Here is a 72,089-nt window from a genome sequence, read left to right as displayed (position 1 = left end):
GAGGGAGAAGCAGGCTCCCTGTGGGGACCCAATGCAGGACTCAATCCCAGGACCCTGGGATCACGACCTGAGCCAAAGGCAGATGCTCAACCACTGAGCCATCCAGGCGTCCCTTAACAGAAAGAATTTAATAGAGGGAATTGTTAACTAGGTAGCAGAGAAGTATATTGCGTATTGCATTGCTTGTACTCTCTCTGGGAGGTAATTAGGTCGTTGGCTATCACCTCAAAATTTCTTCACCTGCCATTTTGCAGGATGGGGGTCAATAAAGCTCTCCAATCCAAGTCATGCTAAGTGATTACCAATCACAGTAAACAGAAGAGACCCAAGCATGGTAAGATATCCCTGTGGTAGTAACTGTAGAAGAGTAGCCATCCCTAAGGATGGAGGGAGCAAAGGGAAAAGGTTGGGATCTAACAATTTGGTTTGGAAGCTTGAATGTGGGCCTGACAGGGCTGATACCTAGACTGCCCCTGCCAAGGACGGGCACTGCCTGGCTGGCATTGGGATCTTTGAGGAAGTATGGAGAGGCTGGCAGAGTAGAAAAGTTGCAGAGTGGGTCCACACGCTGTTAGTGAAGTGAATCACTGCATTCGGGGTGATCAAATAGCAACCAGAAGCAACCAGGAGGGAATGAGTCCCTCCTTCCTCCTCCAGCCATTGGTCCCCTCTGCCATCCACCTGCTGGTAGAACCTTTTGTGGTTACAGAGTCACACCCTCAGCATCTCAAAGCCACGCCTAGAAGGATGTAATTGCGGCTGAGGCAGCACTGACCAACCAGACCCCCATCACTCTATGCTTGCTACGAACCATAACAAGTGCCCCCACGCTGGACATGTAGGCTGTTTCCAACTCTTTGCTATTATAAATAAGGCTTGAATAGTGATTGTCTGCACCTATACCTTTGTGTGCATTTCAGATGACTTCTTTGTGAAATATTCACTAAGATGGCATGAGCTTGCTGAATAGTGTGCACCTTTTTAGGGTTCTTGATGCCTATGGCCAAACCATTTTCCTTAAAGACTGTGTCGATCTCAGGGCTCTCTATCAGTAAGCATTCTATTTTTTTTTAATTTTTATTTATTTATGATAGTCACAGAGAGATAGAGAGAGAGAGGCAGAGACACAGGCAGAGGGAGAAGCAGGCTCCATGCACCGGGAGCCTGACGAGGGATTCGATCCCGGGTCTCCAGGATCGCGCCCTGGGCCAAAGGCAGGCGCCAAACCGCTGCGCCACCCAGGGATCCCTATCAGTAAGCATTCTAAATCCAAATCAATGTGAAATGACTGTGTGCGTTCCCAGGGGCGACCCTCTCAGATCCCTGAAACTGACTGTCTGGGTCTTTCCCTGCTTATCACCAGACAGCCCATGGTTACCTTTTCTCTTCTCTGATCACGGAGTGCCTCTCATTTGTTTACCACTCACTTCCTACTCTCTTTTTCTGCCTCCCTTCATTCTCCATGTGCTCGCTAAAGCATACTGGCTAAGTGAGAGAGCTCTGGAACAGACTACCCACATCCACACCACACTCCATCATTTGCTAACTGTGTGACTGCAGGCAAGTAGCTGAGTCTCCCTCAGCCCAGATTCCTTTATTAACATTATAGCAGCAACAATCCTATACACTTGAGATGGCTGTGAGGCTCAGATGTGACAAGGCAAGGAACCTGGTCTATATAGCATGAATTCAGTGAGTGCCGGTTATTGGTGGTGTGATTACTGACATTATTAGTACTAGCTAGTAAGCTCATTGAGGGCAGGAATCATGTCCTAGATTTTTTTAAATCACGTTTTCTGTCTTTCATTAGGATGTTCAGAAGTAGATACTCACACAAGTTAGCTAAAGCAAAAGAGGATTTATAAAAATGAAGAGAATCTCAACAAACCCAATTTGAAGAAGTAGAGTCCAGAAGTAGAGCCCTCTCTCTCTCGGCTGTATATGCCACCTTGATTTCTCTTCCCCTGACCATCAGCTGTGTTTAAAGACTCTTAGCTCCTCCTCCTTCATATCACAAACAATCATGGGGCTCTGGTCACAACCCTGGTGACCATACAGGCACTTCATCCTTAGTCTCATACCTCTTGGATCAATTCCTAAAAGGAAAGAAGAATTGGGCTAACTGTGCCTATAGACTACACTTGGACTAATCAGATAAGGATAAGGATCACAGGTCACCTAGCATAGCATGCTTGCCTCAGTTTACTGCTTTGGAAAGAGTGGGAGGAGGGACAGTTCTGAGAAGGAGGAAAGTACCTCACATATGCCTACAATTCTCCCTACTTCACAATGTCCAGCAGAGTAGATGGCTACATAAATGGATGGACAGATGGATGTATGGATGGATGGGTGGATGCATAAATGAAAGGATAAATGGATGAATAAATGAAGTGTGTATATCCTATTTGAGAAACAATGAAATTAAAGTCTAGCCTGATTCCCTTTCAGTTCCCAGGGATTTCTTCTCATTTTTCCTGAGCTGAGGCAAATAGCATCTGAAACAAGAAACAACTGTCATATTCATGAATCACCTCCCAAAATATAAATACCCTTTCAAAGGAAGAACTGAACTGGGTCCCCCATAGCACTGGTTTCTACTGCTGAGTTTAACCAGTTTTACATCAACATGATGATCCTCTGGTTTTATAATATACAAAGAAATAAATGTGATTATACATATGCTGGATAAGCCAACAGCATGTCAGAAGCCCAGTAGTGAGAGCTACTTTCTGTTTTATTTCTTTTTCCCAAACCCAAAAGAAAGACACTGGAGGAGAAGGGTGAAAGAGAGGGAAGGGAACAGAGCAGAGGAGGAAGAGCAGAGAAGAAAATAAAGAAGGTGACTGTCATTTCTGAGGGCTTTGTAGATGTCAAAGGCTGTACACATCACGTAATTTATTTATTCAGCAAGTAACTAGGGGGCTAGGCAGTTTCCTAAGCCATTGGGGTCACAGCCATGAAAAACTCTACACATATTCTTGCCTTCATGAGGCTTGCATTCTGTAGGGGACTATTTCTTGGCTCCTTCAAGAGTTGGGTCCAGTTGGCTGGGTTTTAAGTGTGGAGTTCCAACTTTCCCACAGGAGGAAACCAAGGCACAGAAAAGTTAAGCAATGTCCTAGGATGATTATATAAAAGCCTTTACAAGTAACTTACAATTAAGTATAAAAAATAGTGTGAATGCATGAATGGAGGGAGAATGAATTAACACCCCCATATCACTAAATAGCTATTTAGCTCACATCTTGCAAAGATCCATTTCTGTTAAATCTACAAGGGGATGCTAAATGACTTCATACATTCACAATAAATCCGTATCATTTTGAGCTCTGCCTTGACTCCCCACGGACATAAATAACTTTCCTGTGATCAACGTACAGTCACACTCTTGAATGTTTTCAGATGAAATAATTAGCGTCAGTAAAATGACACGGAGATTTATTCTGCAGCCAGGCCTTCTTCACATGCTAATCAAATCTCTACATAGTGTGTTAATTGTGCTCTGTAGCTAGGCAAATCCTAAACTACTTTGCCCAAGGGAGGTCAAAACGACCCAGACAGAAGCTGGGATCAAAAGACTGATTTCTACTTCAGTTTTTAGTCTTCCCAGACTGATCAAGAATGTTCTAATTCCCTTAAAAGACTCAAACCATAAACCTTTTTCTCCATTTCAACAGATGATTCTACTTCTCATTCTCCCTGTATCCACTCTGTCATTAAATCTTGGCCCTCCTACTTCAAAAATCTTTCTTAAAAGTGTCCACTCCTCTATGAGTCAACCATCAACTCTGGGTTTGAGCAACCTATGGCATTTGCTTCAGTCATCCAAGGGGGTTTCCCTACATCTACCTATGCCTCCAACCCATTCTCCACATTGCTGCCAGACTGGTGTTTTCAAAAGCAAATTTCGTCAAGCTCAATGTTTCAAAATTTTCACTGACTCCCCAAAGCCCCGAGGATGAGTGCTGGAATCTGTTCCATTACTTCCGTGGGCCTGTGGGACATGGCCTGGGCTAACCTTCCTATTCCACTTCTCAGCACACTCTTGCTGTCATGTTCACACCAGCCACATTGACCTGCTTGACCTTCCTCCAGGGCTCAGAGTGACTTTATTTCACCCCCTTTCACATATATGGTTCTCTCTGCCTGGAATAAATTCTTATTCCCTCTTTGTACCAGTTAGCTATGCCCCATAACAAATTATCACAACCTTAGTGGCTTAAGGTCTAAATACATTTAGTATTTCCCAGTGGGTCAAGGGTCTAGGTCTGGCTTAGCTGGCTCCTCTGCTTTGGGTTTCCCACAAAGCTACAACCAAGTTGTCACCTGGGGCTGAGGTCTCATGTGGAAGCTCACCAAGGAAAGAACCCACTTCCAAGCCCATTGGGTTATTTACAAGATTTAGCTCTTCACAGGCTAATTGGACAGAGAACCTCAGTTCCTTGCTGGCCGTTGGCTGGAGGCTGCTCTCAACTCCCCATCACATGGAACTCTCCAGCATGGATCTTTTCATCTGCACACACAAGCCAAGACAGCAAAAGAAGAAGATCCACTTGCAAGACAGAAGTTACAGTCTTAAATAGTATAATAACACAAGGGACATCATGTTGGTTTTACCTTAATGCTATTGGAGAAAGTCACAGTCCTGTCCAGGGATCATGAGACCCATCCTAGAGTCTGTCTGCCACATTCCTCACCTCACCTGACAAACCATTTTCCCTCCAACCTTTGCTTATGTGTCACTTCTTTAGAGAAACCTTCCTTGAAACTTCAACTAAGATAGCTCCCCACCCCTTATATGCCTACACAGTGACTTGCATTTCCCTTCAATTATACCTATGCTCTTTGAATCACTTGCTTCATGATGGTCTTCACCAATAACCTGTTAAGTTCCAGATGGGCAGGGTAAACATCTGTTCATAACTGCACACCCAGAGTCTTTCTCAGAGATTAGCTGACCTATTGGGATGGTCAATAAATACATTTTTGAATGAATGAAGGATTGAAAGACCAAACAGAACTATTGTGAGCACATACTTGTCCCAGACCAAGCAACTTAGAAAACTACCCAGACTTTCAGTGTTGACCCCCCTCAATATCTCTCCCTGATTTTATCCTCCTTGCCACCTTATCACTACTGGTGTGGAAGAAGATCTGAAAATTTTTAGGAGTTCTCCTGGGAACGCGTGAGGAACAGCCCCTGGGAAACAGTCCCACGCTTCATCCTAAAATGTGTATTCTTTCCTACTCAGTGACATTTATTCAACCCATAAAGCCAAAGGAAAACCAAATCCATTGTTTATTTTCAATATTAGTTCAGGAAGAAGAGAGAGGGCTGGAGAGGGAACCAGTAATTCCTGAGCACCTGCTATGTGCCAAGCACCATACCGTGTCGATACTGGTAAAATCGTTCAGAATAAGGATTTTATCCCCATTTTTTAGATAGGGAAACAGCCTCAGAAGGGGGAAGTGAATTTCCCAGCGGTGAGTGAGTAAACTGGCTGGTGTCAGGGTGCTGAGTTCTAGTGTGTGCCAATTTTCTTCCGTATATATTCCCACCATGGCCAATCTCAAGCCACTGAGGGTTTGACAACTGGCTCATGAAATTCCTAAATACTTATCAGTTGGTTCTCACTGCCTGTGAATGCTGGCTCAGGGACACCACTGCACCTCCTCGGGAACAGGCCAGGGGTTCAGTTCTCTTTCTGTAATCTCTTAGCTTCCACCAGATAATAACCCCATTGAGATCCTCGGCTCCTAGAGGTTGATGCTTTGTCCAGCTCAGAGCCTTGCCAGAGGGTAATGCTCAGTAAATATTTGTTATGTAATTGTGATTGGAATTGTTAAGGGCAGCCCAGAAGGGGCCAGATCACCCCCCTGGCAGAGCCTCAATGAGCATAGAGGCAGCTGCAGAGGCAAACACTGGGAGGGACTGGAGACCTCCCATGGTGATGGCTGAGGAGGCAGGAGCCTATGGTGATAGCCCTCCTCTGGATAAAGCAGCTGAGCAGGAAAATAAGCAAACCAGGGTGACGCCAGCTTGGTGGGGGACTGGCGGGCACACCTCTTGTCTTTCTGCCTCCCCAGCTCCTGCTGCCTCTGAGCTGTTGCCCAGCAGATGGATTTGTGGACTTAAGATCTTGGGAGTCCCAGAGTGAAAACTGGTCTCTGTGAGGTGCTGGAGACACAGCTGGAAACTTCTCACCTGCCCCAAAGCTCCAGAGATAAAGAACTGTAGGAGGCCAGAGCTGAGTAGGATTCTGGGGGGCACCCATCTCTTTGTTCATTCATTCAATAACCACCTATTTGAAGATTATGTCCTAGGCAGAGTGAAGTAGTGGTGACTTAGACAAAATTTGTCCTTGATCTCATGGAATTTGCTATTTGGTAGGAAGGAGAGAGAAATAAGCAAAATATGTCGTCAAGATACTTCTAATGCCTGGTGACCATGGAGGAGAAGGGGAAGAACATGAAGGAGGCATCTAATCCAGACTATAGCATCAGGGAAGGCTTCCTGGAGGAAGTGATGTTCAAGGTGAAGTTAGTTTTATGGAGACCAAAAGAGGGGAAGGAACATGCCTACTATGTCATGTCACCTCATTCTACACCTTTCATCAGCCCTGCCTTTCTTTGTCTAAGAACAGTCTATATTGTTTTCTGTTGCTATATAGCAAAAAGCCCACAACTTAGAGACTTCCAACAACAACCATTTTCTTATGCTTCATGATTTCATGGTTCAAGATTTTTTTTGAAGTGTAATCAACACACCGTCTTATCAGTTTCAGGTGTACATCGTAACGATTCAACATTTATATACATTACAAAATGACTCCCACAATAAGTCTAGTTATCATGGAATCAAGAATTTGAGCAGGGCTCTGCTGGGTGTTTGTCCGGCATGGTGTTGGTGGAAATCACTCAGTGTTAGCCATCAGGAGAATGGGATGGTCTGGAAGGTCTGAGTCAGCTTTACTTATCCATGACCGACATTTCAGCAGGGGCGGATGGAAGGCTGGGTCCATCCGGGATTGGTGACCGGAATGGCTGCTCACAGCCTCTCAGCCTGGCAGTCTCAGGAGACCCATGGATAGCAGCTCAGGGTTTCCAGAACTAGTGCAGCAAGATCTAGGCAGCCAGGCTTCCGGGTTCTTGAAACTCAAGCCTGAAATCTGGCACAGCACCACTCCTGCTATATTTTCTCTATAAGTCATTAGAGAGCCTTTCCAGATTCAATGGGAGGAAACAGAGATCCCATCTCTCCACTGGAGAAGCATCAAAGAATTCACAGATGATTTTTTTTTTTTCATGGTAAAGACTCCTAAGGAGTTACAAAATAGTGCAGAGAGTTCCTTACTCTTCACTCAGCTTCCCCCAACAATAATATTTTACATAACCATAGTATATTGTCAAGAACAGGTAATTGACTGCAGTGTTAACTCGAGTCCAGACCTGGTTCAGATTTTGCCAGTTCTTCCATGTACTCGTGTGCGTGTGCGTGCACATGGGTGTATTGTGTGCAGAATTCCATGAAATTTTATCCCACGTGTGCATTTGAGCAACCGGCATCAAGCATCAAAATATGGAACTATTCCATCAGTGCAAAGAGCTTTCCTCATGAGGACAACTTTATTCCACGACAAAGTCAAACACCGAGATCAGAGAGTTCTCAGTTGGAAGCTGGATTCTTCTGTGTAACAGCTGGGTGACTTGGTCATCGATCCTCAGTTTCTCTACCTGGAAAATATGTCAACTCCACCACACCGAAGGTTTGTGGTGGGAATTCAAGGAGAGAAACTCTAGAAATCAGATTCGGTTTGACATCAAATCCTAGCTTCAGGCTTCACACTGCTTTTGGGACCCCAGAGACATGAGCTTCAGCTCACTGCAGGGCAGCTTGTCAACCAAACTGGAACACAACAGTGCACATGTTGTAAGAATGTGATGAGCAGTATGGGAGAAAAATGCGTGTAAAACCCTCAGCCCAGGGCCATAGACTCTTAAGAGTCTGTTTGCCACTCATCTGTGTCTTTCAACTTATTCATAATCCTGGCGTCTTGAAGAGTTTGCATATTTACATACCAGGCTTTGTGGTCAATTGGTTTGGTTGGTTGTGTAATCGGTTAGGTCAAATCCCACATTGATTGTGAGCAGGGTATTGTTTAAAATAATCCACTTTTCAAATAATTCTAAATCAAAGCATCCCTCTCTCAATTACTTTGAATAATTACAGACCATGTGGAATAACAGCCCCCAAAAGGGTCTTCACCCAATTAAAGAAAACCCAATGAGAACAACCCAAACATCCAATTGCCACACATCTTTAATGAAGATGCTCTCTTCAGCTCTCAGCTCTGAGGATCCAAATCTCCCACGTGCCTGCAGTGTCACCCAAGGAAACAGGACACTGGAAAATGAAAGCAATCTCCCCCCTGAGACAAAAGAATGATTTCCCCTTTTTCTACGCTGGCATCTTCTCATTCCCAAGAATTCCAGGCTCAATTCCCTGACATATTCCTCCTCTCGTGAGCTTTCGGCCTGAATCCATTTCTGACATGGACAGTCACTGCACCTGGAACCCAAGCAGAATCTCGCCGAGGTCCTCCACGGTGAGTGTTGGTCTGCAGCATCTCCAGGCTGTCCGCATCCTCTCGCCGGCTGCCCTCCTCTTACACACTCCATGTGTGTGTTCCTGGAGGCGTGCGGACTCCAGATCCATGGCACTGGTATGGTTTGACTCAGGGAGGACTTGAACAGAAGCCTCCACATTGCGTGACTTAAAAAAAGAAAAAAGAAAAACAGCTTCTGAGAGTCTGTAATGTACCCAGGCGACACTGGACAGAAATCAAATTATGCCCATTTTGAAGGAAACACGAGTATTCCTTTGTTCATTTCCCCTTTGAGGGAGCCCTGCTCCGGCTCCTTTCCTAGAACGTCACGAACTTCTCTGTGTACATATTTGCTGGAGAAAACACACTGGTGTCTGTTTTCTGCTCAGCCTGGACACAGCATCAAGTGACAATGATAAGCCTCACGTGCCTGGTGAATCAGACCCCCAGCATTGTGACCGGAGACATACATTCTGCGTTTGCATGCTTGCTCACCCTCAGAGCCACCTTTATTTTATTTTTAAAAAGGAAACAACCATTTCATGCTCTCTCTGAGGACTTTTGGAGACATGGGTCAATGCCATAACCATCTCTAAAATAATGCATCACAAACTTTAACCTACACACCGATCTCTTGGGGTTCTTGTGAGAATGCAGACCCCTGACTCAGCTGCTGGTCTGGGGACCACACTTTGAGGAGCAAGATTGAAACAGTTCAATGAGGAAGCATTGGAAGAAAACGTAGAGGGGCCCTTAGCAATGTTCTCTCATGAGAACTGTTATCTCCTGAATGTCAAGACAGTCCTGGGTAAAGCTTCAGAATCCATTATAACTAGTTTCCAGGGCTGTCTCGGGGTGAACCACCAGTCTGGAGAGCTCTAAGGGCATCAGCATGGAGAAAGTTCAAGATTAAAAGGCAGCACAAGAGCTGAAGGCTCTTCTTTTACGTCCTTATTCCTATGTGCTGTGGCAGAGGACCACAAAATTATTCATGTAACACAATGTATTGTCTTAGAGTTCTAGAAGGCAGAAGTCTGAACATGGGGTTTCCTGAATGAAGAATCAAGGTGTCAGCAGGGCTGTGTTCCTTCTGGATGCTCTGGTGGGGAGAGTCTATCATTTGCCTTTTCCAGGTTCTGCATTCCTCAGCTCGTGGCCCCCTCCTCCTGGTCAGCACTAACTGCACTAACTGCTCTGTCCTTAAATAGAAAACGCTTCTAATCCGTTTCTGTCATCGCATCCCCTTCCACTGACTCTGACACTCCTGCCCTCCTCTTATTATCTCTTCATCTCAAAATAATCACAGCTCTGAAGGATCTCATGTCACGTAGGGTAACATGGTCACAGGTTGTAGGGCTTAGGACGTGGGCGTATGTGGGGAGCCGTCATTCTACCTGTTACATCTTATGCCCACTTGTGAGTCTCAGTGGGACAATCTCACACTGGACAGGGCTGCAGTACAGATAGCTTCTCCTGGAGGTGGTCTTTGATTTCAGGAGTGCTGAGAAATTATCTTTCTCTAGAGCTAGAAACTCCCCCATAGACCAACTGACTTGATAGCTTTTCAGCTGCAGGGTAGATTATACTTTCCAAAGACACCATGACAATATCTCCTGTCCCATATACTCTTGTACAGTGTGGCCTTGCCACCGTCCCATCTGGCAATGGGGTCTGTAGTGCGCCCCCCACTTCAAATCTTGGGGGGCTATGACTGCTTCCGAACCCACAGAGCCCAACAGAGAGTACGGGAGGAGTGAAACTGTGACTTCAGAAGTCAGGTCTTTAAAAAAAAAAAAAAAAGATTTTATTTATTTATTCATGAGAGACAGAGAAAGAGAGAGAGAGAGAGAAGCAGAGAGAGAGAGAGAGAGAGAGGCAGAGACACAGGCAGAGGGAGAAGCACCCTCCATGCAGGGAGCCTGATAGGTGGGATCAATCCCGGGACCCCAGGATCAAGCCCTGGGCTAAAGGCGGCTATGGGCTGCCCCAGAGGTCAGGTCTTAAGAAGCAGCATGACTTCCGTCATGCCCGTTGGGACACTTAACACTGGAACCCTGAAACACTATGCAAGAGGTCCAACTAGCCCCGAGGCACCAGACTGTGAGAAAGCCTGGGCCACGTGGAGAGGCCACATAAGGTGCCAAGTGGAGGCACTTGCAGAGGAGCCCAGCCTCCAGCTATACAGCCACTCCCAGCCATTCAGCTCTGCCCAGCGAAGACCTCAGATGACCTGGAGCAAAGACGAGCTATCTGCACTGTCCTCTATCCAAACCCTGACTCACAGAATGTTACAAAATAAAATGGTTGATTTATGCCACCAAGTTTTGGGATAGTTTGTTACACAACGAAGACAACTGGAGCAAAGTGCCTCTCCCCGGAATACCAAGAGGAAATATCTCCAACAGTCAGGATGGCAGAGCATCAATTCACTCACTCATTCATTCATTCATCCATTCATTCATTCACTCTTTTCCTTAACTGTCCATTAAATGTGTGTGCTCTCATAGCTTATTCATGTTACGAAAAAGTGTGTTGAGTTCTGCAGAGACAGATACATGACTGTCCTCCAGGAGCTGGTTCTGCCTGGGGGGATTCATTCATTCATTTCATAGGTGTTTACTGACCAGCTGGGAAGTGCCAAGGATTACTCTCAACCTGGGGTCATCAAACTATGCCCCCCACGAGCACATCCAGCGCTCTCCCAGTTTTGTCTGAGCACAGCCACACCTATTCATTTGGAGGTTATCTGTAGAGGAGGTAGTTTCTAGCTCTGAGTCACTGTTCTGGCCAACTTCACTTTGGAATTGAGTTAGGAAGAGAGAGTAGAGATTTCACCCAAAGAGGCTTTCAGAAAACTTCCACATCACCGAGGAATGTTGAGTTCACCTAAAGAATATCTGGTGTATCAGGTGAGGTTGTGGGGCGTGCAGGAAAGTGAAGCTCAGGAGGCACAGGACAGGGATAGTTTTTTAAGGAAGAGAGGGACAAACCCAGACTGTGGTTGCCTTTTTAGGGGAATGGGCTCTCGCACCTTCCCTGCTGCAGCTGAAGGGAAGTTGGCATGAGGTTGCTGAGTTCCTGAAAGAAGGAGGCAAGGGGATGGAAAAGCACAAAGTGGTTACTGGTGAGACAGCTTCAGCCCGGGGGCTAAGAGCACTGGCTTGGGGATGCCTGGGTGGCTCAGTCAGTTAAGCAACCAACTCTTGATTTCAGCTCCAGCCATGATCTCAGGGTCGTGAGATCAAGTCTAGTGCCAGGCTCTGTGCTCAGCAGAAAGTCTGCTTGAGATATTCTCTCCCTCTCCCTCTGTTCCTCCCCCTGCTTTCTCTCTCTCTCTCTGTCAAATAAATAAATAAATAAATAAATAAATAAATAAATCTTTAAAAAGCAAAAAAAAAAAAAAAAAAAAAAGCACTGACATAGGCTTCAAATCGCAGCTCTACCACTGAGTTAGCTGAGTGACTTTGCACCTGTTACTCAACCTCTCTGTGCTTTATTTTCACCATCTCTAAAGTTAAGACTGGTGTCAGCATCTACTTCATAGGGTAAAACGAGACAGTACAGATGCAGTTGCTTAGACCCATGTCCAGCCCTTGGAAGCGTTCAGTAAATGTTGGCAGTGACTTCTGTTACCTGTGCCTATGCAAGGCCCTGACTCATCCAAATTCAAGTCCATTGCTCCCTTCCTCTCTGCTGAGCTGCTGGCTATGCTGAATGTGTCCCACCTGCTGATCTTTGCTTCCCTGAAACTGGTCTAAGGCCTGGAAGCTAAAGCCAGAATTAGCTATGGGTGCTCCCACCAGCCCCCTGACAGCTCACCTAACACATCTCCTCAGATCCAGGCTTCTAGGAAGTAAAGGAGAAAAAAAAAATACACATCCAGGTTTAGGACTAACTTGCTTTCAAAGAAAGAAGAAAAGAGCAGAAACTCCAGTAAATAGAGCTATTTTCCCATGGTCCCAAAGGCCAGATAGAAAGTATTAGGAAAAAGGATTAGGAAAAAGGATTAGGATTAGGAAAAAATTATGTTCTCTCATCTGATCGATAACCAAACCCTCCTCACTTGGGTTGTGAGCCCCCAGAGGCCCAGCTCTGAAAATAAGGATGTTGCTTGTCCCCAGTATGGATAGGACCTTCCAGGTAAGTATCTTATCACTCAGATTTTTCTTAAGCCCTCATACGGCTGAGATCTGGAACCAGAGCTCAAAATCCCTGCCCCACAGCGGAGGCAAGTCATTCACAATGGGGATGAACGCTTTGTGTATTCCACTTACAATGCCAGCACCTGCGAACCCCACTCTCACCCTGAGAGAATGCTCAGTCTGCAGCACATTTCCAGAAGAAAACACTAAGCAGTCGGAAAATGACAGCCTCCAATAGAAGTCTCCTCTAAGGAGCGCAGAGGAAAGGCACAGGAACCAGGCTGGGGTGTGTTTTGGGGTGGGGGTTCCTCCAACATTCCTCGTTGGGAGGTGTTGATGTTTCAGAGTCAAGCTATTTTACACTCTCGGGCGCCTGACTATCCCTGAATTCCCTGAAGCCCAAGGGCCCTGAGTTATAAATGAGATAGGAGTTGGCAAAGACAGCCCATGGGCCAGATTCAATTGCCGCCTGTTTTTATAAATAAAGTTTTATTGGCACACAGCCACCCCTGTTCATTCGGGCATTTTCCACGGCCGCTTTCATGCCTTGGCAGCACAGCTGCATGTGTGTGTGTATTTGAAAACCAGTGTGAAATAGACTGAGGTGAGGGACTGAGCACTTTGCAAGCATGACAAGTATGTGTTTAGGAAGTGCTGGGGGAGGGAAGTAACATCAACAGGCGATGAAGATGCTTTCCTTCCAAGTCTCAGCCTGCTCCCTTCACTTGGTCCGGGGGCCTCAAAATTTAACATGGGACCCTGGAGAGGAGACCTGGAATATTTTACCGAGACCTACCCCACTCCACCAAAGAACAAGAGAAACAGGTGCCTCTTGTTACATTGAATGCCTGATATTAAATGCCCACAGCTCCCCGTGGGAGGAGATAATATAACATGATGGACTCTAGGGGTGACCTGGCTCCTTTCAGAACAATGTGAGTTTCAAGATGACTTCTTCCCAATTTTCTGGCTGCCCTCAGCAACCCTTTCACACAAAGTAGGGACCTTCCTTCAGGTAAATAGCCACACTCAGATTCTTTTCACTGTCTTTGTAAACCTAAAGCCAAGAGCCAAGGGTCATGGGCACATGGGAAGGCCAATGTATCTGAACTGAACTGTTGATCATCATCTGCCCCTTCCACCTCCCCGAGCTCTGATATTTTTGCTGAAGGCAGAGAGGCAGCGTTTATCGTGTCACACCGCTGCTTAAAGCACATCGATGATTTGCCAAGATCCTTAGGATTCAATCTCAGATGTCCAAGGGAGCCCAGTTCTGGTTCATGCAAATATAACCACCATTGCTTCAGCCCACTGCCCCTGAGTCTGCGCTCCAGCCACACTGAGCTTTTGACAGCCCTTCGGTTAAACTCGTTCCTGCCTTAGGGTCTTTGAACATGCTCTTCCCTCAACTTAGGATATCCCTTTCCCTATTCTTCCCCTGGTGAATTTCTATTCAGTTTTAGGCAGGAGATCTGCAGACCCCCTCCATAAATCAGGTTTCCCTGTTACTCAGGATACTCTCTCTCTCTGAAATAACAAGAAAATTTGTAAAATATAACCTAGCTTATGGAAAACATAAAAAAGAGACTGCAAACTCCAAAGCACATAGAGCCTAGGCAGCTAATGTCACAGAGCAACAAAAGGCAAAATACATGCAAATATCCATTGCTGCACACATAACACAAAATTATTAGTTTTAATTAAAATATCCTGTGTAGACACACAAGATACTTCAACTATAGATTTTTTTTAAAGATTATATTTAAAATTAATTTTTTAAATGAGAAACTTAAAACAGACTTGTTAATTTTTTTCTCTCTTCCCTGTCATTACATTCATTTTTAGCTAGAAATCTTATACCTTTTTTCCCCCTATTTTCCTCCATCTTATTATTTATTTATTTGGGTAAGAACACAACATAAGATCTACTACACTCTTAGCAAATTTTTAAGCGTTCAGTACTGTATTGTTAGCTGTAGGATCTCAGTACAGTGGATGTCTAGGGCTTATTCCTTCTGCATAACTGAAACTTTGTACCCTTTGACCAATCCCTCCCTCTCTCCCTCTCCACCCAGCTACTGGTAGCCACCATCTTTGTTCCTCAGGATGTGACTAGTTAGGATTGTGGTGTTATAGAGTGTTGTCTCTCTGCGTCTGGCTTATTTCACTTAGTGGAATGTCCTCCAGGTCCATCCATACTGACACATATGGCAGGATTTCCTTCTCTTTGAAGTAAATAATATTCATTGTATGTAAAGACCACATTTTCTTTATCCATTCATCCATTGATGGACATTTACTTTGCTTCTGTGTCTTGGCTATTGTGAGTAAAGCTGTAGTGAACATGGGAGTGCAGATATCTCTTTGAGGTCCTGGTTTCAGTTTCTTTGGATATATATCCAGAAGTAGGGTTGCTGGATCATAGGGTAGTTCTATTTTTAATCTTTTGAGGAACTCCATACTGTTTTCCATAGTGACAGCAATTTAATTCCCACCAATAGTGCATGAGGATTCCCTTTTCTCCACATTCTCACTAACACTTGTTATCTTTTGTTTGGTTGAGTTTTGTTTTGTTTTGTTTTGTTTTTATGAATAGCTATCGTAATAGGTGTGAAATAATATCTCAACGTATATTTGATTTGTACTGCCCTGATGATTAGTGATGTTGAACACTTTTTCCTATACTCGTTGGCCATTTGTAGTCTCTTTTGGAAAAAATGTCTCTTCAGGTCTTCTGCCCATTTTTAAATTGAGTTATTTGTTTTATTCAGTTGAGTTCCTTATACATTCTGGGTATGAGCCCTTTATCAAATATATGGTTTGCAAGTCTTTTCTTCCATTCTGTGGGCTGCCTTTTCATTTTGTTGATGGTTCCCCTTGCTGTGCAAGAAGCTTCTTAGTTTGATGTCATCTATTTGTCTATTTTTCCTTTTGCCATCTGTACTTTTGGTGTTATATCCAAGAAAGCATTGCCAAGGCTAATGTCAAGAAGCTTTTCTCCTGTGTTTTCTTTGAGAACCTTTACAGTTTGGGGGCTTATGTTTAAGTCTTTAATCCATTTTGAGTTGATTTTATTGTGTGTGCTGTAAGATAAGGATTCAAGTTCATTTTTTTGCACAAAGCTATCCAGTTTTCCCAGCACCATGTACTCATTTTCTCCTCTGTGAGATGGGCTGATATTCTTTGGTGAATATTATGCTTTATTATCTTGTGAGAATAAATGAGTCAAGCACATACTCAGAAGAGTCTGGCACATTGGAATATGCACTCAGTAAATATTGGCATCTGTCGGTTGAGAAATAAATTAAGAAGGATGGTGATTAAGAAGCATGGAGAGAAAGGAATGGATTGAAAAGGTAGCCTGATACGTCAAGGTGAAAGCCAGAGTCATCCTTACATAAAGTGCTGCATAAATGCTATAGATCCCAGATGTCATGGAGCAGAGGGTTTGAGAAGCAGGTAAGGGCTGGATTTAAATGAACTGCTTCAAGACAATGGGATTCAGCTAGGAGATGGGACAGGGCATGGAATGAGTGGCCTCTTGCTACCCTTCCTGGTCTTTTACTGCACAACCACAGATCCTTGCAGGGTAAATGTGTATTTCCTCTGTGCCAGAGCCTTACTAGACACTGGGGAATACATAGATCTTCCCAACACTTGATATTCATTCATCAACAAACAATTTTGAGCCAACTCTATGCCAATGCTTTTAAGGAACTCACTACCCAGTGAAGAAAACTAAATTAGCCAATATAACATGAGATGGAAGGTTGGGGATTTCCTAAGAAGTTTTTCTCTGGAATCATCTTTTAGTAATATTTCCTAACTTGGGCCGGATGAGAGGTAAAAGGAGAGGAAATTTCTGACTGCTTGGAAATGCTGATAAAAATCACATGCATTCTATCAAATGAAGTAGATATAAACCCATAGAATTCAAGATAGGAATTTCTAATTGAGATAGTTATTCAAAGCACATTTACAAATTCATAGTTATCATTGTCCTTGACTTGGACCCAACATGTTCTTGATAATCAGAATACTTACGTGAATATGCACCATATTCAACAGGTTAAGACCTTTACCTCCAGCATCTGAATCATCCCCACAACGGCCCCATGAGCCAGGTACCACGATTTTTAAAAAGATTTTATTGATTTATTTAACAGAGAAAGAGAGAACAAGCAGGGGGAGTGACAAGGAGAAGGAGAAACAGGCTCCCCACTGAGCAGGGAGCTGGACCCAGGGCTGAATCACAGGACCCTGAGATCATAATCTGAGCTGAAGGAAGATGCTTAACCTATTGAGCCACCCAGGTGCCCCAAGTACTATGATTAATGTTAAGGGTGTTTTTTTAAAGTGGAGTTTTAGGTTTGAAACCAAACTAAAGGGGAGCCACAAAGATTTCCCATTTGCCCTCTCAGCAGGTTCCATCATCATAATCTATTTTATTAAGGAGAAAACTCAGGCACAGAGAGGTTACATGACTTTCCAAAGAATGCCCAGAAATAAACAGTAGATCAAGGATTTAATCTGATTGGTTTAACTGAATTTGTGTTTATCAATGACATCATGTTTCTTAATTGTCCAGAAATAAACTGTTACTCAGTCAAGACTTTAGGGTTGCTTGAAAGTGACAGAAAATCCAACTGAAGTTAGCTTAGGCATGAAGGGAAATTTACTGGGAGGCTCACCCAACTCAAGAAAGGCAGGCATAATGCTGAGTCTCAGGAAAAAGTGGAAGCAGGAAACTCAAATACCATTTGAAAATTCTGCCTTCATTTCTATTTCCTTCTACCGTAAACCAGTTCCTTCCATGGGGTGGAGAACACCTTACTCCTCACAGATTCACTCAAATAGGGACAAGATGTTTTTTTCCTGCTCAGGCTGAGAAAAATACCAGGGAAGCTCTCTCATAGGCTCTATAAGTCATGTGTCCAACTCAGCACTAATCACCTAAGTCAAGATGGTGGGGAAGGAGGATGGGCAGTTTCCATTCAAGAAAGGAGGAAGGAATAATGTATCAAAGGGGAGGAGATACTTATCCCTGATAAAGTGAGGGTGTTGGTAGCCCAAACAACAACAAGCAGTCCTCCACAGACTTCCTTTGTCCGATCCCTAGTATTGTGATCATGCACCATCTTTTGCAGTTACCAGCTGTTCATCCACCTGCTTTGGCCCCAGCTTCTAAACCCTAAGGGCATTTCCTGATACTTTGAGGCAGCAACTAGGATTTGTGAAGGCTACTATTTATACTATTTAGCATAAAGACCAGCCAGGCTCTAATAAATCATCTCCAGCTTCCCAGAGGATGAGAGAAGACCATGGGTAAAGAAACCCTGCCTTACCTAGGCAAATCAAAGCATAAACCCTCTAATGGCCCACTGGTAAGTAGGAGGGGGCTTGATTTCCTCAAGACATCTTAACCAAAAGAGGTAGTAAAAGCAGAACATATGTGACAGCCAGACAAATCTGGATTTGAGTCTCCCTGTTCTACCATTTATGAGCTGTGTGACCTTGGATAAGTTACTTTTCTCTAAGGGTCAATCTTTTCAGCTTTAAAATGGGCATCATGCTATTCACTCTGACAGTTTCCAAGTGTTGATTTGACAGAATGAAATTAGGTAATGGATGGCAGTGTGTGTTACAAAGTTCTATACACATTTTGGTTACTAATATTTTTGGTGGTGCTATCACTCTTGGTGATAAAAGTGCACATCTTATCTGATATGGAATTTGGGGATTCTGATATGGAATTGATGAAGAAGGCTGGATGATGGGGGAAACAGAAGAACAAAATGGTGGACTATCCATCTAGCTGTGAATCAAGTATCTAGAAGAAATGTAAGAGAATTTTAAAAAATTTTTACTCAACCAGGGAAGAATTTCTTAAACAAGAGACATACCCCCCTATAAAAAAAATCAAGCTTAAAGGGGGCACCAGAGTGGCTCAATCAGTTAAGCATCTACCTTAAGCTCTGGTAATGATCTTGGGGTCCTTGGATCAAGTTCCATGTCATCTCCCCGCTCAGCGGGGAAGTCTGCCTCCCCCTCTCCCCTTCTCCCCTGCTCATACTCACTCTCTCTGTCTCTGTCTCTCAAATAAATAAAATCTTTTTAAAAATCAACCTTAAAGAAAAAGATTAATAAAATAAAATTTAGGGACTCCTGGCTGGCTCAGTCAGTAGAGTGCGTGACTCTTGATCTCAGGGTTGTGAGTTCAAGCCCAATGTTGGGTATGGAGCTTACTTTTTAAAAAAAATGGGTAAAAAAGTTAATTTAATTTAAATATTTCTGATTGTGAAGAGACATCATTAAGAGTGAAAAGGTAAGTAACAGGTGGAAAAAAACATCTGCGACACTTATAACCTAGGGAAGGTTCATTTTCAGAATATAGATGGCTTGACAAGTCAGTAAAAGGAAAACCAGAAACAGAGAGAGAGAGAGAGAGAGAGAACATAATAGGAAAATAGGGCAAAGACTTGAGCAAGCATTTCATAAAAATGGAAGGGTGTTCAGCAGTAATAGTAATCATAGAAATACGAGTTAAAAACACAGTGAGATACCATGTGCCAGAGTGGCTACAAGTTAAAAAGACAGATGATACCAAGCGTTGGCAAGGATATGGAGCAACCAGAACTCTTAGGCATTGCTGGTGGGAATACAATTTGGTTCAAATACTTTGGAAGACACTATGACATATGTATGTTTTAATCCAGCAATTCCACTCCTAGGTATATACCTGACAAAATTGAATGCACCAAGAGACTGCAAGAAGAATATTGATGGTGCCATCCCTTGTAATAATCCCAAATTGGCAACAACCCAAATGCCCACGAACTCTAGAATCAATGAACCGAAATGTATCTGTACAATAGAATGATGTCCAACAATAAACAAACAGCTTCACACACAAACAGAGACAAAACTCACAATCAGTTTTGCAAAAAAGAAACCAACCACCCAGGAATACATTTCAGTAACAGAATCAGGCAAAAGTCAAGACTGGGATTCCATCTGGGGAAGGGATCAAGTCTAGTGGTTGGCGCAGAGCAGGAGGGAGGCGCTGCTGCGGGGCTGGTGAGGTTGTGTTTCTTGGCCTAGGTGTGGTTGGATGGGTGTTCACCTTGTGATTTTATTAAGCCGCACATTTAAGTTTTACGGGGTGTTTTTCCCCCTAGAGATACACTACAATTTATAAAAAGGTTTACAAAAATCAGAAGGCCCCCCACTGTTGCTTTAATGGGCAGTGCCCTCCCCACAGCCAAAGCCTCCCAGGCACTGTTTGCCTTAGCATTGGGGGGATGAGTGCTCTGAAGGCCTGCATCAGACCTCCCTCCTTGGTCTCAGCCACTCTGATACCTCCGGTTGGCCTCAGGCCAGCTTCCTCTACTCCTGGGATCCTTTGTGTTCCTCAGGTGGATGTCTTTTCCCAGCATGCTCCAGCCCCTTCCGTCAGAGGCCTGGGGGGCCTGGGTTTTGTTTCCTCAGCAACACCCTCCCCTGTAGGCGGCTTCAAATGAATCCCGAGGAAGACAGAGAAATGAGAGAGTATTAAAAATGTCAGCGGCAGATCCTGAGATGCACAGCTGGGTAAATAGTGCTGGTGGAGATGTTTTTATTAGTGGCTTTATGGTTATGCTCACTTAAATTATGGATTTAAGGTAGGGGGTGGGGCAGGGGAAGCGGCCTCAGGGTCTTCCATCCATTTCCGGACCTGCTCAGACCAAAGCATCTGGTGCCTTTACATTTGGGGGAAAGGGGCTCTGTCAGTTTGGGGGGCTTTTGGCATTTTAGGAAATTGCATACATTTGCATTACCCCTTTACAATGGAGTTCCCCTCCCAGGGATGTAAACTTAAAGCTTCCTTCTCTTGGATTTCTCTGGGAAGACTCATCCCCCATTGCTACTTCTGGAAGAGTTTATATCAGATTATTTCTCTGGCAAAACTTGGTTAGTTTTGGGAAGTGGGAGAGGAAGCAAGAGAGGGGGATGTGGAGAAATCAAGCTTCCCATCAAGTGTCACAATCATTGTCTCACAAACAACCAGAAATAAATGCTGTCACTCTAACTACAGTATCCAGGTGGGTCATGTCATGGACGTTCATTATGTGGGTCAGAAAGCATAGGGTTCACATGCAAGTATACCAACTTATTAGCCACATGACCTCAAGGGAAGTATGTAAGCTTCTGTTCCCTCATCTCTAAAATATAAGTAACATAGCATCTATGGCACAATGTTGTCATGGGATTAAATGAAAATACCTATCAAGCTCTTCATACAGTACCAGGCACACAGCAAATCCTGAATATGTAACAGACACTATCAATGCTAGAATATATCTTCCCAACAAAACCATTATCTTGAAGAAATATCTGCACTTCCATGTTCATTGCAGGATTATTCACAATAGTCAATGTATGGAAGCAACCTAAGTGCCCATCAAGAGATGAATGGGTCAAGAAAATGTGTGTACATATCCTGGAATATTAGTCAGCCTTAAAAAAGAAGGAAATCTTGTCATTTGTAAAACATGGATGAATCTGAAAGGCATCATGTTAAGGAAAATAAACAAGAAAGGGGAATAACAATAATAAATAACAATAATAATAAAATTTCTTGGGAAATTTTGCAGAGAAAGGGAAATATTGCATGGTATCACTTGTATATGGAGTCTTAAACAAACAAAAAATAAAAGGTCAAACTCATAGAAATAGAGAGTGGAATGGTGATTGCCAGGGCCTGAGGCTGGGGGAAATAGAGAGAGGTTGGTAAAAGGGTACACATCTTCAGTTAAAAGATGAATCAGATCTGATTCACTGGATGAATCAGATCTCCAATGTATAACATGGTGTCCATAGTTGATAACACCATGTTTATTACTGAAATTTCCTGTGAATGGAACTTAAATGATCTCTCTCTCTCTCTCTCTCTCTCACACACACACACACACACACCTAAAGGATAAATATGTGAGGTGATAGATGTGTTAACTAACTCAATGGTGGGGGTCTTTTCACAATGTATCCATAGATCAAAGTATCAGAATTTACGCTGTAGAATATCTTACCATGTTATTGGCAGTTATACCTCAATGAACCTTAAAAAATAAGATGTCTTCCCAGAAAACATAATATTTGAGTGTTACCTCAAAGGAATAGAATAATACTAATAGCTGAGGGTGTTCTCATTGTCACTGTTGTATCACAATCTACCTCCAGACATAATGGCATAAAACAACAACCGCATTATCATGCTCATGGTTTCTATGAGTCAAGACTTGGGACAGGACAGAGTGGATGGCTGGTCTCTGCTCCAGTATGTCTAGTGTCAGCTGGGAAGACTGGAACCACTGGGACTAGAGAGTCTAAGTGTCTGGAACCTTGGTGATGATGTCTGGAAGGCTGGGTTCAGATGGCCGGTTAGTCGAGGTGTCTTCCAGTGACTTCTCCAACATGGCAGACTCAGGGTAATTAGATTTCTTTCCTACTAACTAGCGTTCCAGTGAATAAGGCAATAATTATATTACCTTTTAGAACCTAGTCCTGGAAGTCACACAGTGTCGCTTCTGCTGTACTCTCATGGTCAAGGCAGTCACAAGCCCAACCAGATTCAGCTGGGAGAATCATAGATGACATTTCCCCATGAGAAGAGTATCAAAATATTTGTGGGCTTTTTGTGTGTGTATGTATAAACTACTGCAGGATTTATTCTGTGCCAAGTCCCAAGCTAAGTTCTTTCTACACTTGGTCTCATTTGATCTTCATAATAAGCCAGTATTTTGTAATATGTAGATAAGAAAACTTAAGTATCAAGAAGTGGTTTCCGGCCCAAACAGCTAGTCACTTGAACACATATTTGTCAGAAACATGTTATTTGGTTTTGAAGTCAATGTTCTCAATAACTCCATAGATATTGAAGCCCCTCCCATAAATATATAAATAAATAAGTAAATAAATGATAGATATGATAGGTAGACAAATGACATATGGATGATAGATTGATAGACAAATAGATGATAGAGAGATAGATAGATGATAGATAGATGATAGATAGATAGATAGACATGCCAGTCCTACATTGAACAAAATTGAAGTCTTCCTAAAAGACTGCAGGATCCCTGAAAGCCTGAATCTACATTAACACTCTGAGAGAAAGAGGAATAGAATTCTTGGAAAACTAAAAGAACACAAATACTCCTGAGAAAGCCACCTCAGAACACTGGCAAAAGCCTCCTAGGGGGTGTCTACAAGATGCTAAACATCTGGCTACTTCCAAATATTTGGATGATGGACTACCATATTTTGTCCAACTTTCCTTCCGTTTGTTTGATAAACACAGCTGGCTTAAAAATGAGTAGTGGAATCTAAATGCAGGGAACCCTTAGAGATTTTCTCATCCAAAGCTCCTCTTTATACAAATGAAAAGAAATATATAACCATGGAGAGCAAGGGGCTTGGGCAAAGTTACCCACCAAGTGGCTTTGACATCTTTGTTTCAACATAAATTGAATAGAATCTATCCTGATTTCAATAAGACGTATATTAAGATCCAACAATGTAGCTCCAAGAAAAATCTTACACAGATCTTTACGGTGCCAGTTGTGGGAGAGAACTGGAAGCAATCTAGGTGCCCAGCTCTAGGGGAAAGATACAGAAAATGTGGGGCAGGTGCACTACAGAGCCCTATGCATTTATAAACAAATACACATGCACATGACATAGACACATATATCTTAATATGTTCATATGGCAACAAGGAGAGTTTTTACCACATGGTGTTGAGTAAAAAAAAAAAACTAACAAAATTAGATTTTTTTTTTTTAGCTCATTGACTCTTATGTAAAATGAACTCAGGCACAGAAACTTACTATATGTTTTTAAAGGGAAAATATTTAAGGGCATATTCAGACATATGAACATGAATGCCTTTATCTAAAGGCCTTTAGTGGAGACAGAGACAAGAATGGGGCATGGAACAAAGAGTTAAAAATACAATGCACACAACACAACACAATGCAATGAAGCGAGAGAGGTGTTTGGCATGTTCCAAGCTGATAACATGTGATCAAAGGAGGAGTGTGATGACCTCTACTCTACAGATGAGGTCAGAAGAAATCTCTCCTATGTTTCAGTCCAGTAACATCACAGGAAATACCAAACATTCTTTGGCTGCACACAACACCTCCAGCTCTTGGCCAAAGGTCCATTGAATGAGGTGGAAGGGTGAAAGAAACATGTCCTTTAAAAATCCTGTTTTCATCAGCCATAATGGGTTTAAGCCACATGTGAAATATGGAGCTGGTTTCACCTTTCAGGACTCCAGGAACCTGCTTTCCCTTCACATGTCCCCGGGATTTACATCTCAGCGGGTGTTCACACCATGCTGGCTAAGGAGATCACCTTTCGGAAATGATGGATGAATTTCCATCTTTCCTCCACGGAGACCTTTCTTCAGCCATCAGACATGTTTTCTGGATGACACCATCCGCCTTCAATATCGCGGAGGAGACAAAGTCCCTTCCATCTCTACAACTTCATTTATACTTTGTAAAGTACTCTCCAAATGAACACAGAAAATGCGGATGAATTAAAAGTTATGATCCCTATATAAAGAAAAAAGAAAAAAGAGGGATAGGAGCAGCATTCAGTGATGTGTCCCAAATCACTCATATGCCTTTTGAATCCTATCCTACTTATTTTACTGCATTCTTTCTCATGTAATATCTGTACTACTCCTATCACTAAGAATAATAATTTCATTGATTAATTACTGTGTGCCAAGTACTTTACATACAGAACATCATTAAATCCTCCTATGTGTGACAAACTATTTGCTCCATTTTACAGACAAGGAGACCAAGGTATAAAGAAGCCCATAACTTACAGAAGAGAACAGCTATCGTGTTGCAGAGCGGGTATTTAAATCCTTGCATTCTTGACCTGAAACCACTAACTTTGCCATTTAGGTCTATAAATCCAATTTGTCTTGTGCTATGATCTTGAGATACCAGCATCTCATTAATTTATTCATGCATTTCTAAGTATTTATTGGGCACCCATTATGTGTGAGACACTGGGCGAGGCCCTTTAGCAGGGAATACATGTAGGAGTAGCAAGTGAGGATAATCCAACTTCCAAATTCTAGATTCAACTCTTCGTAAGCTTGGGATCCCCACAAAACAAAGATCAAGATGTATGCACTAGTACATGGACAGCAAGTGTGATCCCAGGGAGCACTCGAAGGCAAGAACCAACTCAAGAATGTACTGCCTTAGAGGCCACCATGAGGCAGCAATTGTGTCTGAGAAACCACATGAAATGGACCTTGAGCCCATCTTTGTGGTGGAGGTAGATTTCTTCTTGAGCCTGCATCCCTCATTGAGCAGAGGACCATCCCAACAGGTGAAAAATTCTCACCATTCCCAGGATTACGCGTTCTCCACTGCATTCCCAACACTCTGACATCAGAAGGACAGACTTGCAGCCTGAAGTGAGAGGTACAACAGAGCAGGCCTGAGGTGAAGCCCTGCACATTGCACCTGTGTGGAATGTGGTCAGACCCTGCAAAGAAGTGGCCATCTAGCAGTGGCTGGAATCCAAGGTCGGCGAGGCCAGAGGATCCGAAGTGAGGATCAGAGGTTTCCAGGTGAACTACTTGCCGGCTGAGTTCAGAAGTCAAATAGGAAATCATCATAATGGTTATAGAAAGACTATGTCACTAGATACATGGCTCTTGCCACAAAGGACGAATAGACCACAGCCTCTGTGTATGTGTACATCAGACAAAGTGTTTCCATGTTTGCAGACGGACTCCCTGCTCTTCACCATGCTCACAGGAAGCAGAGTAGAGCGGGGAATGTCTGCACTGACAGGTGGAGTGGCAAAGTAGGCTGTTGGGGTCACCCAGAGCCAGACGGGTGCATCGGGATTCAAACTCAGCTCTCCAGCTCCAGGGTGAGCACCCTGCTCTCTGTGAACATTTCTAATTCTTTCCCTATCCTATTTCAGGAAAAGACAGCTGGGTGGGAGGAAAAACAGCTGCCATCAGGCTCATAAAAGATGAGTTTCTTGCCCCCCACTGCTACAGAAACGAATCCTTTGGTTCTAACTGGAAATAAAGAAAATTTAGCTAAAATATTGTGGGATGGGGTGGGGGGGAGATTTGCTCGATTTCATTCAGAAATAGATTTAACCCATTCGGATGCATGTTAGCAGTTACTGTATGCTGGACTCCAGAGGAGTAACACTTTTCATCATGCCTCAGTTTCCTTATCTGTTCAATGGCTATTTCCACAGGGCCTAGTTTAAAAGATTACTGTGAGGATTTTAAAAAACACCAGCCCCCAACACAATAAGAGAACGGAAAAATTAACTGTTATTTTTAGCATCTCTAGTCTACTTTTACCATCTGTCACTGGACTATTATGCTGCCTCTATCGAGGTTATATGACCAGTTCACATTATGCTCTTTTCCTTCTCAAATGTCTTCAGTGGGTGCATTAAAGGGCATCAATAATAGGGTCTATTTGCCCTCTTCATTCGTTTTTACATCCTATGGGCTGTTGCCAGGCTACACACTGCAATGTCTTGTTTCCTAGCCTCTGCTCATCCCATCCTTTCCATGTTGAATATCATCTTCTCCCCATTCATTCATTCATTCATTCAATGATATTCAAAGCCATGGCTGAGCCAGGTCCATGGCCCAGCCTTGCGGATAGAATAGTTAACAAGATAGGTATCTGCCCTGAGGCATTTGTCTTCTACCCTGGGGCAAGCAGACAGGGTTTATCCTGAGAGCCAACTCTATCTCCTTGAAGGTGTTTGGGTTGCTAGGAGCCCTACATTGAGGTGGATTCTAGAGCCCCCTGCAGGCTCCGCTAGTCTGCTGTGGTGGATTGTAGACCTCTACCATTGGCAGAGGAAATGGAGTAGGAACATCCCATTTGCCATTCCTGGTCAAGGGTTGACAGGATTTGACAAGATTGGACATCCCTTTTAGGGTTCTTCTCAAATTCTATCTCTTCCATCAAAATGGCTCATGGTCATCTAGCCGCATCCTAATTAGATGTGTATTGTCTCTCCAATTGGACACTACTAGGACTTTACCTGTTTCAGAGCATCTATTTTAGCTTTATATTCTTGATGATGAGACCCTTGAGGTCAGAGACCATGTGCTACTCACTCTTATTTCCCTACCACCTAGCATGGTACCTTCCATATGCTTAAGAGTTATCTTCAGAGACAGAAAATGTAAGGTTTTCTGTTTTTCTATGTTGTAATTATTGGTGGTAATTTTGCTGTTGGGGGTGGTGGAGATGATGGTGGTGGTGATGATGGTGGTGGTGGTGGTGATGGTGGTGATAATGATGGTCATGATGGTGGTGGTGGAGATGGTGAGATGCTGGTGATGGTGGAGGAGTGAAGGTGGTGGTAGAGTTAATGATGATGGTGTAGGTGTGATGCTGGTGGTGGAGGTGGTGGAGATGATAGTGATGGTGAAGGTGGAGGTGGGGGAGATGATAGTGATGATGATGGTGCAGGTGATGATAGCAATGGTGGTGATGATTAGTGGTGGCATTACCGCTGCTGCTGGTGTTGTTGTTGTTGTTATTAGTATTGGTGATCGTGTTTTGACCGTGGTGGGGTTTTTTCCTCCACTTTCTTACAAACTGATTGGACTATAGTGACTCATAGCTTTAGAGGAACTGAACACAAGAATCTGAAATGAGGGATCCCTGGGTGGCTCAGCAGTTGGGCATCAGCCTTCAGCTCAGAGCGTGATCCCAGAGTTCTGGGATGGAGTCCTGTGTTGGGCTCCCTGCCAAGGAGCCTGCTTCTCCCTCTGCCTGTCTCTGCCCTTCTCTGTATGTCTCTCATGAATAAATAAATACAATCTTGAAAAAAAAAAAGAATCTGAAATTATTTCATGAAACTCTTGAATCCACCTGTCGACAACAGTTCTAGTGCCTTCCACCGGAGCCTCAGCCTTCAGGCAACTCCCAGAACTCAAAAGAAAGATGCATAGAGGACAGCCATGACAAACCCAAACAAACCGAAGCCTCATTATACGTGAAGGCAATTTTTTTTTTTTTGCAACAAAATGTGTACATAGCTGATGGTCCTGTTATGCTTCTGGTGAAAGCACAGGTCATGTGACTGAGCTTATAGATAATGGCCCGCACCGAGCACTTTAGTCGTCTCTACTCCTTACAACTACCCTGGGGTTAGGTCCTATTCCACTCATTTTATAAATGAGCAAACTATGGACCAGAAACACTAGGGATTGGGGCAGAGCTTCAGGTAGATATGCCAGATTCTGACATCCACAGGGCAGTGATCTTGGCTACAAGGAACTACAGAGCCTCAGAGGTGTTTGGACCTTGGCGGTGAAAGGATGGACCTACTTTGGGTCTCCATTAGAATGTCCCATGGTGCTCCTAGTGTTCCAGGCCACCAATCCCATTGTCCTGCTGCCGCAGCCTGAGGCCCACCATGACGATCGCAGGTTATACCCCTGGAGCGCTGCCCTGAGACCCTGCTTCACACCACAGCAGTGTCTGTGCCTCCACTTCCAGCCCTGAGGACGCCTCAGGGGGAAGCACAGCTGTCCTGGCGAGACACCATATGGCACTCTTGCCCCGCTGGAACCCTCCAGGGGGCCACTCGTACTGCAGCCTGCAGGCCCTGCACGGCGCGTCTTCAGCTGTCCTGCAGGACCTCACTGCCTCCCACCTGCCCTTGGCCCCCTTGCTGCCCCTCGGCGCCAGCCTGCTGGTCCTCACGCACTCCATGTGCTGGGCACGTAGTAGGCTCTCGAGGCGTAGTCATAAAAACAGAGGAGGAAGGAGAAGGGAAGGCTGTTACCAAATGGATGAATAGGTAGAGGACTCAGACCCAGTCCCTGGGCCCCAACGGCTCACAGAAGGGGCCCAAACCGGCCCCATCAAAGGTCCCCAATGCACCTGACAACCTGCCTTGCTGTGATCTTTGAAGGATCTGCCCCTCACCCAGCAGCGCCCTTTCTCCTGCCCCATCGCCAGCCCCACCTGTCCCTGTCTTGCCCGCCCCCCCACACCTGCTCCCCGCCCTTGCCTCCCGCCTCCGTGTCAGGCTGAAAACCAGAGCCAGGCGAGGGTTTACTGACTGTCAAACACCCTCCATGAGTTTCTTCAGAGCAAACAGACTCCGCCGACTTTTCTGTTTGTTTTCTTCCTTTTTCTAAGCTGCTGAGCTGTCCCTGGCATTGTGCAAGAGGTCAGGCCCGGGCGGGGCCGACGGGGGGCGGGGGGCACTGTCAACAGCTCCCTAATGTAGGCTCCTAACCCCAGAAAGGGGGCCCCAGGTTTTACAGGCCGAAGCGCCTGGGCTGGAACACACACACACACACACACACGTGGATGTTTGTTTTCGCCCATGGGTCTGGCATGTCCCCCGTGGGACAGAGGAGACTTGAAATGCAGAAGGCCTCCTTCCCCAGCTGGACATGAAAACCAGTTCGGATAAGCAGAGACCTGTTACCCCAAATGGGTCATCCCTTCCTGGAGAGCGGGGGGGGGGGGGGGGGGGGGGGGGGGGGCTGGATGCTTTGAGGGATATATATATTCATTTTACTTCGTTTTTTAAATTCTAATTTTCGTGTGTTTTGCATAATAAAATAGGAGTCAAAAGTCTCCCCAGAAAACCTTTCATTTTGTGCCCCTATGTAAATAAGGACAATCTGTTTTTATCATGAGGCCATTCATTTGCTCAACAAATACTTATTGAATGCCTACTATGGGCCTGACACTGTTCTAGGTTTGGGGATGCAATGGTGAAGAGAAGCGTCAGGGCCTGCTTCTTCTAGAAAGTTTCTCTTTGCAGTCCCAGACAAAAGAATGAGCTGCCATGGCTAGAGGGGAGCCGTGGTGATATCTGTGGATCTCACACCCTCACGAGGTCAGTGTGCCAGACACACTGATCAGCAGCTTCGTTTTCTGTATTTAAACATATATCTTGAATTCTTTTCCATTAACAGCCCATAAACTTCTGCCTTTTGCTTTCTAAAAGTTGCAGGTACCCTACTGTTCGCATGTGCCATGACCCATTTGAACAGTATTCTGTGGTTGGATATGTGGGTGGTTTCTGAGCTGATTTCTAGAAGTCAGGTTGCTAGAAAAGGGAACTAGTTAGAACCCCAAAGGACAGGGTAAAAGGAGGTAAAGATTGTGAAGTGAAAGGTTAACTTGCCATCTTGCCTCAGTTGTACATACTGCATCCATTTCTCCTTAAAAGTAAAGGAACCTGGTCCACCAACTTGTAGGAAACACAGACAAAACCTATTGCATTGATAAGACAGCCTTCGGTGACGTCTGCTTCAGAACCCTAAAGCAGACCACACCTACCCAGGGGACCTCAGCCTCCTGGTATCAGCCATAGTGAGCAGGGTAACCACCTGTCTGTGCCATGCTGATCTAGGCAAACTGGCTGTCAACATGGTCCCCCTCTCCCACCTGCACTTCATGCCCAGCTTCACCCCTCCATACCCAGCCAGCCAGAGCAGTCAGCAGTGCCGGGCCCTGATGGTTCCCCATCTCATCCCACAGATGGTGGGTGCCCACAACACAATGATCACCTGGGACCTTTGCCACACTGGCTACCCAACCGGGCTGCCAAGGTCAGGGACAGCATGTCCATGAAGGACGTGCATAAGCAGATACTTAACACCCCCAATAAGAACAGCAGCTATTTTTGCTGGGTGGATCCCCAATAATGTGGAAGCAGCCGTCTGTGACATCTCACCCTGGGCGTTAAAAACATCCACCTCCTTCACTGTCAATAGCAGGCCATCTAGGAGCTGTTCGGGCACATCTCAGAGCAGTGCACAGCCAGGGCCATTTTCGGGTGCAGGGATTCCTGCCCCGGGTCTACCGGTGAGGATGTGGAAAAGATGGAGCTCATGGGGCCAGGAGCAGCATGAAAGATCTAGTGTCTGAGTACCTACCAGCAGTATCAGGACACCACCGCCAGGATGAGGGCAAGTTTGAGGAGGAAGTGGCCTGTCTGGTGCCAGGCAAAATGTGGAGACTATGTGAACTCTTTATTACTCACAGCCTATTCTCCAATAGTCATGTCTCCATGGGTACTTGTGCTACCTGTCCTGAAATCACATGTGGTACACATACCACCACCAGAGCATTCTCATAGTGAGAAAGAGAAAAAAAAAAAAAAAAAAGCAGACAAACCTATCCTAGGACACTCAGGATATTAGGACTTCATGGACATTGACTTGGTATAAAGTGATCCCCAGCCTTAAAAAACCCTAATTTCTACCTGTCTTGCTGGGTGGTGATTATCTAGTGATATATTTGCTCTGCCTGGAGACCACATGCTCTTATCTTTCCAGTGCCCTGAGTAAGACTAAGCACAGAGCAAGTACTCAGCCAAAGTCCACTGAAGGAATAATTAATTAAATAATAGAGGAGAAAATCAGTGAATGACTGAGTGGATGCTGGGTGACTGGACAGACAGAGGGGATGCTGGATAAATGGATGGATGGATGGATGGATGCATGGCTGGCTGGCTGCATGGATAGAAAGGTGGAGAGATAGATGGGTAGATGGGTAGTCACACAAAATATGTTAGAATGGACAAATGGCTGGCTGGCTCTGTGAATAAATGAATAAGCCAACAGATGATACATGAACACCTAAAGGAGTACCTGCACGAATAAGTGAATAAGAGAAAAGATGGATGGTGGATGGATAGATGGATGATGAGCAATCACCAAATTTATAAAATTGACAAAGTATAAAGATGACTACTTAGCAACATAATTCCCCCATAAGACTCCTTTTAAAAGGCGAAAGATTTATATGATCTGAAGAGGAACCAGAGTATAAGACTCCTTTTAATAAGCTCCCTACGTGCATTCAATATCATAATTCAATTTGCACTTTGCTCATGAGGAGCACACCAATGTGATAGGTGAGCTCAGCTGCACCTGCATGTTGTCTTGGTGCTGAGTGCACTGTGGGAGTCCAACAGATAGTAGTTAATGAAGGTGATGAATAAGAAAGAACAGATTGCATGCCTCTCAGGGCCAGATGCACCATGGGAAGCCCCATTACCAATGTCTACCATCCCACATCTGGAACAGAGGGGACACCATACCAGGAACCCTGTTGGGCTCATGAATCACTGTCTAAAGCCACTGTCATGAATATACTTTCTTCTGTCCAGCATGTTTAAGTGCTCAAACCATCAATAAGGACTTAGAAGGCCTCCCCTGTCTCCCTAAGTGACACATAGAACCATCTTTCCAAAAGCAACAGAGATTAAGCAGTCACTCCTCTTTGGATCAATGCATCCCCAAGCTTCTGTCCCAGCTTGTCTGTCAAGCCCCTGTGACCTGACCAGGAGCCTCTGGGTCTCCGGATCCCCTAGTCCCAGCCCTCAAAGGCCATCAGTCAAACAAACCACCTTGGGAACCATCAGCACATCTTCCAAGGCAAACAAGCCTTGGCCCTGGTGAGGTCAGCAGCCAGGACGGGGAGGCGATTAAACCAGTATGTTTGTCTGAGGCTTGTCTCTCACTGCTGTTGCTGAAAGACAGCGATGTGGTTGTGTCTGAGAACCGACAAGCAAGCAGTATTCATTGAGTATTTACTATGTGTCAGATATTATGCTCCTAAGAGGTAGGGAACAATGTTCAGAAGAGAGGGCTGCAGCTCAGAGAAGGAACGTGGCTTGCCTAAGATCACACAGCTAGCAAGTAAAAGAATGAAGATTTGAGATCAGGTGTGCCTTTCACCAGAGCCATTTTTAAAGATATATTTCAACTTGTGACTGAAAGGGTAGGCAATGCCATCTCTTCTCCAGTTCGGTGTCCTCATAATGGGAAATCCTAAATATCAGAACCTATGAATGCATTTGGGGTGGGGGGCAAAAAAATGTGTCAAAGAAAGAGGTCTTCTCTAGTTCAATGGTAATAGAGAAGAGAAAACTGGTCATTGTTGAGCAGCCCTGTGGACCAGGTGGCCACATGGTGAACCCAAAGTCCCCTAGGCCCTGCTCTCATGGAGCATTTAGTTGCATAAGGAAGAAAGCTGTCAAGCTAAGACTCTCACAAATAAATCTGAAATTGCAAATGGTGAAGGAGAAGTCCATAGGGTACTGCTTGTATAAAAGAGGGATTTCCGAAAGTATCTGAGTTTCAAGGAAGGCTTCCAGAAGGAAGTGACATTTGAACTGAAATTGAAAATGCAAGTAGATGTTGGTCAGATAAAAACAGGCAGTGGAGGGATGTCTGGGTGGCTCAGTGGTTGAGCGTCTGTCTTCGGCTCAGGGTGTGATCCCAGGGTCCTAGGACTGAGTCCTGCATCAGGCTCCCCGCAGGGAGCCTGCTTTTCCCTCTGCCTCTCTCTGTGTGTCTTTCATGAATAAATAATAAATTTAAAAAATCTCTCAACCGGACACACAAAATCACTGTGATGCCCCACTGCCATCCCCACATCAATCCTCATCTGTCCTGCCACCAGAGCCCTAAGGATAGAGGCTAAGTCTAACAGAGTGCTTACCACATGCCAGGTACTCTTAAGAGTGGCTTTATATGAATTATAATTATAAATATTTTTAAATTCTATGAATTATCAAGTAGAAAACGTTCCATGGAGTATTTCACACAAAATACTTATAAAAAAATAAAAACTTTATTTTTTTTCAAAAAAATTAAAAAACAGGCAGTAGAACGAACACTTCAGGCATTGAACATGCAAAGGCCCTGTGGTGCAAAACAGTATGCAGCACCTGCAATGACAGGAAGTCAGTATGGCTAAAGCATAGAGATTCAAAAGGAGATTGGATGAGAAAAGACTAAGGAGGTCTTTAGACTTGGATCATGCAGGACCTGGTAGGTCACTGAGGTGGGTACAGAGACATGCTCTAGATCCCTCTAAGGAAAAATGTGTCACCCCAGCTTCCAAAAATACTGTGATCCATTGAGTTGACATTCAGCCATCAACCTTTTTAAAGATTCTTCCAGCAGCAGAAAACAGCCTCACCCAAGGTCACATCCCTTCTCAGGGGGACCTACCTTCGTTGACTGATTCTTTTATAAGGAATAGAAAGGTCTGTGTGGGCCTGTGCAATGCAAAACAACCCTGAAGGGCCATTCCAGCTCCAGGGTCCTCCATGGGTTTGGCCAAGTCTGGGGTCCGACCTGCCCCTCAGCTCCACTTCTCCTTCTGCCTGCTTCTACTTCCTTCTTCTCGTCTCCACAGGTGTTGACTTCTAGCACACACCTGCCAAGCCATCCTGTGCACTGCACTCCATCCCAGAGCCTGCTCCCCAGGGAACCCAACAAGCAATGGCACTGTAAGGAGCTCAGCTGATATCATGAGAGCAAGGAGACCCCAAGGGAGGTTTTTAACGAGAGGGTGATGTGACTTCATTTGGATTTTCCAATGCGGGAAGGATGCTTTCCTCTCGCTGTTGCACAATGGGACAACAGAGTCTTCCTCTAATAGGTGCTTGAATACAATAAATAGCAGAGGGTCCATGTCCCTTGGTCTTAAAGCTTCAGGCCATCATGTCCCCCAGTCCAGCCTTAGCCAGGTCCTGGACTTGTCAAGAACACACTATGGGGGGACATGGAGCTAGGAGGTCACAAGTGGCCAACAAGGCCCATCACCCCCCAACCATCCTTCCCTCAATGGGCTCCACTCTCAATGGAGCCAAATGCACCATCTCTCAGCCAGACACACAAAATCACTGTGATGCCCCACTGCCATCCCCACATCAATCCTCATCTGTCCTGCCACCAGAGCCCTGAGGATAGAGAGGCTAAGTCTAACAGAGAGCTTACCATATGCCAGGTACTCTTAAGAGTGGCTTTATATGAATTAAATAATCATAAATATTTTTGAATTCTATGAATTATCATGTAGAAAACGTTCCATGGAGTATTTCACACGAATGATCTCATTCAGCCGGCAAACAGCTCTGTGATGTTAGTATCACCCTAGACCTATTTCAGAGATGAGAAAACGGAGGCTGGGGAAGATTCTTTCTAGCACCTGCCTGAAGCTATATGGCCAGTGAGTCTACAAACCTTCACAAATGCAGACGGTCTCGTGCCAGGGCCTACACCCACAGCCAGCACACCCAGATGCCTCACTTAGGTCTGGGCCCTTTTGCAGATGAGTCCACCAGCCTCCTGTCTTTCTTTTAATCCCACTTGCTTGTCCTCATTCCCCCCCCATCCTGCTCCAGAATCAGCATTCTAAAGTGAATATATATATATATATATATATATATAATTTGATGATGCCCTTCCCTACTTAGAAATCTTTGACAAAGAGCCAAATGACTATGGAAATATTAAAAAAGATACTTAAAAATAAGGTCAATGACGTGAGAAAATACTCCAGGATATATGTTTACAGACACATGTTTTACAAGGTGATATTATCTATGGGAATCACATGAAGAGGAGGAGAAAAATGTCCTGGGAAATGATGAGTGGTTGTAGGCGTGGTATCATTGAGGTTCATGGAGGAGGAATGCCAAGATGTGCAGACCATCCCAAAAGTGGATGTCCGAAGACACAATTTTCTCAAAGACTGCATATAATTTGGGAGTGCTGAACTGATATTTAATACATGTTAGATGAATAAATGATTGAATTAAGAAAGAGAGTGGCAGAGTGTACTCATATCTTAGGAAGAGCTAACCATACTCACCACTCTCCCGAGGTATTCTGAACCCCACATTTTGGAGTATTTCGCCTATGGATGAGTTCAACAGGCAAGTTCATGTAGATCTCAGTAAGAAGAAACCACCTGTGCCTCAGATGAAAGAACATCTGTGCCTTGGATGAAAGAAGGGATACCAGGGCTCATTGGTAGGAGGCCCTGAAGAACTTCCAGGGTCCCCAGCCTCTTCTGACCTGTGGCTGCCACATAGCATGTCCCCATGGCAACACGAGATGGGGGAACTAAGCCAAGGGCATCCTTCCTTTTAGTCTTAGGGGTCTATTCTTAGCTAGTCAGACAATGGAGTGGGTGAGGATCTTGGCTGTTAGTCCAATACACATCAGATATAGTCACTGTTTCTAGAAACTTCTTTTCTATGTTCTTCTCCACAAAGCATTCATGTGCCTGGCTAAGTGCTAGGTATTTGGGAATAATAGTGTCTAAGACATGGCCTTTGTCCTCAAATGTCTCCACTGAAGATGAGCGATTATTTCTGAAAAGATAATTTCAATGTACTATGATACATACAATTCATTTTTCACACATTATCCCACAAATTATCTCTCATCACATGAAAAGAGTGGAGTCACCACTCCATTGAACTGAAAACTCAGTATGTGCAATTAATGTTTCAGACATATCTCATAAATGATCTCCACAACCATCACTTTACTTAATTAAATTGAGAAGCCCAAATGCTCAGCATCTGATAGGTGCTCAACAAATACTGAATGAATAACTACTGAAATATTGAATGAATAAACAAATGTGGAGTGAATATTGAATAAATAAGTTGAGGGCACTAACCACCTTGGGCAGAAACGGATTAGCTGCTCACCCAACCCACTTCCTTTTCCTCCCCAGTGAATGACTACACTGTATTTCCCAGATTCCCGTGCAGTAAGGTGTAGTCATGTGGCAGAGTTGTGGCCAACTGGATGTGACACAAGTGATAAGTGCATGTCCAGGCCTGGCCTGTAAAAACCTCCCATGATGACCACCTGCCAGCTAAATGGAGACACAAAGGTCCTAGAGGAGGGCATAGTCACCAGACAGTGGGATCTTGGGTCTCTAAATGACCACATGAAGACACCTTATCAGTGAGGAACATCTGACTAACCTTTAGTATGATGAGGACAAACCTCTGCTGGGGGAAGCCACTGAAGTCTGGGGGTTATTTGTTAGAGCAGCGAGCTGCACCTGTCTTGCACCACTCAACCACTGCCAACCTTCAGGCCCAGAGCCAACAGGTGTGGCACCTACACGTGAACCAGGGAAAGGTGCTCCTTCCCCATGCTCCCCCTGTCTGCTATCTCTCCCTTTCTCATCAGGAATGATATTTATCAAAACAAGAGTTATTCTTTAACCTCTTCACGATTTTTGCAATAGCCACATATTATGCCGGCACTACAATGCGTAATGATGTTCTTCTTGGCAACTCACTTTGCTGTCAAGCACATCTATTTCAAAAGGCAGCTTTGTGTTACTGCAGTCCTTGGAAATCCAGGGTCCTTCACTCCAAAGAGAAAGTCACCTTAAAAATAAACACAAACCCCACCCCACCATTGCTAAATTTCCATTAGATGACTCTGGAAGGGCTCAGGGCTTGAGTGGAGCCCTCTTGCTGTTGGACCCTGGCTCACGGGTGCCAGCGTGTCCCAGTGGACGCCCCAGAGACTCAGACCCCAGACAGGCAGATGCAATCAGCAAGAGGGTTTATTGAACGTTTGCGCAAACGGGCTCTCCGCCTCCGAGGAGGAAAAGAGCCCCGATTAGCAATTACAGGGATCTTTTAAAGGCAAAAGGAAAGAAACCGCCTAAAGACAAAAGAACCGCGGGAGTCTCATGGCATCCAGGTTGATTTCACGAGGGTCAACATGAACCTATTCAGGGACATTCCAATCAGGGTGTGGGGGGAAATGGTTTTCTTACTGTGAACAGAATGCTTTTAGCTGCTAAAATTTCAGGAAGGCGCCTGGATGGGCTGCCTCTGGGTTAGGGCTGGCCCTACTTACAAGGGGGGAGGTTTCTTCATTCCCTCCTCTTGTTTGGGCTGATTTTAACCTTAAAATCTTAGGGAACATTTATTTTTTCAGTTTGGAGGGCCCGACATTGCTGAGTTAATACCAGAGCTTGGGTAATAGACAATCTTTCTCGGATGAACTGGAGAAGCCGGTTGAGGACGCAGGGGCCGAAAGTTAGCAGCAGGAGCAGGACAACTAGAGGGCCCAGAATGGTAGAGATTAGGGTGGTCAACCAGGGAGACTGATTAAACCAGCTTTCAAACCAGCCCTGCTGGGCCTCCCGGTCCCTTCGTCTTTTATTTAACCTTTCCCTGAGTTTGGCCATGGAGTCTCTGATGACTCCAGAATGGTCTGCATAGAAACAGCATTCCTCTCCCAGGGCCGCACACAGTCCTCCCTCTTTCAGGAATAGTCGATCCAAGCCTCTCCTGTTGTGAAGTGCTACTTCTGAAAGTGAGGGGAGGGACTGTTCTAGCTTAGAAACGGACTGCGCTAGTGTCCGTAGATCCTCATCTACAGCTGTTTGGAGTTCTAGATAACGTTGTGAGTCCTGGATCAGAGCAGCTGCGCCAGTACCCACCCCAGTAGCGACCCCTAGTCCCAACATAACGGCTAAGGTTAGGGAGACAGGTTCGCGCTGAAAACGGCTGGGATGTTTATCATACTGATTTTCTAGAGTTTCAGCAGGGTGATAGAACACCCTGGGTATGATCTGCACCATGACACAGAAGTCGTTTGAGCTATTTAGAACCTTAGCTGACACACAGGGGGTGAGGCCTTTGTTGCATGCCCACCAAGTTCCCGGCTGGGGCTCCAGGTAAGAATCAGTCCCCAAAATCGGGGTGGTAGTGTTGCAGAGTCTCTGGTAGCCCCGGGGGGGGGGTGTTCCTATGCAGGTTCCCTGTCCTGAAACTTCTGTAAGGGTGAACTGTGGTTGGGAGTCGGGTGTGCATCCCTGAGTGCTAGTGATGTTATTATAGGTCCCTGAAGTAGCAATTCCCTCATAATAAAGGGGGGGTGGGGATGCAAGGCAGAGCCAGCAGGATTTAGTTACATCGGGGCTGGTTCGATTAAGGGCCAGGAATGCCCCTATGATAAGATTAAACAGTCGTTGTCCCGGCTCGGGTGACGACCGAGGGGTTGGAGTGACCGCGAAGTTAGTGGGTGCGGCTCTCCCTGCGGCTAGGGCCGGGGCAGCTCTTTGTTCCCCGAGGACCGCGTTAGGCCCGATCGCCACGGGGTCTGGGGATTCTATTTTTAGTTTAATTCTGAATATAAAACCATCATCTGTTCTTTCTTTGTATAACCTGAGTCCCCACGTATATCCATTGGCCCAGTAAGTAGCCCTTTTTCCGGGCTCCGTGAAGGATATCCGTAGGGGATGACACCACCCTTGGCAGGGCCCATAATTAAGGGTTTTCCATTTGCTAAATGTCGGGTGAGTATAGTGAGCCTTGACAGTGATATAATCCCAGGAGGAGGAGGGCCTCCATTCTGTATCCCCAGTAGTTTCGCACCCCCAATTTTTACAATAGAAGTATTCCCCTCCTCCACAGGTGGGATTTAGCCTGCGATCTCTGTGGTGCCCGGGACAGACATAAAAGGGAAGAGTGCTTGGCATGGCCCTTCTATCAGGCGTGCCACATCCCCCCCATGGGTCTAATCCCAGTCGCCCTGGAGGGCTTTCTTGGTTAGGGGCTCTAGAGGTGTCGAAGTATCCCTCTAGGTCCCATGGGCTAGGGGCCCCTATGGTTAGCTTGCATAGGTCAGGATATAGGTTAGGCCACCAGGTTCCCACGGGGGCGGTCTTAGTTATAGACCAGAACTCGTCACCCCCAGACGTTAGTACCTGCCAGGTTAACCTTTTGAGGGCATGAGGGTCACCTCTGGCGGAGGTGAAGAGCGCTAGGAGAGGTAGGAATATAACAACTGTCATTGAACAATTTTTGAAAGTCTTATCTTGAGCGGGTTTTGGGTGCGATGGAGCTTCCATTGGAGCGGCTCGTCCGGTCCGTCCTGGCTGGCGTCAGCGGTGCTCGTTGATGGGGCGCGCTGGACGTGTGAGGCGTGGACCCAAGCAGCAATGCCGTCTACCTTTAAGGCGGTTGGGGTGGTCAGTAGTACAGTGTATGGGCCCTTCCAGTGGGGCTCAAGCGTCCTGGACTGATGTCTCCTGACATAGACGGAGTCACCCATCTGGAACGGGTGTGGGCCGGTTGTGTCTCCGGGGCGGTAGACAGCCGCAAGGGGTTTCCTGATCTGGTGCTGGATAATCTGGGGCGCCTTTAGCCTGTCCTGTAAAGCAGGAGTGTTAGCAAGAGGGTCAAGAGCAGAATCTAGTAAGTCCGTTACTGGTGGGGAAACTCCATAGAGAAGAACCTCGTAAGGAGTTAGCCCATGGCGCGCGGGAGTGTTCCGGACTCGGAACAGAACCATAGGGAGGAGTTGGACCCAGTCTCTAGTGCCAGTCTCCAATGTCAATTTAGTTAGGGTCTCTTTAATTGTTATTCATTCTTTCTACCTGACCTGAGCTCTGGGGTCTGTATGCACAATGTAATTTCCAATTTATCCCCAGTAATCTGGCCACCAACTGACTTACCTGGGAGACGAAGGCGGGGCCGTTTTCCGACCATATTACCTTGGGCAGTCCAAACCAGGGGAAAATTTCTTCCAGGATTTTCTTGACAACCACCTGGGTGGTTTCTCGCTTGGTGGGGAATGCTTCTGTCCAGCCTGAAAAGGTATCTACAAACACTAGGAGGTACTTGTTACCATATTTACCTGGCTTGATTTCGGTGAAGTCTACTTCCCAATTAGTTCCGGGTCTTTCTCCCCCCCATCCTGGTTCCCTCAGGCATCTTGAGGTGTTTGGTATTTACCTTAGCACAAGGTACACAAGCGTCGGTTACCTGTTGGATCAGGGAGGGGAGTTTGGGAATGTAATAGGTCTTACCTTCTCTCCGGAGGAGTGCTTTTAATTTTTTTGTGTCCGAGGTGAGTCCATCGGTGGAGGTGAGTCACCAGTTCTTTGGCCCTTTTCTGGGGCAGGACCTTCTTCCCTTGGTGTTTCCAGACCTTCATTTGCTCGTCATATTTTGCCCCTATTTGCTGGACAATATCTAGGTCGCTGTCTGAGTACTCGAGAGAGAGTTGCCCCGGTGTCCGGACAGCCTCTGGTACTTGTAGGGAGAGGGCCTGTGGGCCTAGTGCAGCGGCCCGTGCTGTCTCATCGGCCATCCTGTACCCTCTGCTACTGGGTCATTGCCTCGCTGATGCCCAGGACAGTGAATTATACTCAGTTTTCTCGGCAGAAAGAGGGAATGGAGAAGATCTTGTATTTCTTCTGTTTTTGATGTTTTTACCTGCTGAGGTTAGGAGACCCCTTCTACGGTATATTTCTCCATGAACATGGGCAGTTGCAAAAGCATATCTGCTGTCAGTATAAATGTTGACCTTTTTGTCCTTAGCCTTTCTTAGGGCCTGAGTTAGGGCTATAAGCTCTGCCCTTTGAGCTGAAGTCCCAGGCTCTAAGGCACTGGCCCAAATGACAGCTTTCCCATCTACCACGGCTGCCCCGGCTTTACGCTCACCATTTCGTAGAAAGCTACTCCCATCGGTGTACCAGGTTGCTTCAGCATCTGGCAAAGGCTGGTCCTTCAAGTCCCCTCTGGTGCCATGGACTTCAGCTAGGATCTGGTGGCAATCATGCATTACTAGGGAGGGGGACTTGGTTTCTGGAAGCAAGGTGGCCGGGTTTAGAGATGTAGCTGTTCCAAACCGTATCTGCTCAGAATTCAGTAATATGGCCTGATAATGGGTGACCCGGGCGTTTGAGAGCCATCCATCAGGGGGCTGGCGGATGACTGTCTCTACGGCGTGGGGGGCCACCACAGTGAGGGGTTGGCCAAAAGTCAACTTGTCTGAGTCTTTTACCAGAACTGCCATAGCTGCTATTATTCGGAGACATGGGGGCCATCCTGCAGCCACGCTGTCTAATTTTTTTTTGAAAAGTATGCCACGGGCCTTTTCCAGGGTCCCAGTTTTTGAGTTAGGACCCCTTTGGCTATTCCATTATGTTCATCAACATATAGCGTAAAACGCTTGGTCACATCTGGGAGGCTCAGGGCAGGGGCGGTCAATAAGGCCCTTTTTATTTTGTCAAAAGCCAATTGTTGCTCCTTTCCCCAGTGGTAGGGGGTGTTGGATTTCGTGAGAGGATATAGGGGAGCCGCCATCTCCGCAAACCCGGGTATCCAGAGGCGGCAGAACCCAGCACTGCCGAGGAACTCTCGTAGTCCTTTGGCATTAGTGGGTGCTGGGATCAGGGCTACAGCCTTTTTGCGGCCCTCCGTCAGCCACCTCTGGCCTCCTTCCAGGAGATATCCCAGATAGGTCACTTGTCTCTGGCCTATTTGGGCCTTTTTGGCGGAGGCCCTATACCCCAGTTCTCCCAGTCTCTCAAGCAGGGCCCCCGTACCTTTTACACAATCCTGTCCTAGCCGCCAGGAGCAAATCATCCACGTACTGCAGGAGGATGAGGTCCGGATGGCCAACTCGGAAATCTGCCAAATCCCGATGCAAGGCTTCATCGAACAAAGTGGGGGAGTTTTTGAATCCCTGTGGCAGCCTTGTCCAAGTGAGTTGTCCTGAGAATCCCGTCTCAGGATCTTTCCATTCAAAGGCAAAAATAGGCTGGCTTTGAGAGCTTAACCTTAGGCGAAAGAATGCATCTTTTAGATCTAACACCGTATACCAGACATGGCTTGGGGGTAAGGTGCTGAGCAAGTTGTAGGGATTCGGCACCGTGGGATGTATGTCCTCTGTCCTCCAGTTAACCTCTCGTAAATCTTGTACCGGCCGGTAATCTCCTGTGCCGGGTTTTTTTGTTTTTTTTTGTTTGTTTGTTTGTTTTTTTTTTTTTTTTTTTTTACGGGTAACAGAGGAGTATTCCAGGACGACTGGCAAGGTATTAAAATGCCCAATTGTAATCGTCTCTGTATATGTGGCCGAATGCCTTCTTTGGCCTCTTTGCTCATTGAATATTGCCGGATCGATATGGGGGTGGCCGAGGGTTTTAAGTTTATAATTATGGGCGGCTGGTTTACAGCTAGTCCCATTCCAGCCGTTTCCACCCAGGCCTGAGGGTAGTTAGTGAGCCATTCAGAATCTAGGGGCTGCACGGACGGTGGAGAGTCCTCGTGCAGCCGGTGTTCATCCTCTAGGCGCAAGGTCAGTACCTGGAGGGGCTGCCCTTCTGCGCCAGTAATAGTGGCCCCTTTTTGCTGAAAATGTATCTGGGCCCCTACTTTTGAAAGAAGGTCTCTGCCTAGGAGAGGGTAAGGGCAGTCTGGGACCAGTAAGAAGGAATGCGGTACTTGCCCAGTGCTCAGGTGGACCTTCCGTTCGGTTGTCCATCGATATAACTTGCCTCCAGTTGCCCCCTGAACCCAAGGCGTTTTAGAGCTCAAGGGTCCTTTTGCCTCAGTTAAAACTGAATGTTGAGCCCCCGTATCGACCAGGAAGGTCACCGGCTGTCCCCCCACTTTAAGGGTTACCCGAGGCTCAGGGGGGGTTCCTGGCCCTGACACCCCTAATCTTCATCTTCTAGGGACAAAACAGGAATGGGCTTCTTTTTAGGTCCCTGCGTTTGGCCCCTCCTTGGGCAATCTTTAACCCAATGTCCTTTTTCCTTGCAGTAGGCACACTGGTCTCGTTCAACCCGTGGTCCTCTTTTGTCTCCCAGGTCCCTACTCTGTCCTGACTTACTCTGCCCTGAGCCCTGTACTACGGTGGCCAGTATAGCCTTCTATTAACCTCTCCAGAAAACCTGCCGGCGTCTCATCTTTTCCCTGCACTATAGCACGTACCTTTGCCAAATTGGTGGGGCGACGCCCTGCCCCTTTGAGACCCGCTAGGAGTACCTGGCGATAGAGACAGAGCCGCTGCCTACCAGCAACAGTGTCGTAGTCCCAGGTCGGGCGAACCAAGGGGAAAACATCCTCAATCTCATTAGGCAGCCGGGTGGGCCTCCCATCCGCCCCCGGGACATTTTTCCGAGCTTCGAGGTAGACGAGGTAGACGCGCTGTGTCTCCTCCGTGGTGAGGAGAGTCTGCAGGAGCTGTTGGCGGTCATCCCAGGTCGGCTGATCGAGGTGTCCATTGGGTCCTGGCTGGAAGACCAGGGCCTTCACCTGCAAGATAATGTCAATATTATCCTGGGCCACCCGACGTTGAAAGCCGGCCACTCCGAGGAGCAGAAGGTGACCCATCTTCGCCTTCTGACTTCGACCGAAAGATTGTGTGCCCGGCCAGCGACTTCTTTCCAGTGATCTAGAGTGAGGCTTAAAGGGGTGGTTACAGTCTGCCCCATGGGTGTAGAGAAGGGGTGAGCGGTGGGGAGGAGGACAGGAAAGGAAGAGAAACACGGAACGAACAGACGCACACGAACGACAGGACTGGCGCGGCAGATTCAGACGGGAGCGGTCGCGAACCACGACCCTCCCCGAAGAGGAGGCAGTGCGGGGGCCCCGTTCCTCTTCCAGACCACTCCGGAGTCCGACTCCGGAGGGGGACCAGGGGTGTCGGGCACGTCTGCCTCCCCCGCTGGTCCAAATACAGAATACAGAGTACAGCGTCCTGCAGGCACAATACAGACCCGGCACAACACAGACCCGGCCAGTCAGACAAACGGACGAGACAGATATGACATTTAGCGAGCTCGGTCTTACCTCCTGCCGGTCTTAGGATTGAGTCTGGGGCGTCTCAGATCCCGGACGAGCCCCCAAATGTTGGACCCTGGCTCACGGGTGCCAACGTGGCCCGGTGGACGCCCCAGAGACTCAGACCCCAGACAGGCAGATGCAGTCAGCAAGAGGGTTTATTGAACGTTTGCGCAAACGGGCTCTCCGCCTCCGAGGAGGAAAAGAGCCCCGATTAGCAATTACAGGGATCTTTTAAAGGCAAAAGGAAAGAAACCGCCTAAAGACAAAAGAACCGCGGGAGTCGCATAGCGTCCAGGTTGATTTCACAGAGGGTCAACTTGAACCTATTCAGGGACATTCCAATCAGGGTGTGGGGGGAAATGGTTTTCTTACTGTGAACAGAATGCTTTTAGTTGCTAAAATTTCAGGAAGGCGCCTGGATGGGCTGCCTCTGGATTAGGGCTGGCCCTACTTACAAGGGGGGAGGTTTCTTCATTGCCATTTAAGAGAGCTTAGTCAGGGTTGGAGGGGGTAAAGAGTACCAAACCAGGATTTGCGACCTGCTCCGGCCATCCCAAAGAAATGAGGAAGTACAGATAAGGGGACACGTTCCTCCCTGCGTGCTTCAATGCTCTGTATAACATCCTGTGCCTGTACCTCCTAAAAATCTCAGATTAATAAATCTTGTTCTGGAAGATCATTAAGATGAAACGCGATCAGTTTCTGGCTCTTCAATATGAGGTTAGGGTCAACGACATCTGGAGGAGCTTTGGCATTTTATTTTTTCCTTCCACATATCCTGTGCTGTTTCTACCAGCCCCAGCACGAGAGCTTGCAGAGCCTTGGGGGTTTGCTGCATCTTGGCTGCAAAACGGAGATGCCATTCCCCCAGGTTTTCCCAGGTAAAACCGGCCTACTCATTTCTCTGAGCTGCCTCCACTCTGAGCCCACCCCATTGATCAGCTTCAAAGTCCCTTTCTCAACAACTTCCCTCTCCTTGTCCAAGCCACACTTCTTCGCAGGAAACTGGAATTCAGGAAGTGGTAAAGTTGATTTTCCCCAGGACACAGATCTCCTTGACCACCTCCCCTTCGAGTGCCATTCAAGGGGCAAAAAGAAACAAATGTATACACACACCCACACACATTAAAACCTGAGAGCACTACCCAAGGGAGAGAGGTGCAGGTGTGTGCAGGTGTGTGCAGGTGTGTGTTGTGTGTGTGTTGAGTGTGTATGTGCATATGTGGCACTCTCAAATACCCCTGCCAGCCTGCTTAACAAGTAGTTATTATTTTAATGACTTCGCAATCTGATTTGCACACTATGCATTTACAAAAAACCCCCAAGGTCTATTGCAATTCTTAAAATAATAATAATAATAATTCAAAATATTTTAAAATATATGCAATTATAACTATTATTATCTAAATATCAGTAATGCTACAGTAATTCATAATAATAATTTAAATAATATTATAATAATTCAAATATTTAAAATATAATAATAATTCTACAACTTCGCCAGGAAGTCTGCCGCTAAGCAACTCTATAATATTTGGTGAGTCCATTTGCCTCTCTGAGTCTTGTTTCCAGACCTATAATATTGTAGCTAGATACTCCTTACAGCACCATCTAGCCCCAAATACTTATGACTTTGTAATTCCATAAAGTGTAGTTTACAAAAGTCACTGCCAAGTGGAGACAATATAAAGCTCTGCCAGTTACCAGCTGTGTGTCCTTGGGCAAGTGACTCAAGCTCTTGTTCCTAGTATCCTCATCATCTCTATGAATAGGGTTAAAAATAGTACCTACCTGGTTAGGACTTAAAGAGGATTGAAGTGTTTGGTAAGGTGCCAGGTGTAATGCAGTAATGAAATATAGGGCTGGGACCCAAGCTGGGTGGCCTTCTCCGTGCCTGCCTCAGTATCTCAATCCATCAAATGTATACCCATCATAGAGCTGTCGCAGGCCTGAGTTAAGCAGTGACTGGCACGTGGTCAGCTCTGGTGTGCAGTAGCTGTTATTACTGATGCTGTTGTCGCTACTATCCAGGGTCTTGGGGCTAGGTGACCTGTGCAGGTTAAGAGGGCTCCTCCCACAAGCTCTCAGATTCCTTTTTTTTTTTTTTTTTAAGATTTTATTTATTTATTCATGAGACACATAGAGAAAGGGGCAGAGACATAGGCAGAGGGAGAAGCAGGTTCTCTGCAGGGAGCCCAGCGCGGGACTCGATCCTGGGACCCCAAGATCACGACCTAAGCCAAAGGCAGATGCTCAACTGCTGAGCCACCCACATGTCCCAAGCATCTAGATTCTTTCAAGACTGAAAAATTCAGAAATCCAGAGATAGGTGGGGCTGGTTTGCAAAGCCACTGCAACAGGGGTGCCCAACATCCACTCACCTGGGTTCCCTGGGTAGCTCAGAAGCCAAGGTGGGAGGTGGAGGGTGGGCGGGAGGATACAACGGAGCAGGAAGGGCCTCGAGTTCACCACTGCCAACCACTCTGAAGATTACAGGAAGACTAATAAGGCCCCCATGGCCTCAGGGATGAATAAACACAATCTTTGTGGTGTGCCTTTGTTGAGTAACTAGGGCAAACTCCCTCTGTGTGTCTGTCTTCCTCCCTTTTATTCCGCTAATGAAAGAGAAAGAGAAGAAAGATTTCCCTTTAGAAAATCAGGAGACAAGAGGAAGGTATTCAATGCTGAAACCCCAGAGGGCATCTTCAGAATCTACCCACATAAGGCAAATTCCTTGTCTCTCTGAATCCTTGCAACTGTTCCGCGGGCCAGGTGTTGGCAGCTAAGTTAATGACTGTCCCACACGAGATGAACAAGCTGAGTTGGCTCTTGGGACCTGTGGGTGTCAGAGCCAGAAAGAGAGAGAGAAGGCCTTTACTTGGGGGGATGGTCCCTGAGATCAGCTGAGACAGGCAATCGGGACAGGGAGGTTTGACATGACACATGAAGCCAGGTGGCACTTTGTAGCAGAAGCCCTGGTCTGGGTGCCTGAGTTCTCCTTTCAGATCTGCACTCCTCTGCTGTATGACCTGGGGCAAGTCCTTTCCCTTCTCTGGGTTTTGAGTTCCACATCTGAAAAATGAGGGGGTAGAAACAACTGGTATCTGGGATCCCTTCTGGTCTTATCATTGTGCTAAAGATGTTGAGTCAAGCTTTGAATTAGCCTTTAGGATACCATATTGAGAAGGCATTTAGAGACGATTATAGGGAACATTTCTGCGGTGATATTGGTCCATATCCATTTAATATGGTGCCACACCCCTCCTTTTATGGGACACAGAATAGATTGGTCCAGTATGTTCTTTTCCCATGCTTGGGTTCAGGGAAAAGAGAAAAGATCGGTGACAAAGATTTAAAATTCAGACTGTTCTAAAAGCCAGAATGCGGTTGCTTAAGTGATCACCCATTCACCCATAAAACTCTCCAGACATCTGTCCATCTATACATGTGTGCATGTTTCTATCATCCATCCCTTAAGCAACCCATTCATCAGTTTATCCCTGTATCCATGCATGCATACATGCACCATTCACACAAATACTTACATACATACATCGTGTGTCCATCCATCCATTCACCCAATCATCCAAACTTCCACCCATCCACCGATCCATTCATATATACATACACCCATCCACACACTTATCCATCCATGCATCCATCCAAATATCCATTCATCTATTCATACCTATACCCTTCCATTGATCTACCCATCCATCTGCTTTTTTGCAAGGCCCTCAGAGACAGAAGACCGTTGTTTATTCCTTTAAGGAGCTCACTGTGTAGTGAAAGACAAGATAACAGATATTTCAGTAGGGTGTGCAGACTCCCATGATAGAAAGTAAAGAGACAGAAGTGAGAATGGAAGAAAAGATGTCTATGACAATAGCTTCTAATAGATCACTCCTGTGTGCCTGGGTCATTGCTTACACTGCACATCGACTTTATGAGCTGGATATTATAATCCTCATTTTGATGATTAGGAACTTGAGGCGTAAAGAGGTTCAGTAATTCTCCCACATTCTTACAGCAAGTAAGTAGCACAGCCAAGGCTTAAATACCTTTACCTGAAAGCCCAAGCCCCTCACCCTAATCACCCATCCATTTCAATGGAAGGAGCAGGAATACAAATAAACAAAGACAGAAACATAAAGAATTCATCAGAAGCCGCCCAGAAGGGACCTCTAAAAATCTATCTTGTCACAGCGACAGGTGAAAGACCAATTACTTTTTAAAGGAATGGCAACTCTAACACCTTTAGGGAATAGAATAACGGCCCCCTAAAAGATGCTCACATCCCTGGAACCTATAAACATGTTACCTGACATGGTCAACGGGACTTTGCAGATGGGATTAAGTTTAGAATCTTGAGAGGAGGGAGATAGTCCTGGATTGCTCAGGTGGGCCCGTGTATCACTAGGTCCTTAAAGAGGAAGGAAAGAGGGTCAGAGTCAGGGAAGGAGGTCTGTAGATGGAAGTGGAGGTCAGAGTGATGCCAAGATGCTCGTGGTGGTCCTGAGCCGAGGTGGACTCTAGAAGCTGGGAAGAGGCAAGTAAATGGAGTCTTCTCCGGAACCTCCAAAATGAGCACAGACCTGCAGACACATTGATTTGAGCACAGTGGAACTGGTCTCAGATTTCAGACAGAAAACTGTACGATAACTAGTGTACCTTCTATTAAGCAACTAAGGTTGCAGTAACTTGTTATAGCAGCAATAGGGGTATATTTTGGGATATATTGCCATTGTCAGCATCGTCTTCCCCAAGAGTCAAGAAATTCTTTCTTATATTTAACAGCAGTGCTCAAAAAACCCTTCCTATTTGGTTTCTTAGAACATAAATACTGAATGATGATTTTTATAAGAGCTTTATGGAGGTATAATTCATATACCATATAATTCATCCGTTAAAATATACAATTCTGTGGGTTTTCATATATTCACAGATGTGAGCAACCATCACCACAGACAATTTTAGAAGCTCTTTGTCACTTCAAAAAGGAACTCTATACCCATTAGCCATCACCTTTTTTTTTAAACATTTTATTTATTGATTCATGAGAGACACACAGAGAGAGGCAGAGACATAGGCAGAGGGAAAAGCAGGCTCTCTGCAAGGAACTTGATGCAGGACTCGATCCCAGGACCCTGTGGTCACACCCTGACCCTGGGGTCAACCCCTGAGCCACCCAGGTACCCCAGCCATCACCTCTTAAGCCCCCAGCCCTCCTCCTAGTGTGAAGCAACCACTAAGACATTTTTTCATCTGTATACATTTCCTTGTTCTGGGTGTTAAAAACGAATGGAATCAAATACTATGTGGTCATTTCTGACTGATTTCTTTCTCCTAGAGGAATATTTGCAAGGCTCACCCATGTTGTAGCACAAATTACTACTTCATTTTTTTTTTTTTTTTTTTTTTTTAGGGCTGAATATATCCTGTTACGTGGATGTACCACACTGAATTTATCCATTCATCTACTGAAGACCATGGAGGTTGCTTGCACTTTTGGGCTGTTATGAACAGTGTTGCGGCACACATTGGTACAGGTTCTCATGTGTGGGCATGTGTTTTCATTTATTTGTTCCACTTGCAACACACGCATGGTATGCTCTGGGGTTTGGGGGTTGCCCTCAGCCTGGTCCCTCACAGTAATGACAGTGAACCTTCACAGCGAGCTCCCCTTTGTCAGGTGTCCTTGCAGGTGCCATCAGGCATGGGGCATGCGGAGCCCACAGTGGGGAAAGCAGAGTGAGTGTGTCAGCTATGGTGATGCCATCGAGAGCTGTGAGCATCCTGGCCCTTGGAGCCTCCTGCCTCATGCACCAGAACCCAACGTGTCACTCCCGTCAGCAGGGAAGCATTCAAGAAACAAGGCAGGGGCCCTCGGTTGGCAACTGCCCCAGCTCCACCAATGCACACACATGCACACACACACACACTGCCACCAGGAACCAGCCATTGTGCCATACAGTTGCCGAACTTTACCCAGTGCATATGTGAGTCCACAAGAGCAAGGGATGCCTTCCCAAGTCCTACTGACAGCAGTTTTCTTTTGGAGGAGCCAGCAAGGGGTGGCAGATGGATATTGTTGTTTTTCAGAAAGTCAAAAAACAAAACAAAACAAAACAAAACAATCAACTGGCTGGGTTTGAAACAATGAGGATAAACATAACGCTGTTGGTGATGTTTTTCCCTTCCTTTGCTTGGACTTCTATTGAAACCCAAATCTGAAATGACCCCAGATACAGGCATCCTGTAGGGGAGACAGGGTTTTTTCCCTTTATTTGTTAAAAAAAGGTAAAGAGATCTTAAGATGGGCCCTAAATATATGAGTCAGCTCCTGATGAAATCTCTGTGAGCCTGTGTACCTGTCCTCAGCGCTCCTACATAATCATAGTCATAATCGGTTCATTCCACGGATAATGACGTGTGGAAGTCCCGCCTTCCTTCCTGGCCAGGCAGAGGGGCGGTTACCTCCAAAGGGCCATTTGGCTCCTGGCGCCGGCAGGACAGGACTCCGTTTTGACTCGGCCTTTTACTGGCTGTGGCACATCATTTAACCTTTCTGAAGCTCAGTTTCTGGAAAACAAGGCATCATAACAATTGTTTTCATTCATTCATCCTGTTGCTTATTCAGTTATTTTTTGAGCACTAACTCTGGGCTGGGCATTGTTCTAGGCACTGAAGATAGATCAGTACAAACAAACAAACAAACAAAAATGAACAAACAGACACAGATTCCACCCTCACTCTTGTGCAAGATGACTGATCACTAACGTGATAAATAGGAAAACTGCATAGCAAGCCAAATAGGGGAAAAAAACGAAGAAGGGAGACGGAAGTGTGTGCGTGTATGTGTGCGCACACATGTGTGCATGGGGGAGGGCATTGATAGAATGATCCGGAAAGGCCTCACTGAGAAGGTGATGTTTGAAAGGAGATCCAAGGGAGAGGTGAGAGCAAACCATGAAGATACCTGGTGGAACGTGTTCCAGGCAAAGGCAATAGCACCTCCAAAAGCCCTGAGGTGGGAGTGTGCCCAATGTGTTAGAGGTACAGCAGGGAAACCAGGAGTGGGGGGGGGGGTATGTTTACGGAGTGGGGTCAGAGAGAGAACTTTATAAAGTAGTCCTGAGAATTAAATCATTGTATGGCCCATTTACATAATAGATATACAATGACTAGATTTTAGATGGTGAACCCATGCAAGTGAATGAGTCGGTCAATAGATATCTCACTTATCCATCAGTACGATAGCACTCAGAGAGGTCTACTGACTTATCCAAGGCCACTCAGCTGGCTTGTGAAGAACTTGTAGCTAGACTTCAGGACCCATGTTATTAGCCCAAGGTTTAATCTTCCCGAAATTACTGACACAGATAAAAGTCCTGAGCTATGCCCTCCCCCAATCCATCTCTAAATGCCAGTGTTTGCCATTGTGAAACAAAGGTATCCTCTGAAACATCCTACAGCCACTGGACAGCCCTCCATCACAAAGACCAGACCCAAATGTCAACAGTGTTGCAACTGGCTTAGGGGAAGAGCCCCAAATCTATTGTTGGGGTTTTTTTTTCCCTCTTCAAACTCCCATTGTTTTAAATTCTACTTGGTGATTCTTAAGGGTGTGTGGGGAGCTGATAGTACAAGATTGAATGGGGGGTGGGACCCACTAGTCCCTCCACCCACCCTGGGGAGGGGGAAGGATCCTGGCTAGGACGAACTCAATCCTATTTCCCCTTTCCAGGGATCTTTGTTGAACGCATTAGCTTGGACTGGGGGGAAAGGGTGGAGCCAGGAGCCAGTGCAGTTTTCCAAAATAAAGTCATAGATAAGAGATTAAGATCCATGAGACTATTGCTTTGCTATTCACAGCACAAAAGCTTTATCCAGGGCTTCTCCTAGGTTTGGTGGGATAACAGATATTATCAGGGTAATACATGAAAATAATACTATCTGAGGTCAAGGAGGTATGTCCTCTCCTCTGCAAGGAGCTCAGCTCACCTCCATCCACAGTAGTCCATGCCCTTTCACAAAGACCAGGCTAGAAGGACAACTTATTAAGCCAATTTGAATGCAGGGACCAGAAACAGGAGCAAGTTGAATGGCATGCCCAGTGAGAGCACAATAAGGGCAATGAAGGCGACAGACCGGTTCTCTCCAGTCCCAGCTGGTTGCTCATTCACTCATGCATTCTCTCATTCATATATTCAACAAATATTTCCTGGGTGCCCGTAACATGCCCAGCTCTGTGTCAGATCTTGGAGACTCCGTCCCCAACCTCTGGCCAAGAATATGTGGAAGGCAGGGCAGTAGAAGCTTCTGGAGTGCTATACTCTGTGGCCTTGTGTTGTGTGAGCCATGGTAGAAGTTTGAGTTTTGTTTTGTTTTGTTTTGTTTTGGAGTTTGAATTTTATTCCAGGATCCACCAAAGCCACTACAAGGTTGAAAGGGGAGTGACACAATCCTGTCTTGGTTTTCCAAACCTCCCTTGGTGTCGGGGTGGGAGATGTGAAGATGGTGCAGGGAGACCAGAAGGAAGGTCTTCCCCAATGAGCCAGCCTGCCAGTGACCCCAGGGGATCGTTCTTGGTGCCAGGACTGCAGAGAGGAGCTCCCCCCTGGCCAGACCTGGGCACCCGGGCTGACACATCCTCCCAGGCAGTGCTCCAGGCTCTGGGCCCGGACCGGTTCCTCTCCCAGGTCCATTGGCTCCAGGGGACAATGCTGACATCCTGGCTGCCCCGTGACTCAGGGTAAAGGGCCTTTCCCTTTCTGGAAAGATAGCCCAGTTTTTAAGGAGGATTAGGCGTCAATGGGAGAACACGTTGACGTCAGAGCCAAGGCACCGTGGAAGTTCTCCTGGCTGAGTCCTCGCCAGGGAAGGGATCACGGGGCTAAAACTTATAGCGTGTCAGGTGGGGCTCATGCCAGATACTCAGCCTGTAGAAACCCTCGTTAAAACTTACAACGTATCTTCTGATCACCTCCTGTACCACATGTGAATGAGCATTGCTCAAAAATGAGAATAAAAGACATTGAGCACTAAAACTATTTAAAACCTATTTTCAATTCAGTTTCTTTTTAATATCATCAGTCAGTGTTCTGAAGGAAGGAAGTGCCATCTTAGCGATGAAGAAACAGAGTGGGAGGAGTGCAGTGGAATGCCCAAAGTCACACAGCTAGGAAGCTGGGAATCCAGGAATTCAAATTCAATCTAAGTATACTATCTGATCTCCTGTTGCTGCCCAGATTTTCAAGGCTTGTGAGACTTTACATGCAAACCTTTAAGATTATAGATACTAAAACTTCTGCAAATTCAGGACGTTGGAATTACCAAGAGTTATAATCATCTTTTTTTTAAGATTTTATTTATTTATTTATTACTGAGAGACACACAGAGAGAGTCAGAGACAAAGGCAAAGGGAGAAGCAGGCTCCCTGTGGGGAAGCCCAATGTGGAACTCAATCCCAGGACCCTGGGATCACGAGCCCAAGGCAAATGCTCAGCCACTGAGCCACCCAGGTGTCCCTAATCATCTTTCTACATCATTTTCCAAATTTCTCAAAAAAAAAAAATAATAATAACGGGCCAGTAGCTTTGTAGCCAAGAAAGACTACCGCAGCATGTACCAGTGGTTGAGTAAGTGTGGTGTGCTCCTGTGTGATATGGTGTCCCTCCCTTGATGCTCAGATCCACGCTGTGAAGTCAGCATTGTTCTTATTCCCATTTCACAGGTGAGAAAATCAAGACTCAGTGGCTCAGAGAGGCCTCCTCGCTCGGAAGTGGCAGAGCCACAGTTCGAAGTGAAGTCTGGCGGACTCCAAAGCACTCAGAGAACACAGCACTGTCTCCGTCCCTGCCCGCACAGCAGGCTTCACTCTCCCTGGGCCGAGGCAGCCCTGACAGCTGGAACCAGCCTGAGGGACATGGGCAAGGCCAGAGCACCTGTGCCCACCGCCTTTCTTTCCTGGAAAATAGCTGGGCTTTTATGCAGCACCAGGCAAGGACCAGGGGCTCTTGACTTGACCTTGGGAGCTCTCAATACCAACAGGCTTTTCTCTGGCTTCCCAATCCTTTCAGACCTCTAACTCTCTGAAAACTCAGGCTCCGTGGAAGGTCACACAGACAAAGCCATCCACCAAGTGCTTTCAAGAAGGGTGTGCCAGGATTTTCCTTGAAGCAGCCAGAGCCATCTTAAACTGATGCAAGATTTGACTCCCTCCTCTGCCTAAAGCCTCTGCATTTGATTGTTTGGGTTATTTGTGTGTGTGTGTGTGTGTGTGTGTGTGTGTGTTTTAAGATTTTATTTATTTACTTAAGAAGTGGGGAGAGACAGAAGGCGAATCTCAGGCAGACCCCATGCTGAGCACAAAGCCCAACCCAGGCTTGATCTTACCACCCTGAGATATGACCTAAGCCAAAACCAAGAGTTGGACACCTAAGTGCACCACCCAGACACCTCTGTTTTTTGTTTTTTAGGTTTCTTTTTCATCAGAACCAAATTCTCTTGGAAGCGCCTCCTGATTTGGCCTGGCCGAAACTCCTACCCTTCTTCTCCTCACTGGTCTGTACACTGTCCTCTCTGTCCATTCTTCACTGGCTGCATCTCCTCCCCAGCTTTGATCGGGCTGGCAACAGGGAGCCATGTAAGGTTTCAGTATAGAAGAGAGTACAACAGAATGAACACCTTTACTGGGTTCCTACGATGGGGCTGCCAGCATATGGCATTTAGTTCAATCCTCTCGGTCACTCTCTTACATTGTTTTATAGATAAGAAAACAGATCTAAAGAGGAACCAAGTGCCCCTGACCCAAGGCTAGCCAGTTTCCAAGGACAGAGGGATTTAGACGACTGTCGCCCACGGTCTTCCTGGCTCCCTTCCCCTCTCCATGTCCTTGGCCAGAGCCTTTGGAATCAGGAGCTCAGGAAACTGTTGGAAACTCAGCTCTGGGGTCATTTGCTCATCCCCATGGAAGCTGGAGGCCTTCACAAAGTATCAGTAACCTCCCAGGATCAAGAGCACACCAAGGATTGGGGCTTCTTGTGCTGCCAGCCAACTGACTGCGGCATCAGAGCAAAGGCCCCAAGGAGCATAAATCTGTCCAGTGTATCTGGGGATTAAGGGCCTTTCAGCCTCCCTGCTACCTGTCATTACAGCCCCCCAAGGGGAGGAACCCTGGGGAGAGGGAGAAGGAAGGATCCGGCCAGCCGCTGACCTGGGAGTCTTGTCGACACATTTTATGGCCCTACCTTGGGCCTCCCAGACAACTGCTGCTTGATCTCTATCAACCCTGGCTCCAAGGGCAGCTGTCCTTCTGCGTTATCTGCAGATCAGCTTAAAAAAAAAAAAAAAAAAAAAAAAAAAAAAAAAAAACAAGAAAAAACAAGGCTTCAATTCCTACCCAGGGCTTGTTGGTGGATTAAGGCAGGAGTCCCAGACATCCCCCTGGGGGCCCAAAGGGAAGTCCACAGGGCAGAGAAGGTGTGTGACCTCTGTTGGAGCCATCCTCTGACCTCGACAAGTCCAGAAAACACCACCCAGCCTGCTAGATGCATGCTGGAGTGCGCAGGAGAGGCCTCTGCTCTCTCTGAATTCCAGAAGGCCAGCATAAACAGATGATTCCAGCTGTCACCCAACCACAGGGGACCCAGCAGATCTCCAGATCTGGGCCCGGTGAGGGTTTCTACCCCAGAGGTGACAAACTTTCTGCAAAGGGCCGGAGAGTACATATATCCAGGTTTGTTGTAGTAGTGCTGCTGCTAGAGCACAAAAGTAGCCGCAGACCGCAGGGGAAGGAATGAGCAGGGCTGTGTGCCAGCCAAACAGGTGAGGGCCTCAGGTCACCCCCGAGGCCATAGTCTGCGGACCTCTGCTTCATAAAGTGTGTAGGATCCTCAAAACCCTGGATCCCCATCTCCTGAGTTGTGTCCGAGGTCAAAAGAAGGCCCTTGATAAGGGGAAGATTTTCCCAGGAAAGATGAATGACTATGGCTTTGCATCCTTCTTACGACCAACGTTCCCTGGGTCAGGTTGAAAACATGTACATCTCTCGCCCAACCAGAATCCAGAAGTGTAGGGAGTCGCAAGGGCTGTTGACTGTGGCATCCCCAGTGTCTAGGAAATGCCTAGCACCCAGTGGGCGCTCAACTAAATAATTGTTGAAGGGTGAACATGCTGAGCTTCCGGCTATCACCCAAAACATTCTGGGCAGGCTCTTTTCACCCATTCACCCTTGCTGCTCCAGCCTGGCATGTCCCAGGAGCTTAGACAAGGAGTTAGACTGGATCCTCACAAGTGGCAGTAGTCCTGGGTCCTGGGGAAGGCCACTTAGGCAAAGCTAGAAATGTTTTTTCCCTGTCTCCTTTCACTAACCTAGCTGCTAGGCCCCATCCCGAGATGTAGATTGGTAAGTAGGAAACGCCCTAGTGAACATTTGCACCTGAATCATTCTGCGTGAATCTTCCATCTTTAATTACTTAGTAAAAGCAGACCAGATTTTCCTAATTGGTAACAGGAAGTGTGTGTTACTATTGTAATTATTAAAAAAGGAAAAAAAAAAAAAAAAGCAAACAACTCTTCGTGTGCAAACTCGGATAGAAAACCAAGAAGTTTCCTCCAGGATGCTTGATCGGATTTCTCAAACTTGAGAGAGGGCAAGCACACCGTTGCTGGTTAAAAAGACCAGTCCCCAGGCCCATCTGCGGTGGTGCCTTTGAATCTGCATCTGGGAGACCTGTCCCCAGGTGAGTCCTGCAAGTGAAACTGGACCACACTTAGAGAGAACACTACTCTAGCCGATGCCTTTGATTGGCTTCTGCCAAATGTTGTAGCTTTTGAGGGGACAGTCCAAGACATCAGGGCACCCCCCCGCACCCCGCGCCCCGAAAGAATCGACATTTTTGAGAAGGACCATGGACATGCTGTGGCTGTTCTGTAGGAATCTAGCCTGTGAATTACCTGCGAAGGCCTTTGACCCTTCCGGGTTTCCCCCGGCTTATCTGCCAGTTTGCCTATTTGCTCTGTCTCCAAAGTGTACAGAGGTGCCTCTAACTCCAAAGCATCTTAAGCTGTTTAATTACACTAATTGCCACCCCGGGCTATAAATTTTATGTTAATGCTCTACCAGGTGATTCACGTGGTAAATTACACACTTAAGACTTTCCCAAGGCTTACCTTCAAACCCTAAGCTCATTCACGACACTAACACCCACGCCCCCAGAGCCACAGCAGCCAGAGAGGGGTAGAGATAGGCCTGGGGACCTCACACAACGTCTCCTCGAATCCCTCCACCTCAGTGTTCTCCTTGTCATCTGTTCTTGGGCAGTGCGAATCTCCTTCCCCTGTAGCAAGCAGGGCTCCACCTGTAGACAGATGTCCCGGCCGAGTCACCAACACCTGGGGACAGATTGTAGGCCACACAAGAGGAAGAAAACAGACAAAGGATTCACCCTTCCCCTCTTAACAGGTGTCTCCTACCCATTTCTCCTTATTCCACTTGTTACCTGGCCGAGGCCTCCAGATTAATCTTCCTAAAGAGCTCCTTTGATCACACTACAACTCAGACATCTTCCATGGCTCCCACTGGCCACAGTTTTAACCCCCTAGCCGTGCAGCTAACTTTCCCAGTCCAGTCCTGCTCTGGTTATCTATTGCTACAGAGCAAATCACCTCAAACTTAATGAAACAAAACAACTCTCAGTCTATCCTTCTCTCTCTAGGAGGCGCCTGGGCTCAGCAGGACGGTTTGTGCACAGACTGTCCCAAGTCATGGAAGGCAGATGGTGGCTGCAGCTGGAGTCATCCTGAAGGTTTCTTCACTCGTGCATGTGGCACCGGGGCTGGGAAAACTTTATCAGCTCAGGCTCCTTGGGCATCTCTCCCTGTTTTGAGGTCTCCACACGTTCCCTCCAGCCTGGAAGCTTTGGAACACACCCAGAGCTCCAAAGGTGAATGTCCGAAAGGAGAAAGTCAGATGGAAGTTGCATCTCCCTTTATGACTTAGCCTCAGAACACACACAGCATCAGTTCTATGGCCAATCACCAGGATCACCCATTCTTAACCCAGTGGTCTTAACCTACTAAGGGGCCCAGTGTCCCCTTAACCTACTTCTTGATAGGAGAAGTATCAGAGAACTCATGAATGTATTTTAAAAGCACTTTTGGCCCCAAATTCCTGTTTCAATTAATGGGCCAGTATCTCCTCTTTCAAGTGAGCCATCTGCCTTCCAATTAACCTGCTCTATTTGTTATTTTAAAAACACACTCAAAACTTGATTACTCTGTGCCTCCGTTTACCCCATTATCTCTTCAAGGAATACCTCCATTGTGCTCTCTTGACCCTACAAGCCATCTCACCCACAAATCTCCCCTCACAAGCCCCGTCTCTTTCTTGTGCCAAGTATGGTTCAGTGGCCAATTAGTTACCCTCGGTAACATCTCTCCTATCCCGCCCCTTGATATTGGACTTCAATCTTTCAGCATCTAATTTCTTATATGCAAATACTTTATCTCCCTTGTTGCCTGGCTAAGTCTTGACCATAAGCACCATCTAATGGGCACTTCCTATGATCCAACACAGCACTTGGTCTTTTGCCAGCACTAACTCACCTATTCCGGATGACCAGCTCGAAAGACAAGGATTAGTATCTCATTTTGGTGATAGGAAGCGAAGGCATCCACAGGTTGCCTGACCCAGCCAAGCTCACATAAGCTCAAAAGTAACAGACACACAACTCAGACCCATTTCTCTGTGTTCCAAAGCCTGACCACTTATCCCCTTGGTGGATCCATCTCTTGTGTTTATCTGATCACCTTCCGTCATCTCACTGAAGACAATCGAAGAGAACTGTCCATTTGATTTTATTCTTTCTACCTGGATTTGATTTCAATTTCTTTACCTGGCTGGGGCCTGCGTACAATGCCAGGCATAAATCTAGCACAAAGCAAATTCTTAAGGATAAAGAAAAGTACATCCAGTTAATTTGTCTGGTCTGATGGAGAAGGAGGCTCAGTTGTGAGGATGCTAACACATGTTATGAAGAGCTTGGAATTAATCACTGGGCCTTCTCCTGGTTTTTGAGTTGCCTTTTATTTTATTTCTTTTTAAAGATTTTATTTATTTGAGAAAGAGAGAGCACAAACAGAGGTAGAGGCTGAGGGAGAGGGAGAAGTAGGGTCCCCACTGAACAGGGAGCCTGATGTGGGGCTGGATCCCAGAAACCTGGAATCATGACTCGAGCCAAAGGCAGAGGCTTAACCCACTGAGCTACCCAGGTGCCTCTTGAGTTGCCTTTATCACTCCATTCAAACTCTTCCCAACTACATTTTCTCACTCCTCAAAGACAAATGTCACATTCTACACATTTTTTATTCTTCAGCTTTTCAGAGAAGACTTATAACCTCCCTGAGCCACCAACCTCTCTCCCCGTCAAGACCAGATCTGTGCCCCCATTATGCCCTGCTATGGGTTGAATTACATCTCCTAAAAAAGATATGTTGAAGCCCTAAGTCCAGATGCCTGTGAATGTGACCTAATCTGGAAATACGGTCTTTGCCGATGTAACCAAGATGAGGCCATAAGGAAGGCCCTGATCCAATGTGACTGATGTCCTTACAAAAAGATGAGAAAGAGACACACAGGTAGAACAGTCATGTGACAACAGAGGCAGGGCTTGAAGTGATACAGCCAAGGATGATCCACCATCTCCAGAAGCTGGGAGAGTTAAGAACTCAAGAAGAGTCCAGGCTTCGGACAGAGGATGGCCCGACCCTAATTGAGGATTTTGGCCTCCAGAACTTAAAGAGAATAAATTTCTGTTGTCTTAAGCCCCCCAGCTTGAGGCAGTCTGTTGCAGCAGCCCCAGGAAATGAAAACACATCCTATCCTACAGTATTTTTATAATGGCCAGCTGCCAGGGAAGTGTCAGCCCCAGGAGAGCATCAACCATGTCTTGCCTGCTGCCATACCCTCAGGAGCACGTACTAGGTCCTCAATAGATAGTCCTTGCATGTGTATGTGAATGGAGGCTCCTTCACCCCATGTTAGTCTAGCATTATCAAGACTTGTCACTGTTGATGCCACCTCCAGAGCCACACAGCCATGGCACATCCCCTTTCTAGTGGATGGACTCCTCTCTCACGGGGACATGCAGGCAGGATTCTGAGTTCAGAAGGGCCCGGAGACTTGTGTCTTGTCCCATCTCACTGTCTTGATCCCACTGCTAGTAGATACCCTGAGGATCGTCATGGGCCTGCCCTGGAGCTTCTCACCTCTCCCAAGAGCAATTAACTAAAGGCTGGTTGGAGGTAATTAGACTCCTATCAGAGTTCAACAGCCAAGCCTTCTTCGGAAGTTTGAAAACAAAGATCACCTACAATGCACAGGCCTCAAACCCAGGGAAATAAATCTAAAAGCTCCATGTATTGGATCAAACTCCCTGCTTCAAATTGAAGAATGTGCAGGTTGCCGTTACAGCCTCCTGGCATTCTTATAGTAAGAACTGTATTCAGCCGCTAACCTTTCTCCTAAATTGTTCATCCAAGATAAGCCATTATTATAATGAAATACCTCGCCGCCCGGGAATGTTCTTGGTTTCAGCTAAAAGGTTTTCTCTCTGACTCTGCGCTCACGGGCGCTGCCTTAATTTGGGGGAACTTCCCCCTTGGCTGTCTTGAAAGGACTTTGACAGGTCTCTTTATATTTTATTTGATTTGCTTCGTTTCGGCGTGTGGGTCAGCATGCCCCAATCCTAATGATGATGAAAACTGGAAAAGATGGAGCAGCCGCAAGAAAGGATTAAGGAAAGAGAGCCATCATTTTAGTGAGGGAGAAATGGGAGCAAAGCCTCGGATTCTAGAAGGTTCTGCATCCTTCCGCCTTCTAGGAGACACAGAGAGCTGAAGGGAAGAGGTCAGACCTGGATGTTTGCAGCCTCTGGCCCCTCTGGGGCTCCCTGTATGAACTGTGTTTTTGTTTTTGTTTTTTATTCCACCATTTTTTATTTAGTAGGGACTGTGAATTCTAATGGCCATTGCGCAGGACTGTCTCAGGAGGGGCTGACTTTCAGAGAAGTGGCAAAGTTCAGTACTAAATTCTGAAATGCTCAGAGCTCACACTTAAGGCAGACTGGATGATTGGAGGCCTTGTCAGGCCTAGAGGAATAAAGTGCTGTCATGCCAGTTGGCCATCTGAGATCCTGTTAATGCGGCGACTGTGTCTTCCTCTCCGCCGATATACTTCCCAGAGGTCTCAAACTGGCTGTCCCAGGGCCAAATCTGGAACCCTTCCCCCCGTGTGTTTAATCTAACCAGTGCTTGTTGGTTTTGTACTTAATGCTTTTTGTTAGTGAGTAGTGAAGACAAAGAAAAATGGGAAATTTCACGTTAAAATATTCAGTTCCTCTAAAAAAAAAAAAATCCGATATTTGGGTCCACTAGGCTGGTACCTCCTGCCCGCTGTTAGATGGGGAATGCCCACCTTTGGCCCCTCACTCGCTTTTCTGACATGCGCAGCTCTGGGACCACCCTGCCATCACCACCACTAGGCGATCCTGCCCTCCTACTTACTCTAGGGTAATAAATCCAAGTCGCCCTTTGCACAAATATTCTCCCCTACTCGCAGACAGGGAAAAAACCAGAATCCCTCCCGGTCCTCCTGTAGGATTGGTTTCATCTGCCTAACTCATTTGAGTAAAATAGACTCTTCTGGGTTACCCAAATAACTCCATTTGTTTTTTATGACTTAACATAGATGCCACTTCCTCTGTGGAGCCTTCCCTGATCGCTCCTCCCTCCCACCCCTGCAGGGTAAGTTAAGCACCCTTGCTTTGTTGCTGTCATTAACAGTCTGCTTCCTCCATCCACACTCTTACTACCCTGCATTGAAATATCTTGTTTCTTCTCGGTCTCCCGGGCTGGGCACTAGCTCTGCGCAGGCACAGCCTTCATCTGAGCTCTGCAGACTCAGCGTGAAGTTTGGAGCCCGGCACCTAGGAGGGTCTGGAAGTATTTGCAGAATAGAGAGAGAATGGGACAGAAAGGAAGAAAGAGCTGCGTTGCGTTGCTCAGGACAGTCAGATGCTGACGGCGGGAATGCATAATAAAATGGCCATAATAGTAACAGCACCTAATGCTTATTGGCGGGCTTTGTATGTGAATCTCCTACAGGTTAATTCATTTAGACTCAGTTTAGTCTTCTGGGAAGGAGACAACCAGATGGAATCAGTCAAGAGATTTATCTAGGGATGCGTGTAAAGGATCCAGGGGGCAGGGAGCAGGAGGTGAGCATTCAGACTATAGCAGACTGTACTCTGGGGAAGGCTCGAGTCCCCCTTCCAATGCCCAGTGATCAGCTGTGGACAGCCCCGGGACAGTGTGACCACCGTGCTGGAACCTGGGGTGGGTCAGCAGGAGACTCTCTGGCCCAGCTCCCCCTCCCTCCTGACCCGTGGTACCTACTTAATATTCAGGATAACTCCTGGGGAGCCACTGATACTATTGCTGTGTTCCAGAGGAGGAAAGAGGAGGCCCCTCCAGGGCCAGCTAAGTGGGGTAACTTGGCCCAAGGTCATGCACACACGTGCATGCACACAAACACACACGCACACCTCTGAAAGATGGTAGCCGATATCGCTACCAGGTCAGGCTGGCTCCCAAAGGTGTGTAGCCCCTCTGTTCCAGCATCCCAGCGGGGGGCTGGGGGAAAGACACTGAAGCCTTAGAGTGGCTTATTAACGACATCTCTGGGCCTGTGCGCCCTGGACGCATTACATCTTCGCACCCTCTAACCTTCTGTGAAGGCACCTGCCTTCCCTCATTTCAGGGAAGAGGACACTGAGGCGCAGAGAGAGGAAGACGTGGCAGGGCCACGCAAGTCCTGGGAGGCCCTGCTCCCTTCCCGGCTCGGGCTCGGCTGACTTCAGCAGAGCAAATGAAAAGAAAGGTTTGGCGTACAGATTGTGCGAACAACAGCATCTCTGCAAAATGTTAGTTTTTATTGATCTGCAAACTACGGCTGTTCCAAAGCACCAGCGTGGGGAAGACGCAAGTCCCCGGCGCAGCGCCCGCCCACCCCAAGGCTGTGGATGGCGAGCCCGCCACCCCGGGGAGGCGGGGGTGGGGGGCGGGGGGTGTGCAGAGCAGGTGCCAGTCGGGCGGGCTGGAGGCCGCCGGGCCCGGGGCGGGGGGGCGGGTGCGAGCGCCCCGCGTGCGGAGGCGAGGCCGCGCCCCCGCGCCCCTGCGCGCCGTGCCTGCCGCCGCCACCCGCCCGGCCGGCCCCGCAGCGGCCTCCGCAGACTCGGCGGCGCCAGCGCACCTGCAATAAGGCCCCGCCGCCGCCGCCTCGCGCCCAAGGCCGCCCGCCCGCGCGCCGCTGATAAGACGCGGGGAGGGGGCGCGGGGAGGGGGCGCGGGGAAGGGGCGGGGCGGGGCGGGGCGGGGCCCCGGGGCTCCTGGTCCCGTCCCCGTCCCCGCGCCGCGCGCTCCTGCCCGTGCGCCCTGCGGGGGCCCTGCCGGCCTGCTCCCGCCTGTGCGCGCCTGCGCGTGTCCCCGTCTCTTCCTCCCTCCTGCCTCCTTCCCTTGGGGTCCCTCCCAGCCCTTTCTGTCCACGCTCCCCTCTCTGGCTCCCACCATCCCCGGTTTCTCCCGGTCCCCTTTTTGGTTTCTGTCTCTGTCCTCACCGTGAGTCCCTATCTGGGTGCGCGCGTCTCTCTCCGTTGCACCACGGCCTGCCTGCCTGCCTGCCTGCCTGCCTGCTGGAGCTGGGTCCCCCCAGCCAGCGCGGGCAGGACCAGCTGTACCCCTGCAGCGGGCTCAGCAGGTGTCCTGACATCAGCGGGCAGGGCTGTGCTCACCTGGGCTCCTTTCATCTGAGGCTCTCTGCGCACTTCACAAACAGTCATTAAGGCCCGCCTGGGGGCAGGTCAGGGAATATCGCAGCCTGGGCCCTGCCGTTATCTTCATTATTAATATGCACCCCCCTCTCCCGTAAATGAGTTTAGTGCTGGAGACAGAATCCCCGCTGACGCCCAAGAGATTAAGGTCTCTCGGGGTTGCACGGGCCAGAGATGACAAACTGATAGAGCAGGGACCCGAGTTTCTGCTGCTTCCTCCCTGCAGCGTGGGCCTCTGCCAGGAGCTTGGAGGCCGCTGGCAGGTTACCCCGCGAGGAGGCTGGATTTCTCAGAATGGATCCTGGTCCCAGAGGTCTGCCCTGAAGGGTCCCCTGCCTCCCAGGAGAGGCGAGCAGGGATCCAGCGGGCCCCTACTTTTCTGCCTTTGGCTAAATCAGAAGCAGCAGAGAGAAGACCAGCGACATGGGTTTTACTTCTGTATTCATTTATCTGATCAAGTGGTGCATCCAGGTTAACAGCGAGCGGCCCATGCACGCATGCGGAGCTCAGGACCTGGATCCAGGGCCAATCCCCTGGGCACAGAAGGCCATACCCAAAGCATATTCATTAAGCAACAGAGAGTCTGCTGCAGGAGGCCAATTCGGGGCCAACCAACTTGTCCCCCCCCCCCCACCGCCACCTCCCCCAGACTCCCAAAAAGGGACATTTCTGTTACCTATTTTGGTGGCAACAGTCAACAACTGATGCCTATTGTTTTTTGTTGTTGTTGTTGTTTTGTTTTGTTTTTGGCTTTCACCTAAAACCATTTATTTATTTATTTTTTATTGGTGTTCAATTTGCCAACATATAGAATAACACCCAGTGCTCATCCGATCGTCAAGTGCCCACCTCAGTGCCTGTCACCCAGTCACCCCCCCCCCCACCTCCCCTTCCACCACCCCTAGTTCTTTTCCCAGAGTTAGGAGTCCATTGTTTTAAGCACACCTCCAGTAAGTAAAGAAAGTGTTCTTTGGAGCCTCCAGGATGGTGTGAATGGGGAGCAAAGTGATAAGGACAGAATGTTGTGGCCATCTGTGGGCTTTTCTCCAGCTCAGCTCCAGTATCCTAAGTTACTGATTCTAATGCTGTCACTAAGAGGCCTTTACTGTGTGACCTCAGGCAAGTCGCTTGTCCTTTCTGGACCTTATCTCTAAAACAAGATCAAAAGATTTCTTTGGCTCCTTCAAGTCTCTGGCCAGGCAGTTTCTATATCCTGACTTGACACAAACATCCCATAGGAATGACCTAGAATAAACGTTTATTCCAGAGTGACAGGCCACACTCCCTGTCCCAAACCCTTGTTTGGTTTTGTGCCTATTTTTTAATCAGTGGGAAGAGACTCTTCTCTCTCTCTCTCTTGTTTAAATAGATAAATCCAGTGAAATGCTATATTTTATTTTAAAGACTCATGCTAGGATATATTTTCTATGTGAAAAGACTCTTGCGATCTGCTGTTCACTGGCAGCAAATACTACAGTCTATACCGGTGAGGAGCTGAAAGGTTTAAATATTTTTAGAAATTGTTTTCTTATCATTCCCAGATATTTAAGAGAGATTTTTAATAGCATCACTTACTGTGACTATCACTGAAGAGAACTTCACCTTTTTGCATTGCAGAAATAGTTCCACTAATAACAAAATAAAGCAAAGTGTTAATTGCAGAATCTAACTGCTGGGTAGACAGATATTAACTAAAGTTCTATCAACTCTTCTGTTTGCTCAAACACTTTTATAATACATTCTAGGAATGGAAGTATAGAATGTCAACCAGCACCGCTCCTGTTCTTGTGTATAAACCAAAGTTTTTATTGCTAAAGATCAGGAGCTGACTAATAACTAAATTACATGAGGCATCTGGGTGTTCAGTGGCTCTTTTTTGAGGAAAAAGAGATGCCGCCTGCCTGGCGTCCCAAAGCTAGCCTAGAGGAGCCGCAGTAGGGGCCTGGGGATCGAAAAACCTGGAATCTGATTACACGGGGGTCACTGAGTCACGCTCTGACCTTAGGTAAGTAGGCTCACCACTCAGTGTGCTGTCTTTCCATCTGTGAGATGGGAATGATAACGCAGGGCCGTTGGGACAAGCCAGCAGATAACTTCCAGAAAGCCCTTTGAGCTTCTTGGAAATAGCATGCAAGATATGATTAGGCGCCAGTGTGCTGCAGGGAACTGTGCCCGCCCGATGGCAACTGGAATGATCCAAGCTCACTCTGGGCAGATGTGGTCATCGGACTATAAACAGAGCTTGTCATTTCTTCCACCTGGCATTGTTCATCTGTCCCTCCCACCCATTCCTTCCCTCTCCCCGTCCCATCCCCCCCCCATATACCCTTCCCCCAACTACTCCTATTGCCTGCTGTTTCTGGAAGCTCCTCTTATCATACTGACCTCCACAGTCTTGCTCATGTCATCCCCCACACTGAGCCCGCAATGCCCTCTCCTCCTGAAACCTACTGCCCTCGGTCTGGTCCTTTCTTACAGTAGTGATGTCAAAAAGCACCGTACTTACTATTATAGCAACCTCCATGTTAATGGATAGGCTAGGTGCTTACTCTTCCTATCCCCTCTTTGACAGATTCTCTATAACACTAAAAACAAAGAAAGGCAGCAGAGGGCTCTGTGCCACATGGCCATTCAGAGATCCAGGCTCCTTCCATTTGATAGCTCTGCCCTTCCCTGTGCCGCTGGAGTCTTCTTCATTTGGCAGGTGGATGGGAAAAGAGCACAAAGAATGGTGTGAGAGATTTTTAGGGGTCAGGCCTTCAAGTTGAGTGTATCACTAATGCCCACCAGTGAATGGCCATAAGCTTTGTCACACGGTCTTGTCAGACTCTCCTGGACACACCGGGAAAAGTAGTATAGCTTGAGCCCCAAATGTTGGTGAGCATAGAGCAGGTTTGGCCACGAGGCATCAGGAATACATAGAGGGAGAAAGAGATGGATTTCTTCCGGAACAAGGAACAATATCAAGAGAGAGTATTTTCGGAGCTGTGCAACTCACTCCTGGCCCTAAGTAACCTCTCTACAACACACCAGCTGCAACTTCTAGATTCTTGAATAAAAATAAAAATATCTGCCCTGGAAGTCTTTACTCCCTGCTAGTGGATTTCCTTAGAGCAACAATAACAAGACTACTTCCAAGTTTAAAACCTATCAATGACTCCCTAAGAAAAAATTATCCTCCCAGAGTGTTATGCCTACACTTTGGGACACGGCCCTGCTCACTCCTCTAACCTCATTTCCCATCATCACCACAGTGGAACCTCCCCTGCCATGGGGCTACATGCAGTTTCCTGAACACACTACGTTCTTTCCCCTCCCTGGCCATGGGCACATGCAGCTCCCTCTACCTGGAATGCCTGTCATTGTCCCTGCCTGTGGCTAAAGAGCAAACTCCCCCTGTTCCTTTAGAACTCAGCCCAACACCAGGTTAAACCTTTCCCAAATGCCTTCGTAGGATCCCAGAGGATGTATGGCATTGTTATTGCTATGGGTTTGGGTTTTCTTCCAACAGAAACCCCCTACTCCCGCCTCTGGCCTACAGGCATAACCTCTTTGGAGGGCATAACCTCTTTGGAGGGAGGCTGGCATAGTGGGAATAGCAGTGTATAGTCCTTCAGACTGGCTGGCCTCTTTCTTTCTTTCTTTCTTTCTTTCTTTCTTTCTTTCTTTCTTTCTTTCTTTTTAAAGATTTTATTTATTTATTTATTCATAGAGACACAGAGAGGCAGAGACACAGGCAGAGGGAGAAACAGGCTCCATGCAGGGAGCCCAAAATGGGACTCGATCACGGGTCTCCAGGATCGCACCCCTGGCTGCAAGCAGCGCTAAACCACTGAGCCACTGGGGCTGCCCATGGCTGGCCTCTTTCTACCTACTAGTTAGAGCAGCCACCTGCTATAGTAGCCATAGCTACTTTCCACTTCCTCCATTCTAGAAGGCCCCAGGTTTTCTTTCATCCTCTGCTGGACTACTCTGTAGCTTGGGAAAATCCTAATTGCTCAAAGCTAATCATGTAACCCCCACCTCCACCCCCTGCCAGTGATTGATTGAGGACAGATCATGTGACTCCATGACCAGACATCTTCTAAGAGCTCCTTGAAAAGGCTTCTTTGTCCTTTTGAGGAGATACCAAAAGAAATGGACCATGTTCTGCCTTTAGCATGGTGTTTGAGAAAGCGATGCCTGGAACAGCAGAATTGATGGGTTGAACCAATTAGAAAGGCTGGCATGGGAAAAGACAGAAGGAAACAACTCTCTGAGCTTCTGAGTTCCTCAACCTTATAACCATCTTCATGGCACTTCTTGATCTGTCAGATTATAAAGCCCTTAGTGTCTAAACCTCCTGAGTCTTGACTCCTTGTTATTTGAAGCCAACAGCATTTCCATGGGTGACAGAGTAATTTATCATCTGAACAGGAACACCTTTAGAAGTACAAGGAACCACGATTAATAATTATACCCAGGCAACAACCAGGAGATGGGATTGAACCAAGCTGAGTGGGAAGCATGTTCATCGTAATGCACAATTATCCAAGTTCATATTCAAGTTTAGAGACCTAACATTAGCTTCTATTCCCTCATCTGCAAAATGGGGAAGATATTATCTTACTTGTATCATGGGTGGGAGAATTACATAAGAAGGGATGGAAGTGCCTCCAGTGGTGTTTAACACCTGGTAGGTAGCTGTCCTTCTTCCTATATACTACGGAGGATTCTGGTTTACTATTTGGTTTATCTTCCTTACCACTGTCCCCTGTCGCCCTACTGAGACTTCAGGTTCTATTCTACAGAATCACAAGAAGGGAGAACAGGAAAAAGGTGAAAAGCCCATGGTCCTATAGATTTATGTCAGTTTCGCAGTGTCCAGGTAGTACAAGTTAAAACTTGAGCCACTGGGGAATTACTTTTTGGTTGTCTGTGTGTTAATACTGGTGACAGGGGACTGGAGGCTGACCCCCATGGCTCATGGGTGACTTAAAGTGATAAGTGAGTGAGTGAACGCCTTACTTGGACCAACAGCCAGTCAAGAGTCTATCTTCCAAGACTATGGCTACTGTAATGATGGATCTGAAAATAAATACAGATCTTCAATAATTTTGGGCTTTGGGACACCGACCCCCCATACATGGTTGAAAATAACTTTTGACTCCCCCAAAACTGAACTATGAATACAGCCTACTGTTGACCTTACCAATAACATAAACAGTTGATTCATATATATTCTGTATGTTATCTGTAGTCTATACTGCATTCTTGCAATAAAGTAAGCGAGAGGAAAGAAAATGATACTAAGAAAATCATAAGAAAGATAAAATACGTTTACAGTCCTGTGTTGCATTTATAAAAAAAAAATTCTGCATAAAAATGGACCCATGCTGTTCAAACCCGAGCAGTTCAAACCCATGTTGTTTGAGGGTCAACTGCACGTTTAGAGAAATGTGTTTTCTCCATTTTACATTCCATTTTTTACTGACTTTTCAGTAGCTTTTCATATGCCTTTATACTGAACACTCTACGTCCTCTTATTCTTTACATCCCCATTCTGTAGTAACTTCAGAAATAAAATCAGTCACACCTGTGAGACAAATCTTGCAGCAATCTCTGTATCACTAGTGTTCTTTGGGGAAGAAACACTGGTATAATGAACAAAATTATTCAGTGTCTCTACCTTCAATTCAAATCAAGTCAATCAACATTTATTGATCACCTATGAGTGCTGAGGCACTGTTGACTCATCCAGAAGTATCTAAATTTGAGGAGGAAAGGAAAGGGCATTACTTAATTCAAACTGATCAATCTCACATACCCTACCAAGCCTCCGTAGGGAAAGCATCATGGGATTATTTGGGAACCTTCTGGAACCCTCATCATCCCAATGAATGTTGTCTATTCCTGATCTACAGGTTGAACAAGTCCTGAAAGAAAATGAGTAGATGCTGATGTATTAAAAATGAAGAACTCAGCTCAAAGGACAGTCAGCTTCCTGATCAGATATATTAAAATAATTTTTAAATATTTAATATACGTTCTTATCATTAAAGAAATAGCACAAGAATTTGGGAAATGCAGAAATGTGCAAAGAAGAAAATAAGTCACCAATCAGAGAACCACTGATTTATCCACCTTTATATTCTTTTTCCTGGTGTGTGTGCTTGTGTGTGTGTGTGCCTGCATGCATATGATTTTTGGCGAGTGATAAGCACTGTAGATTCTTTTAGAACTTTTTTTTAGTTTATCTATCATTAATATTTCTATTTCCTCCTATTCTTTGAGGTCATGGTTTTAATCACTATGCATAATTGTCCCTTGTATAGTATTACTACTGTTGAAGAGCTAATTTCCTTTTTCTCTATCATATTGTTATGATCGTATTCAAAAATACTTCTTGTTGACATCTCTGGCTACTTGTATTCCCCACCACCTCAATAATTGTCGCTATACATTTTTTTTCTCCTTTGATAGGCAAAACATAGTTGCTTGTTGTTTTAACCTACATTGATTTTTATTATAATGCTACCAAACACCTTCTTGTAGCTTAATTCACCATTTAGAGTTCTTCTTTGGAAGCTGATTGTTGCATATTCCCAGCCTGTTTTGTTCTGTGCATATACTTATCCTCTTATTAATTTATTATCTTTTTATTAATAAATGTTCTGTATTTAAACCAATAATTGTTTTACTTCATAATGTATGCATATCCTTCTAGAGTCAGCTTCCTTTGTATTTGTATGGGGGTTTTTTGATTCTCATTTTTATTTGATTTAATATATCACTTGTAGCTTCACCCTTTCCTTTTATGATTAAAAAAGGCTCTTCCACACAGGGTTCAGATAAAAGTTCATCTGTGTCTCTTTCTAATTATTTTATAGTCTCACTGTTTACAGGTGACTCAATCTAATTGCATTAACTTTGTCACATGGCATAAGGTTAAGAGTTTGACTTTATTTTGTCAGAGTTTATCATGTGTCATAGTACCATGTTTCACCTAATATCATTTGTCCATTGATTTGAACTCCCACTCTTATCATGGATTATATCCTTATCTATGCATGGAAGTATTAATGGGATTTTATATTCAATTCCATGTATCTAGATGTCTATATTGCATTAGTCCCATATTGGTTGAGTTATTATAGCTTGGTAATATGCTTTAAACTTGGTAGTGCAATTCCTCCCTTACTTTTCAGATAAAAATGTGTGGCTACTCTCACTTAATTTTAACTTGAATATCCTTTTCACCCAATTTTAAGGAGTTCCTTCAAAAGTGTTTCTTGGAATTTCATTAGATTTATTTTAAAAATCAGAGAAGAGTTTGGTTCATTTTTAAACTCTCTTAAAAATTTTCCTTTGATTCAATCAGATCATCTGCAAATACTTATATTTTTATTCTTCTCTTTCTAGTTTATTATCATTTCATCTGGTTTCCCCCCCCTGCTTTATTGCATTGGCTAGAACTTCTTAAAAATTATTAAATTAAGGATTGTCATAGAACTCCTCATTCCTGACTTTAACGGGAAGTCCTCCACCATGAATGCTGTTGCTAGTGATCTGAAAAAGATAGTAATCATTATGTTAGAGGAACATACTTCTAGTTTAATGAAGGCTTGGTTGTTGTTCTCGGTTTAAATCACATAGATCTTGAGTTTTCAAATACCTTTTTGATCTATGTCAAAATAATCCCTTTGGATCATCTTCTATTTTGGATGTAGGCTCTACTTCACCATGGTGCTTATTCTTCTATTGTAGGATTCCTAACTGTGCCCTAGAGGGCACTGGTGGGGGGGCAGGGATTCATGGAGCCTCTCAGGGAATATGTGGGAGTGGGTTTAAGAAAGGAGAGGAAGAAGAAGGGGATATGGGAGATTTGGAGAGACCCAGAAGGAGGGGCTGCCTGTACCATCTTTGTTGCCACTAATTAAGACCTCACTATGATTTTATGTGAACAAAGCTTCTTAACCAAGTAAAGAAAAACA

This window comes from Nyctereutes procyonoides, unplaced genomic scaffold (assembly GCF_905146905.1).
Source record: "Nyctereutes procyonoides isolate TBG_1078 unplaced genomic scaffold, NYPRO_anot_genome, whole genome shotgun sequence".
Classification (NCBI taxonomy): Eukaryota; Metazoa; Chordata; class Mammalia; order Carnivora; family Canidae; genus Nyctereutes; species Nyctereutes procyonoides.
Note: the sequence above shows the minus strand (reverse complement) of the source record.